Source organism: Tenrec ecaudatus, chromosome 1, assembly GCF_050624435.1.
Source record: "Tenrec ecaudatus isolate mTenEca1 chromosome 1, mTenEca1.hap1, whole genome shotgun sequence".
NCBI classification, from domain to species: domain Eukaryota; kingdom Metazoa; phylum Chordata; class Mammalia; order Afrosoricida; family Tenrecidae; genus Tenrec; species Tenrec ecaudatus.
Genome location: NC_134530.1, coordinates 42,896,554 through 42,949,487, shown reverse-complemented (window position 1 = coordinate 42,949,487; position 52,934 = coordinate 42,896,554). Strand labels below are relative to the sequence as shown.

Sequence of the window (52,934 nt, the reverse complement as noted above, 5' to 3'; positions counted from 1 at the left end):
CTTCTTATTTTAAAATCAATCATTTTATTGGGGCTCATACAACTCTTATCACAATCCATACATACATCAGTTGAGTAAAGCACCCTTATACATTCATTGCCCTCGTCATTCTCAAAATTCTCCTTCCACTTGGGTTCCTGGAATCAGCTCATTTTCCTTTTTTCCTTCCCCTTCCCTCCCTGCTCCCCCTTCCCTCATGAACCCTTAATAATTTATAGATTATTATTTTATCTTATCTTACACTGCCCGGCATCTCCCCTCACCCACTTTCCTGTTGCCCATCCCCCAGAGAGGAGGTTACACGTAGATCCCGGAGATCGGTGCCCCTTTTCTATACCCCCTGAGACTGCGAATCTTTTTAGGAGCAGAAAGTCTCAGCTGTGTGTCTCCAAGCAGCTGGGGGATTTGAATGACTTCACCCCATACTTAGCAGCCCAAAGTGTAACCCATTAAGGCTCCTTGTTGAGAAGGGAGCTACACTACAGAAAAGGGGAAAGCCTGAAAGAATTCCACACTGTTGCATTAGTTTGTGAACTCATGCTATTTAATAAAATGTAGGTAAATATACAAATACATATCGGAGTGTGAATTCTATTTTCTATTTAATAGACCCAGGACTCCTGGGAGAAAGGACAAATTCAGGGCTGGAGCCTAGAATTGACAGCTTGGAATATCTTGTGTCAAGAAATAAATATTTCACAGAATGGGAGCATGTCAAAATTATTTAATAATTATAAAGTGACCTCCCCAAGTACTTGATTCCTAATTAGAATTCTTTGTGTAAGTTATTCTTATCTTTAGGACTTCTCCCTGGTTTATAAAGCCACTTTCAAGTTTGCACATCAGCTGCGGATGACAGTGGAAGTCCAAACCCCATCTGCAGGGACCCCACCGGAAGTAAGGCTCTGGTGAGTCCCCTTTTGACGCTTGTGCGGGGATGGGAACAGGCTGAGTGTCTGACAGAGAGTGCTGTGAAGTCCTCAGATGGTGTTTGCTTGAAATGTAACACCTTGTCATTTATCTCCCTTGGACCCATTTTAAAGGGCTTTCAGTTGCTAATATTTTCTGCATTCTTTTCAGTTGAGGTTTTTCTGTTTTGTCATTGTCATTGGTTTCGCTTTTATTCGTTTGTTTGCTTCCTGTTTGTAATTTGCATGATTTTCTGTACATGAAAGCCAGGATAGGTAAATCTACAGAGGCAGTTACTGGACTAAAAATTACCCAGAGACATGGCTGGAGAGGTTGGGAGTCAATGGAGAGCTAACAATGAGTAAGAGAAGATGTTCTGAAATTGATTGTTACGATGATTGTACAATTTTTCTTAATATGATTGAATTTTTAAGTGTATATATGACATATATGAAGGACAAACAATCAAATCATTGTGAATGAGGGGGAGTGCAGATTGGGGACCCAAGACCCATCTGTAGGCAACTGGACATTTCCTTACAGAAGGGTCTCGGGGAGGAGATGAGCCAGTCAGGGTGCAGTGTAGCAACAATGAAACACAACTTTCCTCTAGTTCCTAAATGCTTCCTACTCCCCCCCTCTCCCCCCCCCCCCCCCCCCGCCACTATCATGATCCCAATTCTACCTTACAAATCTGGCTAGACCAGAGAATGTACACTGGTACAGATAGGAACTGGAAACACGGGGAATCCAGGACAGATGAACCCCTCAGGACCAGTGGTGAGAGTGGCGATACCTGGAGGGAGGGTGGGGTGGAAAGGGGGAACCAATTACAAGGATCTACATATAACCTCCTCCCTGGGGGATGGACAACAGAAAAGTGGGTGAAGGGAGACGTCGGACAGTGTAAGACATGACAAAATAATAATTAATAAATTATCAAGGGTTCATGAGGGAGGGGTTAGCCGGTAAGGAGGGGAAAAACGTGAACTGATACCAAGGGCTCAATTAGAAAGCAAATGTTTTGAGAATGATGATGACAACAAATGTACAAATGTGCTTGACACAATGGATGGAGGGATGGATTGTGATAAGAATTGTACGAGCTCCCAATAAAATGATTTTTAAAAAAATAAGAAGTTTCAACTTTAAATAGGAAAAGACAGACTTGTAACAAAACAATTTGTATCCTTTTACATTAGAGAGGAAGAAAGTTTTTGTAAAAGCAAATGGTCAGTTCTGTAGAATAATCTTGCCCCTATGGGTTAATCAACTAAGCACATGCTCATTGTTAAACTTTCTAAACTATAAATTCTTCATTAAAAACCACAGATTAGAATTTTTTTGTAGCATGTTGTTAGTTGCCATTGAAATGGTTCTGACTCATAGCATCCTTATGCACAAAATAATAAAATACTGCCTGTCCTGCACCATCTTCGCCACCTCACCATTGCGACACATTCTTGCAGCCCTTGTGTCAATCCATTCATTGAGAGTCTTCCTCTTTTTCACTGACGCTACCAAGCATGGGATTCTTCTCCAGGGACTGTTCTTTCCTGACAACGTCTAAAATACACGAAAGGAAGCCTCACCATCCTCTCTTCTAAGGAGCGTTATGGCATGCTGCTTCCAGACAGCTTGTTTGTCCTGACAGTCCCTGGGATTTTCAATGTTCTTGGACCCAGATGTAATTCGGATGCGCCCCTTCTGCAGTCGTCCTTACTCAGTGTGTATACAAGGTGATTGATTCAGACCCACCTCAGTCCTCCGAGTGACATCATTGCTCTTCTGCGCGCTCCGGAAGTCATTGGTAGTGGATTTCCCCAGTACAATGCATTTGATGAGTTTTGCACGGCTGCTTCCATGAGCATTGGTGGTGGATCCAAGCAAAATGAAATTCTGGCAACGTCAATCTTTTCGCCAATAAGTATAGCATAGCACCTGCATAAATAAAGTTCTTTTAGACTCCAGTGATTTTTTTCATAGTTTCCATTAAGAATTACTTCTTTCTGAAAGGGACATCACATTTCCGTTTTATATCTTTTTCCCCCAAAGGGGATCTTATTTTGTCCCTTCAAAAATGTATTTACCTTGGGGGTGGGGAATGTTCTGAAATTGATGTGGGGGTGATTGTATAATTCTCCATGATATGACTCAACTATCGAATAATATGATATGTAAATTACTTGCCAATAAACCTGTTGGGGGAAAAATGTATCCACAGCTGCACAGCTCCAAAGTGGCTGTTTTGTTTGCTTTCAAATCCCAGGTGCACCTCTCTTGTCACAAAGTGTATGCACCGGGTCGCCACGAATTGAAATCAACTTGATGGCATTAGCACCAGCAATGTGTGAAATATAACAAGTTTACGGGAAATTGCTTCACACATAAAAACAGCGTAACAAATTGTACATGGGAATTACTAGGATGAGTGAAGAAAAACCAGTGCCTTTGAATTAGAGTACAGGCAAAGAGTACTGGCTAGGCCATGAACTTTCAGAAGACTGTCTTGAAAAAGTACCGCCAGAAGGCTCCTTAGAAGCAAAGAAGGCAAGCTTTGTCTCCCCTACTTCAGACGTGCTACCAGAGGGGCCAGTCCCTGGAGAAGAAGAACATGCTTGGGGGCGCAGAGGGCTGGTGAAAAAGAGGCAGCCCCCCAACAAGAGGAATGGACAAGAGGAATGGACACGGTGACTGCAACGCTAGCCTGGAACAGAGGGATTGTGGGAGGATGGCACAGGGCCAGGTGGTGCCCTATGCCATTGGACACAGCACCCCATGAGTCAGAACCTACTCAGGGCACCACGAACAGCAGCGCCTCCAAATCCCCCTCCGCCTGCTGCTGCCTGGGCACCCTTTGTCGGATCATTTCCCCTTTCTGTTAGTGTAACTATCATCTTCCTCTCCATGTTTTTCTGTAAAGTTATTACCTGATGATACAGCCTTAATCTTACCTACCTTCGAATTTTTTATATGAGAGGCCTTTAAAATTTTCATAGAAAAATCACATTAAAGGATTGGTATCTTTCCAGGAACTTTTTGAAGTCTGCCCACTATTGGAACACGTTGTCTAAATGTCACATGGCTTCTTTTGTTCATGATGGTGCTTTTAGATTCACTCATGTTATTGTGAAACTATAGTTGATTCCATGTTGCTGCTAGATAGTATCCCATTGTTGCATCCATATTTGTTTACTGATTCCATTGTTCATGCATATTTAGGTGGTTCCCAGTTGAAGGCCGTTATCAACAAGACTTGCCATTCTTGCCCATGTGTCCTCATACACTGAAGCAAATATTTTTACAGCACATATAGCAGAGGAAAGTAATAGGGTGTATGTGTCTTTGACTTTGTTAGGTACTGCCAGACTTTATCCCAAAGTGATGGCATCATGTTACACACACGCCCCACCAGCAGTGCTAGTCCTGTTACCTCACCTCCTCCCCAACACTTGTTTTGTTTATTTGTTTTTTAATCAAACTTCAGAGCTTTTTATTTGCCTATCACAATCTGATAGGTGTGTGTAGTGTTAGCTCCTTAATTTAGAGTGATCACATCGCGTACTCTGAATACAGAATGTCACAGGAAGAGGGGCTAAAAAGTGAATTAAAAGGTTCCTGAAAGAAGAAGACTGTAAGAGAATTTTCACTAACCTAACAAGTAACGGAAGTAAGGAATGGACTGGATTGGAAATACTGGATCCCGAACCCAATTCTCCCTCTCACTGGATATTGGGGCAATCCTGGAAAATGGACCTCCCGTCAGCTTTCTCTTACCTTCTGCTACTTGAGCTTCTCCTGTTACTAACTCCAAGGGACTGCTCCAGTCCTCATTGCTTTGTAAGTAGTCCCCCTTATTAACCTCTCCTCCACGTCCCAGTTTGAGTGTGCCACCTGTTGGCTCTCAGGCCCCTGACCGCTAAACCCATGCTAGGCTAAGTCCCTGCCCCACCCTTAATCCATAGCCAGTTCCCCCAGTTCCCCCAAGCCCCTTTGTGGCCCTCCGAGTTCACCGCACAATTTACAATCATCCTCGTTATTTGTTTGTATTCCTTCTCCTTTCCCTCCCATTTCTGCCCCCAGACCGTGAGCTCCACGAGGGCAAGACTGGCTCTGGCTTTCACTATATTCTTAATGCCTTCCATAGTGTTGGTATTTAATAAATGTTTCTTGAATGAATAAATGAATAACAAATAATTCATTTTTATATCTCAACACTAGTTATACCAGGTACCAAATCAAACCAAACTCTCTGCTTTCGAGTTGATTCCAACCCATAAGGGCCTGTAGGACAGAGTAGAACTGTCCCTGTGGGTTTCTGAGACTCTTTTTTTTTTAATAAATGAAGTTATTTATTTTATTTTTTATTAAATACATTTGTTAGGGGCTCTTGCATCTCTTATCACAATACATACATTCATCCATTGTGTCAAGCACATTTGTACATGTGTTGCTATCACCATTTTCAAAGCATTTTCTTTCTACTTGAGCCTTTGATATCAGCTCCTCATTCCCCCCCCCCCGCCCTGCCTCCCTCATGAACCCTTCATAAATTATAGAATATTATTTTCATATCTTACATTGTCCTCTTTCACCCTTTCACCCATTTTTCTGCTGTTTGTCCCCCTGGGAGGGGGTTATATATCAATCCTTGTGATCAATTCTCCCTCCCCCCCACCTTCCCCTTATCCTCCTGGTATCTCTATTCTCATTGTTGGCCCTGAGGGGTTTATCTATCCTGGATTCCCTGTGTTGTGGACTCTTACCTGTAGCAGTGTCCATGTTCTGGTCTAGTCTGATTTGTAAAGTAGAATGAGATCATGATGGGTGGGGGAGGAAGCATTAAAGAACTAGAGGACAGTTGTATGTTTCATAAGTGCTATACTGCACCCTGACTGGTTTGTCTCTTTCTTGTAAGGGGATGTCCAGTGGTCTACAGATGGGCTTTGGGTCTCTACTCTGCACCCCTCCCCCATTCACATTGGTATGATTTTGTTCTGGGTCTTAGATGCCTGATACCTGATCCCATCTACACCTCATGATCACACAGGCTGGTGTGCTTCTTCCATGTGGGCTTTGTTGCTTCTGAGCTAGATGGCTACTTGTTTATCTTCAAGTCTGTAAGACCCCAGATGCTGTATCTTTTGATAACTGGGCACCATCAACTTTCTTCACCACATTTGCTTATGCACCCATTTTGTCTTCAGCAATCTTGTCGGGAAGGTGAGCATCACAGAATGCCGGATTATTAGAACTAAGTGTTCTTGTGTTGAGGGAGTACTTGGAGACTCTTAACTTTTTATTGGAGTAGAATACCTCATTTTTCTCCATTGGAGCAGTGGGTGGATTCTAACTGCTGACTTTACAGTTAGCAGCCCAACTCGTAACCCACTATGCCACCAGGACTCCAAGTCATGTATACTTGTGCTCAATTGACGTCCGTGTTCCTGTGTGGCCCTGTCTAAAAGCCCGAGTACCCCCATGTGACAAACAGCTTAAAGTAAGAACCAGAGTAGATTGAAATGTGGCTTTTTGGTATATATTTTTGATTGACTTTAGAGCTTGCATGTGAGAGTGCCTGCATATGGGCATTGGAAGGTGCATTTCCTGCATTTGCCTCCATTTGAAAGTGCACTCCAGTTTTAGGCACATAGAGCTGTGTGAGAGCAGGCACTGAAGACAAATATCACTGCGTTAATTTGGCTTTAAGTATGCAAGCTCGAGAGGGCGCAAGTTTAAATATCATACCTTGAACAGTAATATATAGTTTTTAGTTTTCTATTAAATAATTTTAAATTTTTTATTGTTTTGTTAGGGGCTCATACAACTCTTATCACAATCCATGTACATCAATGTGTAAAGCACATTTGTACATTCATTGCCCTCATCATTCTCAAAACATTTGCTCTCCACCCAAGCCCCTGGCATCATCAGCTCCTCATTTTTTCCCCTCCTTCCCTGCTGCCCCTCCCTCATGAGCCCTTGATAATTTATAAATTATTATTTTGTTGAACAGTAATATTTTAAAACCTAACCCAAATCATACATTTGTCTGCCATAGAGCTCCACAGTGTAATATTAAGCTCCACAGTGTAATATTAAGTTAGTTTTTTTTAAAACCTGACTGTATGAATTTGGCTATTACAGGAGAACAGACTATCAGTTGCCTATTCTGTTTGGTTAATAGCATATTAGGAAATGCATAAATGATTTCTTAATCTATGCTATTGATTTGACAAACCAACTACTTCTAAACATAAGATCCAAAGAGAGGACAGGGAAAGGCATTCATGGTAGAAAATAGGTTGGGCACTACCTAATTGGAGCCTCTTTAAAATTAATCTGTTTCTTAGCCCAGAACTGGCACTTAGGTCAGCCTGCTTGGAAAGCCACATCTTTACTTGGGAGGTTGATGAAACAGCTTCAGAGCTTCTATCCATGAATCCTTGAAACTCTATTTATGTGTGAGTAAAAATCGTTTTGTCTATAAATTATAGCTTTTCTCTAGATGCTCTAAGGCAGTGGTTCTCAACCGGTGGGCCGCAACCCATTTGGGGGTGGAATAACCCTTTCACAGAGGTCGCCTAAGACCATCGAAAAACATATTTCCGATGGTCTTAAGAACCAAGAGACTGGTCCTCTAGGCATCTCCAGGCGGGTCCACCCACATGCTGTTACCCATGCTATACCATGCTTCAAGACAAAATTTCATTTATTTGTAATTAGAAATAAATATTTCACAATATTTAATTACATATTGTTTTTATGATGAATCACTATACTTTAATGATGTTCAATTTGTAACGATGAAAATACATTCTGCATATCAGATATTTACATTATGATTCATAACAGCAGCATAGTTATGAAGTAGCAACGAAAATAATTTTATGGTGGGGGGGGGTCACCACAACATGAGGAACTGTGTTAAAGGGTCGTAGCATTAGGAAGGTCGAGAACCACTGTTCTAAGGGAACCAGGATCTAAGGACATTTGAGAACCGTTGACCTGCATAGATGTACCTTGGGGGAGTCTTGGGAAGGATGCCAGTCCCTCCAGTAGAGGGCAGTGACACCCACAGTCACAGACCTTACAACTTGGGTTATCAAGAGCTCTAGGTAGAGGAGCCAGGTAAGCTTGACCCAAGGAAGTCCAGAGAACGCTGCCCTGCCCTGCTCCTTTGTTGGGATGGATTTGAAATTCCTTTTCCAATCCCCAGCTACCATGTCAAGGAATGCTCTCCAGTAATGACTTTAAAGAAGCCCACCTCTCTCATCAACTTCCCAAAGGAGCCTGGGAGCAAGCATCTTCTTGTGAACCTGTCGATCCTGACTACTCTGCCTTCCCTATGGACAGTTTCAGACTGTTGGAGCAAGCACTGCTCTCGAAGCCCTGGTTGAAAGAGATTGTTCAGTGAAACTTTGAAAGGACTAATTTTGACTCTCAGTTGACCCTTTCCTATAGAATAAGCCAACTTTATGAGCTTGGCATTCAAAGCCATTTGTGGATAGTTCTACTCTCCCTTCAACGCCCCTGTTTCTCACGTTTATTGCTCCAGTTGCTTTGGGCTTTCCAATAAGCACTTGACGAGGTAACGGCTTCCTCCCCGTTTTCCTTATCTTTCCTTTTATTCAGCCCCTTCTCCCTCCACTAGCCTTTTTGGCGAGAAGAGCAGTGGGGCCAGAAGTAAAGGCTATGAAAGACTGAGGTAAGCTGTACCGATAAGTGAGCGGAGAGTCTCGCAGGCACGGAGGACCACAGCCAAAGGCCTTGGGGCAGCAGCCGACTTAGCCCGTTAGAGCGCAGAGTGGCTGGGAAAAGACTCCAACCCGGAGGAGGAGGAGAAGTTGAGGTAGACTGTAGGCTGTGGTAAGGATTCTGCTTTTACTCTGAGTATGAGGGGAGACAGGCCCCTCTTAGAGGGAGGGATGACACCATCCGCCTTACTTTTCACAATGATCACCCAGCCATTTTGTTAAGAAGCAGAGATGGCAGAGTTGAGAAGAGGGAAGGAAAGAAACAGATAACCGGAAGGAGGGTGCTGCAAGCATCCGAGAGGCTGAAAAGAAAGCTCTGGTTACATTTCTGAAGCACAGCTGAGTGCACCACGGCCTGCCAGAAGAGTGGACGAGTCTGTGTTGAGATGGGAGAAGCTGGGAAAAAGAAATGTGGAGGCACAGAGAATGTGACATTTGAACGTTGGATTTTGGCTAAATTAAGTTTCAAGATGCCATTTTAGGTGCTGCTCCGTATTCTCCCAACCCTGCCACCTCCCCTCCTCCATCCTTCCTCTTCGCCCTCCCTGGGCCTTGGTGAATTACTCAATCAAGAGCTGGTCCTGCCTGGCCTCCCAGCCCTCACCCCACCCCCACCTCCAAACGAAACCAAATCCCCGGCCATTGAGTTGGATCCAACTCATAATGACTCAATGTAAGGTTTCTGAAGCTGTAAATCTTTACAGGATCAGATAGCCTTGTCTTTCTCCCTTGACACCCCCCCTCACCCCAACTCTCACTGCCATGGTGTCAATTCCAACTCATCCCCAAGGTAAAGGCAGAGTAGAATGGCCCCTGTGGGTTTCTGAGTCTGTAAATCTACAGGAATGCAAAGTCTCATCTTTCTTCAGAGGAACAACTGGTTTCAAACCGGTGACCTTACAGTGAGCAGCCCACATGTATCCCATCATGCCAACCAGTGTTCTGCCTCAGTTTCAGTTCCAGTTCCAGCTCCCACCAATTGCATCCTTGGCTAAGACTGCCGAGGTTGCAGTGTCTGTCTTGCAGAATGAGGATCAGGTTCCAGCTTATTGCTTCCTTGCTGTAACCCCTCTGGGCCCGACTGACTGGACCGCAAAGGCTTGGTTCCTCTCCCCTCTTCTCAGACCAAAAAAAATTGTGAACCAGGGCCGGGGGGCTGGCATCCTCCACACTACCCCCAGAACCAAGGAAAATGAACAAAAACACAGAGGTAGACTTTTCTCATTGAAAGACAAGAAATTAAAAGGAGTCAACAGCTAAACTCCCTTTCCTTCTCCTTCCCAAAAGACAGCTCTAAGTGTTAGCGAGCGAGACCCTCACCCAGACCACTCACTGAAACAGAGATGGAAACAGTAAAGCTTTCAGACAGAGTCGAATCTGGGCCCTCACCAGCAACTGAGGCAGTCTGTCTGTAAGGCGAGAGCCCCGAACAGCTTCAAAGGGAAGTTATTATACATCCTTGTGGGGCGTCTTGCCAAGCAAGGGGAGGGGGAAGGCAAGTTCTTGTGTGAAACTGACAAAGCATTCTCAGAAAAGTGAAACAAAACAGTTTTTAAGTCTAACAAAGTAAGTTCAACATTTAAGATCAGTTTGTCCCCAGTGGTCTGCCAAGCGATACTGTAGGTAGGTTAGGCTGCTTCTTGGAGCGTAAACATCCTGGGCTGGGCTACACCTGTTTCAGGCTGCAATTTAAAAATTTTCCATTTCTGACTGGCGGTGGGGTGGGGGGGTGGGGGGTGGGGGGGCGGGGGTTTGGGGGGGTGGGGGGTGGGGGGGTGAGCTGCCTGTTATTGTTATAGGGCACCCATTCCTGACCAGGCGGGGGGTGAGCTGCCTGTTATTGTTACAGGACACCCATTCCTGACCGGGTGGGAGAGTGAGCTGCCTGTTACAGGGCACAGTGTCACACTAAGGGCGTCATGGTTCCACAAAACTTCCGAGTGTGACCAGGTATGACTAGCTTGGTATTCCACTGCCTTGTCTTTGGTCTCCCTCCTTCCCTTTCCCTCCTGCTCACCTTCCTGCAGTTTCACTTCTCCAGGAGAGGGTGAGCTGTTAGCTTTGCCTCAGGCTCTGATTTCAAAGGAACCCAGGCTACATCAACATCCAAGGGGAAAGGCCACGTAAGCGGGAGACATGTTAGTGCTAGAGAGAAAATGAGGGGTTAAAGGCATCTATGTACTATTGCCTCATAGACGTGTGAACGTTGAGCTATGAATAAGGAAGACGGGAGAAGAATTGATGCATCTGAATTATTTGATATTGGCAAGAATATTAAAAGTCCCATTGGCTATCAGAAGAACAAATGAATCAGTCTTCGAAGATGCACATCCAGAAAGCTCCTTAAAAGTGAGACTTGGTATCTCACTCACTTTCGACATACTCTCAGGAGAAGTCACTCCCCGGAGCTGGACATCATGTCTGGTAAAGTAGAGGGTCAGTGAAAGCAGGGAGACCCTGAAGGAGAAGAAATACAGGCTACCGCCAGGCAGTGGTTCTCAGCCTGTGGGTCGGAACCCCTTTGGTGGTCGAATAACCTTTTCACAGGGGTCGCCCGATTCCTATCAGTAGCAAAATGACAGTGATGAAGTAGTAATGAAAATAACTGTATGGTGGTGGGGGGGTAACCACCACATGAGGAACTGTACGAAAGGGTCGCGGCATGGGGAAGGGTGAGAACCACTGCGTTAGTGTGAAAGACATTGACTGCCCGGGGAACTCCAACTCCAACGAGCTAGCGAGCTCCGTAACAGAACTGACTCGATGGCACCCAGCGATATGGGCTATGGGGTCACGATGAGTAGGAATCGACTCCGTGCCAGTGGCAGTGGCTGTGCTTAGGTGCGATCTCCTAAGGAAAGAGTGTAGATGGGAAGAAGACCAACCTTGAGGTGCTTCAGAATGTCCAAGAAATGCCTGCAGGGTAAGAGGCGAATCAGCCAAGTGTGGTTTCCTAGAAGCCAAATTAAGACACGATTACAAGAAGAATGCAATCCACCATGTCCAATAAACGAGGACGAAGAATTGACTGAAGGACTTTGGATTGTAAAAATGATACGGGAAGGTGTGGGTGGGCACCTCTGACCTCCTCTGACTTTGCAAGGGAGAAGGAAAATGAGTATCAAGGGGCCGAAGCTGATTCCTATCAAGTGGAGGTCAGTTACACCTCCTCTCTCCAACCTGTTCACCAACTCTGCCATGGCCCTTCCTCCCACAGCACTCTCTCCTTCTCTGCGGAGTCCAACCGTTCATTCCGATGGCCACCGAGAACTCACAGACAAGGCCGTTATGAGGTTGACTAGGGAAGCAACCGGTGGCCATTTAGGATCAGAAATGACTCTGGATATACAGTGATACCTCAGTTGTCAGACTCCATCCATTCCAAATTCGTGTTTGAACACTGAAAAGTTCAAGAACTGAACATGATTTTCCCATAAGCAACCATGGAAAACCAAATCATTGGTTCTGAGGCCCTCAAATTATACTTCTAAATTCATTTTTCCAGGACTTTAAATCACTGTGGAGGCTTTGCCATCAAGTTGTTTCTGATTTATCCAAATTAACTAACGTTTCAACCTCTCTGATGCTCTGGGCTCTTCGTTTAGTGGTTAACAATGTCATACCTTTCGTTATATTAGCTGCTTTAATCACATTTATTTTCCAGAAATGCTGAGTGTCGACTTAGCCGTGTTGTATTCAGCCGCCCACTCAGACAAGCAGTGCGACTGATTCAAATTTCACAATGCTTTCTTTCTTTAACCATATTGTAGTTCTCGGTTTTCCTCTTAGCTTTACTGCTGGTCTCTCTAACTTTCTTTGGAGGCATGGTTACAATGTTTTACACAAATGAGCAAAAGAAAGCTCAGTGAATGTTCCTACACTGATGCAAGCGCTGTGTGATCTGAACTAGAGCGGCGCGCACACTGAAGCGTCGCCCCTTTGTGTCGGCAATGAGAGAGGATGCGTGGCTCCATCTTTGTCAGCACAGCTTTTTCCAAGTCAGATTTTTGGTTGAGTATTGAGAAAAGTTACAAACACCAAGCAGAGTTTTTTTTCAAACTTGTTTTTCAAGTAGTGCAAATTCGAGCTTGGAGCCCTTCGGCAACCAGAGGCGTTGATTAGGAAGGACAGCCTCTTCTTGCCTTCTGCTGCTGGGTGCCGGGTACTGCTCAGCGCCTTCGCAGGCAAATTTCCTAACGCCCTTTAGCTCCACAGATAAGCGCAGAGGCACCCCACTCTAGCAGCAAGCCTCCTGCTCAAAAGCACTCAGCTCTCTTGCTCTGTGGGCTGGGAAGCCTACCAGGCCATCTTCTACAGGCCTTCTGATTCTGTTGCCGCCAGTTCTCTGCTGTGCTGGCTGTCGCTTCCCACTGTCTTTCACCCTCTCTGGTTGTTAGCAACTCTGCCTCCTGGGTCTAGGAGGTTCTCAGCTCAGGGACCTCAGGCTCAAAGAACGTTTTCTGGGCCCAGCTCTTCTTTCATGTTGGTAGTGAGGTCGCCAGTTTCCACCTCTGAGATAGCTCATGTTAGCCTAGTGGGATGTCCAAATCGATCAATCCCTTTGTCAGGGTTCCCTATACCATATTTGCATGGTCCCACCCCCACAGGGTGTCACACACCTTTTTAGTATTATTAGCAAGCCATCTAATCCCCTTTGCGGGCCACAAGCACCTTATTTGCATAATCGCACCCAAACTTTCGGTGGCAGCTACAAGACCATAGCTAGAAAGGACCTAGATATAGAAGTGAGCCACTGTAACGCAGGCATGACTGGAGGTTATTTTGAAGACTTTGACAAAAAATGATTTCTATGGAGCCATTGGATGATTCAAAGCCCATGGCATTGGGCTTAAGAGGGAATCAGAGGAGAGAGGAAGCCTTGGCGGTTCCGGGGTGGAATTCTTGCCTCTCGGAGGGCAATCCAGACTCAGTTTCCAGTCAATGCAACTCCAGTGCTGCCACCTTCCGGCAGCCAATCACATCATCCTGGGATGCTGCGATGTTTAAAATCAGGAAAGGGTACACCAGAGGTTTCACCATAGCTTTTCAATCTGCACAATGAACAAGTAATCTGAGAAGCTGGGCTCTATGAAGAAAAATGTGGCATTGGAATTAGAGGAAGATTCATGAACAGCCTGCATGACACAACCTTACTTGCTGACAGTGAAGAGGACTTGAACCACTTACTGATGAAGATCAAAGACTGCAGCCTTCAGTATGAGTGACACCTCAGCAAAAGAAAACAAAAAATCCTCACAGCTAGACCAATACGCAACATCACACGAAAGGAGAGAAGTTTGACAGTGTTACGGCTTTCATTTCACTTAGACCCACAGTCAATGTCCATGGAAGCCATCATCGAGAAATCAAATGATGTGTTGATACATTGGGCAAATCTACCTCAAGAGACTTCTTTACAAGTGTTGAAGAGTGAATATGTCCCTTTGAGGCCTAAGGTGAACCTGACCCAAGCCATGGTATTTCCAATAACTTCATCTATATGCAAAAGTTGTAGAATGAATGAGAAAGACAAAACAAGAAATGATGCCTTTGAATGAAAGAGTTGACAAAGAACACTAAATATTGAGTATTCCAAGGATTGCCAGTGCAGGAGCCCTGGTGACGCATTCGGCTGTTAACCGCAAGGTCAGCAGTTGGAAAACTACCAAGCCCTCTGTGGGAGAAAGATGAGATTCTCTACTCCTGTAAAGAGCTACTGTCTCCGAAATCCCCAGGGGCAGGTCTACCCTGTCCCATAGCATCACTACGAGTCAGAATCAACTCAAGGGCAGTGAGTAGCCAGAAGAACAAACAAATCTGTCTTGAAAGAAAGTATAATCATACTAATACTCCTTTGAAGTGAGGATGGTGAAATTTTGTCCCACGTGCTTGGGACATATGATCAGGAGGTATTAGTCCCTGGAGAAGGACATCACACTTGGTAAAGTAGAGGGTCATTGAAAGAAAGGAAGGTCCTCAACCAAATGTACTGATACCATGGCTACAATAATGGGATCGAACATAACTATTGATTGTAAGGATGGTGCAGGGCTGGGCAATGTCTCATTGTGTTGTACAGTCTCCATGTCAGAACTGACTTCACACCTAACAACCACCACCACCGCATGATGCGTAGCAGAGTTTCCAGACTAACACAGACTAAGAAAAAAGCCCTGGTCATCTATTCTTGAAACTCAGCCAGATGGCAGAATGTTGTTGTTGTTGTTGTTGTTGTTGCTGTTGCATGTGGGGCCCCCATGCTCACGGCAACAGGAGAGGAATTAGAAAGAGCAATATACACAATCCTTTAAGGCAGTGGTTCTCAACCTTCCTCATGCTGCGACCCTTTCATACAGTTCCTCATGTGGTGGGGAACCCCCAGCCATAACATTATTTTCGTTGCTACTTCATCACTGTCATTTTGCTATTGATATGAATCAGGTGACCCCTGTGAAAGGCTCGTTCGACCCCCAAAGGGGTCACAACCCACAGGTTGAGAACCGCTGCTTTGAGGAGTTTTTCTCCATAAAGGGAACCCTTCAAAAAGGAATGATTGCTTGAGAAGCTATAGTGCATTTAAGAAATGTTTAATGTATCATTATTGGTGGATCTATAATTATTTAGTGGATTTTTGAGGCTGAAAGAAGATGCTCATGTCTTTATGTGGACGGGATAATTCCATAGAGAAGGTAAAACGAGGGAGCGAGAGCGAGAGTGAGGGGATGGCCACAGCCTGGAAGCAGAAATGCGAAGATTTTAGATTCCAGCCGCCTAGACGCAGGAGGCTTATTTCTGTGAAAAGAGGGAAAATGCTAGACATCTGGAATTTCCTTTCCATGGATGCCTGGGTCTCTAGGGCCCAACTTTCAAAGTTGAACATTTACTTTTTGATGTGGTTAGAATCCCTGAGCCCACATTATGTTCCCAAGAGTATTTAATTAAATGGGAATCTGGTGTACATCTGTGACTAATTAATGCTGATCAAAAACAATTAAGTATTAAATATCAGTGCTGTTACCTGGTTCCTTACTAATAATTGCATGAGGCTGAAGGTAATTATTGAGTCCTGACCTCCCTAGGAATCAGTTCACGTTAAAATAATGAAAATCGACAACAAAGCAAATGAAAGGGCACACTTTGTGCATTAAAAAAGTATATATATTTGAAGCAATGAAATGCAAACCATGAGGACGAAAGTACTATTTAGCCTTTCCCTTTGGATGAGCCCTCTCATGTAGAAGAACGGCAGCTCTACTGAGCAACGCGGGAAGTATTGCAAACAGTTTGCCTCACAGTAAAATAGGCCTCCATCTGCTGGCAGTAGTTACATGACACACACACACACACACACACACACATACATACAGATATATGCATGTAATGATCTAATTCATCAACCAATGTTGACGACTCTCTTTGGCCAGGGCCTGCGCTGCTCTCTGGGGGGTAAAGAAGCACAAGAAGGGGAACTCTGTCTTCCAAAGCTCATGATCAGGGCTGATGCTTCTTAAAGGTTGCCCTGCTGTCCATCATTAGCAGAGGACCCGAGGGCCCTTTGTCCTTCCTCTCTCCACGTTTTGTCTTTCTCTAGCATGGTTGTTTCTTGATTGCTGTTTTGATTTCATTTCGAGTTTGGGTTAATTTTCACAGATGGGACAGGAAAGTCTTCACCCTGCCTTCCTGGATTCGGAAGGCCACGGAGGCAGAGGAGACCCTGGCGGGGAAACGAGCACATGCCGTAGATCTCACGCACATGCAGCTTCTTACCCTTGAGATCAGTACAGGGGCTCGAAGGAGAAACACCAAGAGCAGTTGTCTGGATCAGTGAGTCATGCCCTGAAGGCCACGCAGCCAAGAGATGGTGGGAGGATAGGAACCATAGTATGAGGCCCAAACCCAAAAGAGTTGAGAACCCCAAACATTTCGGTGCCTTGGAGTTGTTTCCAACTCACAGTGCCCCAACGTGTCAAAGAAGAACCAGCCCCAGAGAGTTTCCCTCTGGGCTGTGATCTTTATGGAAGCAGATCACCAGGTCTTTCTGCAGCAGAGCTGCTGGAGGCATTAACAGTGCCACCTTTCCATTAACCGCCAAGTGCTTAACCATCTTGTCAAGTAGCAGGATGGAAAAAACAAAGAGGACATCTAAAAGGATCCCAAAGACACCCTAGGGATGCCTGTGACTTTATATCTCCCTACCCAGGCTTCAATAGGCTGCCCAGGACTGATGGAGGAGGGGGAGTTAGGAGCAAGCACCCTTCCTGAGATTCTGAATGTTCTCGGGTGGTGCCCGTTGTAAAGCATCCTCATTTGATGCTTGTGTGATGGTATATGATACGTTGAATTCTTAATCTATAAAGGGGAGACAATTGCAGTTCCCTCAACCAGAAGCTGCCAGAAATTCGAGACAGACTGAAACGGGAGCATGGAATTGGGGATATCATTGCAGACATCAGACGGATCCTGGTTGCAAGCAGAGAACATCAGCACGATGTTTACCCATGCTTTACTGACTATGAAGAGGCATTCAACTCCGTGTATCAGATGATGGGTAGCCTCCAAAGGAAGGGGAATTCCAGAACACTTCATTTTGCTTTTGTGGAACCTGTACATAGACTCAGAGGCAGTGGTTGGAACAGAAAACGAGGGATAGGATGCTGTGTGGTCTAAAATCAGGAAAGGTATCTTTTCGCCACACTCAGCCCATTTGTGGCAGTCCTGGTGGCACAGCAGGTTACTCCTAGAGCTGCTCACTTCCAGGTCAGCAGTGTGCAGTGGGCGCGTCATCTGGGGAGTGGAACGACATGAAGAAGAACGCAGCATCAGATCCGGAGGAAGACTCCAATCTGTGACATGCAGACGGCACAACCTCGCTGAAAGCAAGGAGAACCTGCACATGGAACTCAAGGATTGCAGCCTTCCTTGTGGATTATACTGCAAGATAAAGAAAGCCAAAATCCTTGCCACTGGACCAATAAGCAACGTCATGACAAAGGGAGAACACATCAACGTCAAGGATTTCATTTCACTTAGCTCCACAATCAGTTCCCATGGAAGCAACAGCCAGAAAATCAAGCAATGTACTGCATTGAGAAAATCTACTGCAAGAGAGTTCTTTAGAATGTTAAAAATCAAAGATGTTACTTTGAGGACTAAGGTGCATGTGACCCAACCCATAGTATTTCAATCACCTCATATACATGTGACACTTGAATAATAAGGAAGAAAAAGAAGAAAGGATGCCTTCGAATTATGGTGTTCAAAAAGAATATCGACTACACCATGGACTTCCAGAAGAATGAACAGATCTGTCTTGGGAGAAATACAGCCAGCATGCTCCTTAGAAGTGAAGAAAGTGAGATTTCGTCTCGTGTAACTTGGACACGAGGGATGGATGCGCCCCTGGGGAAGGACAGAATGCTTGGTAAAGTCGAAGTAAAAACAGGAAGACCCTTAGATGGATTGAAACAGTGGCTGCAACAATAGGTTCAAACCCAGGAGCAACTGTGAGGATGGAGCAGGGCCGTGCAGTGTTTCATGCTATTGTGCATAGGGTCGCTATGAGTCTGCACTGAGTCATTTTACAGCAATCCAGTTTACAGATGCAGAGGCATGCTATATGGGTGGAGGAGACATTTCCCCTTTGGCTGTACAAGATGCTCATAATAGAGACTCTCTCATCCTGAGAGTTTGGATATATCTGTCTTGAGCTTGAAGCTGAATGCAAGAGAGGGGTGCAAGGGTGCAGGTTCACAAATCTGTGTTCAGCAGCTGTTGGATACAGCACAGTTGCCTTGTGTTATTTCCAGTATCTTTTTGACAGCCACCTAGCCTGAGCTGCCGTCCCTATGTTTATAGATAAGAAGATCAAGCACTAGCAAGTGGAAGACTCGGAATTTGAAAGCAGGTCTCTCTGTCTCCAAACCTATGCTCTTTCCGGTAGAGTGCAGTGACTGAGACTCTGGCCACTGCCAAGTCTTGTTCCTCCCCACTCCATCTTAGTGAGGGAGCATTCCAAGGCAGGAGGAGGGGACGTACTAGGACGGAGCCATTCCCTTCCCAATGGAGGGAGATGAGCTGGCTCACGGCTGACCATTGTTCCTAAACTGCTATGTGATGCTGCTCTTTTGACCCATGAAGAAAAATATTTGACTTTTAGCATGACGAACTAGGCTGTGAAGTCTCTGTATGGTGCAAACAAACAGCTAATGTGATCAGCAATTCACTGAAAAAAAAAAAAGGTGGTGATTTGCGTGCACCCAGAGGCACCTCAGAAGAAAGAGCTGGTGATCTACTTTCAAAAAAAAAAAAATCTTTAAGCGAAACCCTGTGGAGCACAGTTCTGCTCTGAAACCCGCGAAGTCTCAGGAAGTAAAGTAAACCTATGACCACTTCTCTGATACACACGAACCCCTTTCATTCAGTGAACGTGTGTTGAGCGCCTAGCTATAGAAGATGCTGGGCTAGAACTTGGGAGGATTTGGAAATGTATAAAGTCTAGGTGAATCCTGTAAAACTACTTAAGTCATTAGTTAACAAAGTGAAGATTATTTTGAATCTAGACCAGTGGTTCTTAACCTGTGGGTCGCGACCCCTTTGGGGGGTGTCGAACAACCCTTTCACAGGGGTCACCTGATTCATAACAGTAGCAAAATTACAGTGATGAAGTAACAACAAAAATAATTTTATGGTTGGGGGTGTCACCATAACATGAGGAATTGTATGAAACGGTTGTGGCAGTAGGAAGGTTGAAAACCACTGATCTAGAAAGACTAAAATATGTTCAATTTTTCCGTGTTACATTGGTCCCTGGCATTCACAAGACAGATCAGGACTAGATTTGCCCACAGGGACCTCAGCCACCTGGAGGGATTAGAAGCTTGAGCGTGAATACATTTCTCAAGGAAGATTGGCTTCTGAGAGATGAAAAGAAAGAAAAAGAGAGAGTCTTCCATGACTTGATTGTTAAGCCAGGAAAGCCCCAGGGAAACAAGAAGAGGGAGACAGGAAGAAAAGGGTAATAAGTTCAGAAAAGGGCTTTTCTGTGAGCTGATCAAAAGTACTTATTCCTACACAGACAGTAAAAAGAATGAGAAATTTTAAAAGCACCGAGTAAGAATCCTAATGAGCCAACAGTTCTTTGCATATGTGGCCTCTTAAGCCAGTGGTGAAAGCAGGAACCCGCCATGGGGTAGAAGAAAGGACAGGGGCAAGGAAAGAAAACTGATGCCTACATAATACCACATTCCGAGTGGACTCCAGGAGGATTAAAGACGGAAAAATGAAACTGTATTCACTGCAAAAACATAACTTGGGAGAATATCTTCATTTCTGTGGGCTAAAACGCTCAAAACACACATCGCTCAGGGGAAAACTGGATTAAGTTGGTTGTATCAAAAGTAAGACATTTCGCCCAACAAATGACACTGAGGAGAAAGTTGACAGCTGAGAGATTGAAAGGACCTTTGCAGTGTCTAAAACTGACAACAGGGCCACATTTTAAATATATGAGGAGTCTCTGCACATCCATGTGAAAAAGACAAACTCTCCCTGGTGGACATGATTCCACCCTGATCAGACACGCACTCCCCCAGCTCAGCCAAAGACTTTTCGTTGTCCAAGGTCATCCCTCCATGGAGACGTTCTCCACCCAAAGCAGTCCACGAGGGACTATAAATGCCCAGTTTCTGTACTTCTGAAAAGTCATCTCTGCTCCAGAGTTTCCTGTGGTTCTACTGGAAGCCTTCCGTGCAACCTCATCACAGTTCAACTTCTCTTCTGCCCAGTTCTGTTCCTTTGCTCATGCACAGGTGCTGTTCCCAAGAGCACACACTAATGAACGTCCTGCATGCTGATTCCAGATGCTCAGAATCTGTTTCACAGAGGACCAGCTTGGACCCACTAAGACTGGACTGGTCTGTTGACGCAACCTCACCTGTCACCTGGCTGGCAATGAGAGCACTATCACTGGTGGTTTGTGGAGCACCAGTAGCTGTTGTCAGGGAAGTGGGGTTCAGTTGTTAAGATTTTTGGGGGGTATGAAAAAGAGAGGATGAGGGGCTGGCCCCAATCCCAACTATGTGTACGCCCCCCGCCCTCTACCTCAGAAGAATGCATTTTTGAGGACAGCACTGGGGCTACAGCTTGGGGAGAGGGGCAAGTCTGATTAGAACACACGGGAGAAATGCAAAGGGATGGGGAGGGAGGGGAGGACATCCTGGCCCACCAAGCCCTGAGGATGATATTTCTCCTTGGAGCAGACAATGCACAGAGAGGACCATAGGGCCGGCCCCACCACAAGAAACGACGTCCCTCACTAAACCATAGTGCTGCAGGGGACAACACTGGAGACACAGTTGGAGAATTGTGCACAATCTGACCCCATCGCACTGGGCAAAACACTAAGGGCATGCAATAGAGCAGCAAGGGGAACATAGTGATGAAATCCCAGGGGAATACAAAAAAAAAGAGTGTGGCACCCCATCAGACTCAACTGGAAAACACTCGTAAAGACAAACAAACAGACCTTGAACTATTTATAGGCTTTTCCATTTTTGTCAGCGGCTTGCTTTTTGTTGTTGTTGGTTTTTTATTGTCATTGTTTTATTGTTTTGTTGGTCTTGACTACCTTTGTTGTTTTATTTGGTTTTACCTGGTTTGTGCACTTATGAATCTGTCTGCATGTCTATCTAGATAAGATAGGCAGGATAAATGATTTGGAGATGAAAAGAATGGAACCAGTGGTTCCAATGGGGATACGGGAGAAGTGGGGGTGGGATAAAGGAAGTGGAGGGTGGGGGAAACAAACCCAGAGACAAGGGAACAAGTAAACTAAAATCAATGGAGAGAAGGGCATAGGATGCCTAATGGAGCTTAACCAAGGGCAATGTAGCAGTGAGGAATTATGAAACCTGAATGAAGACCAAACATGATGGTGGGACAAGAGGAAAGTAAAAGGAAATAGAGGACAGAACCAGGAGGCAAAGGACATTTATAGAGATCTAAATACAAGCATGTACATATATAAATATATATAAATATATATAAACATATGGGGGAAAAACTATGTACTCATATCTCCATGTTGAGAATTAAGGTTGCAGATGGACCTTGGATCTCAACACCAGTACTCCCTCAACACAAGAACACTTTGTTCTAATATCCCAGCATTCTGTGATGCTCACCTTCCTGACATGATCAGTTGCTGAAAACGAAATGGGTGCATAAGCAAATGTGGTGAAGAAAGTTGATGGTGCCTGGCTATCAAAAGATATAGCATCTGGGGTCTTAAAGGCTTGAAGATAAACAAGCGGCCATCTAGCTGAGAAGCAACAAAGTCTACATGGAAAAGCACTCCAGCCTGTGTGATCATGAGGTGTTGATGGGATCAGGTATCAGGCATTTAAGACCCAGAAATAGATCATATTCAATGTGAATGGGGAGTGGGGGGCATGGGGTGGAGACCCAATGTCCATCTGTAGACAATTGGACATCCCCTCACAGAGGAGTCACAGGGAAGAGATGAACCAGTCAGGGTGCAGTATAGCACCGATGAAACACAAAACTTTCCTCTAGTTCTTGGGTGCTTCCTTCACCCCACTATCATGACTTCAATTCTACCTTACAAATCAGATTAGACCAGAACATGCACGCTGCTACAGATAAGAGCCCCAAACACAGGGAATCCAAGTTGATAAACCACTCAGAGCCAACAATGAGAGTAGAGCTACCAGGAGGATTAGGGGAGGGTGGGGGAAGAATGGAGGATTTGATCACAAGGATCAACCTATACGCCCCCCAAAGGGATGAACAATGGAAAAGTGGGTGAGGGGTGATGAAGGATGATGTAAGATATGAAAATAATAATCTATAACTTATCAAGTGTTAGTGAGGGAGGGCGGGTGGGGAAGGGTGGGGCAAGAAATAGGGAACAGATATCGGGTTCAAGTGGGAAGATAATGCTTTGAAAATGATGATGGCGGCATACGTGCAAATGTGCTTGACACATTGGATGAATGTATGGATTATGATAAGAGATGTAAGAGCCCCCAATAAAAGTATTTTTTAAAAAAGGAAAAAAGCGAAAGAGAGAATGAATCCATAGGTGTTTAAGAGTTTTAAGGACCTTGGAAATGGATGTTGCTGGAGGCTGTCAAAGAATGTGCACCTGTCTTGGAGGACGTACATCCAGAATGCTCCTTGGAAGCCAGAGTGGTGAGACTTGGTTTCAGTGCCTAGAAATGGATTGCTTTGATCTTATCAGAGACTAGGCCCTGGAACGGGACATCATGCTTGGTAAATGAAAAAGACGAAGACCCTCAAGAAGGTGGATTGATATAGTGGCTGCAATCTAACAATTGGGAGGACAACGCAGGATTGGGCCGGGCCGGGTTTCATCCTGTTGTAGGATTGCTATGAATTGGAACGGAATTAAAGGCGACTAGCAACAAAAAATATCAAAACATTGGAGAGGGACAAAGAAAGACTGAGGGTGAGTAGTCACCAGCAGAAGGTGAACTCCTTGGTATGGTTCCTATAGAAACCAGACAGATCTTGGGGTATGATAGTGGACTATGTGGCAAAGTCCTCCAAATAGTAGCACCCGTTGTAGCTGCTGTGCCACATGGTGCGTCTCTGAGGAGCAGGTCCGCATGGCCTCAGGGACATGGTATGTCACTGATTGTATGAGTGCATTCTTTTCCACCTGCAGTAGAAGATAGAGACTTCACATCTATATGGGGTGGACAAGAATATTTATTTACTTAGGAGCTTATCACTTTGCCAGGGGGAGATGATATTTTAGCCAGAGGGCAAAGCATGTGCAAAGGCATGGAACTGTGAGTGCTCACTGCACAGCTAGAGGGGAAAAGTTCTTCGTGGTAGGGGTGGCTCTGAAGACGTGCTGGGCCCAGCTTAGAAAGGCTCTAAGGAAAGACAGTAGAGACATGTGCCTTATATGTTGATCATGAGTTATTATTTTGAAAGATGAGCTTGGTTATCGCCAAATCAACAAAAGGGATTTCTTCTGCGGCAGAATATCTAATGTTTAAAATAACAGTTCTTTTGAGGCAGAGATTTTTTAGCACATCTTGGCATTCATGATCTCTTCTAATCCTCATAACCACCCTGTAAGACAGGGGTTATGGTCCCTACTTATGACAGAGGAAGAAAGGGAAGCTGCTAGAGGTGAGTGAGTTGCCAAGGTCACACAGCTACTGAGAAGTTACAATGATATTCAAACCCAATCAGTTTCTTGTTAGAGCAAGAATCCTCAATAAAAATAAAAGTTTAGAAAGCATCTTCTATAGTCCATGTGCTATTTACAGCATCACGCACCCACACACATACACGCACACACACACTTCAAACGGAGATATTATCACCATCACGCTGGTGTTGTGACAAGGCAATGATGAATCTTGGATAGAGGTTAACTAATTAGCCTAAGGTCACATGTCAATAAACAGCAAAAGAGAGATTTGAACCCAGATAAATGAGACCCTAGACTCTAAGCTAAAATACTACCCTGACTTTAAATGTGATCTTGTGCTGATTCAGAGATTCAAAACTGATCGTCAGCATCTGGGCTGAAGCACATGATTCAGTTAGGCTTGGTGGAATAAACATAGGCTTTAGAAATGGAATACCTGATTTTTCACTGACTGGCTTAGTGAATTTACCCTCCACAAGTCTTGATTTCCTCAATTACAAAATGGGAATAATAATATAATCCACTTTGCAGTGGATTAAGAGGATTAAGTGAGCTAATGTACATCAAGTTTGTGGCATAATTATTGGCATGGATCGACACATTTTAGCTATTTTTTTCTTTTTATGTTGTTGCTTTTGTGTCTGTGCACTACCATCTGATCAAGGACATTGAGCTTATTGGATCAGAGATCTTAAGTTTGTCCCATCATAGACTCCTCAGGAAGGTGGTAAAACTTTATCCAAATAATGACTTTGTCGTTAGAGTCTGGCGAGTCAAATCCAATTTACGATGACTTTATGCAGAGAACAAAACACTGGCCAGTTCTGTGTTATCCTCAGAGTTGTTTGTATGTGTGAGCCTCTGTGGTAGCCACTGAGCCAGCCCATCCCACTGCAAGTCGTCCTTATATTCACTGAGCTTTACCGAGGATGACGTCCTTGGTCAGGGCTTGTCCCTCCTGGTAACACGTTCCAAGTATGAGATGAAGTTCCTATCCTACTCCTAAGCAGCATCAGGCTCTACTTTTTCCAAAGCTGAGCTGCTCCTTCGGGCAGTCCGTGGTACTTTCCATATTCTTTGCCAATGCCATTCAAAGACATCATTTCTTTTTCGTCTTCATTTTCCATTGTCCAGCTTTTGCATGATTTTGAAGTGATTGAAAATACCATGGCCTGGGTGGATACATCATAATCCTCAAGGTCGTATCTTTGTTCTTTAACATGTCAAAGGAGTCCCTTGCAGCAACGTGCCCAGTGCAGTACGTGGTTTGATTTCTTTACTGTTGCAGCAATCGTGGATCTAAGTAAATGAATTCCTCGACAACTTCAACCTTTCTCCAGTTGTCACTGTCGCTTACTGGTCCAGCTGTTCATGGTTTTGTTATCTTCATGTTGAGGTGTACTGGAGGCTGTTGGGATAACGTTTTGTGTCAATTTGACTGGGCCAGGATTCTCAGTGATTTGACAGTTAAGACCCAGTCATCCTCCATGATGGTATTTCCTTGAGGGGTAGCTGGCTTCCACTATAGGTGGACGCTGTGGGAAAGCTTGCATGCTTCTGGCTGGGTCTGGATCCTGCATCTGGTTTGCCAACTTCCAGTTCTTTAGACTTAAACTGGTGGCCTGTCATACTGCCTGCTGAACCTGGTAGTCATCAGCGGTCTACACCTACTGACCTTGGACTCATTAGCCTTTGCAGCCAGAAGCTGGCCACATAATGCGCCGCGCTCAGGAGACATCAGCAGTTTGCCAACCTTGGATTCCTCTGCCTTGGCAGCCAGAAGCCTCTCCTCCCAACAGCCAGTCGGGTTTATCAGCCCTTGAAGCCACTTGAGTCTTTTGACCCACAGACTTGGAACTTGCCCACCTCTACAACTGTGTGTGCCATTTCCTTGATATAAAGCCTCTTTGTATATGCACATATCACTTCCCTGGTTTTGCTTCTGGAACACAGCTTAAGACAGCTGTGGTCTTTGATCTTCATCAGCAAGTGCTTAAAGTCCTCTCTGTGTTCTTTAAACAAGGCTGTATCATCTGCATATCAACGGTTCTTAATGATCCTTCTTCTAGTCATGATACTGCAATCTTTTTCCGTATAATCCAGTTCCACAGAGTGGATTCATTTTTAAAAAATCATTTTTGAAAAAGTCATTTTATTGGGGTCTTTTACAGCTCTTATCACAGTTCATACACCCATCCATTGTGTCAAGCACGTTTGTACATTTGTTGCCATCATCATTTTCAAAACATTTTCTTTCTACTTGAGCCCTTGGTATCAGCTCATTTCCCCCCCTTCCCCACCCTCCCTCCCTCATGACCCTTTGATAATTTATTTTTAAAATGTTTTTCATGTCTTAACACTGACCACTGTCGCCCTTCACCTACATTTCTTTTGTTCATCCCCCTGGGAGGAGGTTATATGTCGATCATTGTGATCGGTTTCCCCTTTCTCCCCCCACCTTCCCCTTCCCCTCCTTGTATTGCTACTCTCATTGTTGGTCCTGAGGGGTTTAACTGTCCTGGATTCCCTGTGTTTCTGTGCACACCCTCTGGTCTAGCCGGATTTGTAAGGTAAAATTGGGATCATGATAGTGGAGGGGAAAGAGGCATTAAAGAACTAGAGAGAGCAGTGGTCTCAATCTTCCTAATGCCGAGACCCTTTAATAGAGTTTCTCATGTTGTGATGACTCCCAACCATAAAATTATTTTTGTTGCTACTTCATACCTGTAATTTTGCTACTGCTATGAATTGTAATATAAATATCTGATATGCAGATGTATTTTCATTGTTACAAATTGAACATAATAAAAACATATTGATTAATCACACAATATGTAATTATATATTGTGAAATATTTATATGTTTTTCTTTTTTTAATTATTTTATTGGGGGCTCGTACAATTCTTATTACAATCCATACATACACCCATTGTATCAAGCACATATGTACATTTGTTGCCATCATCATTCTCAAAACATTTGCCTTCTACTTGAGCCCTTAATATGGGCTGCTCATTTTCCTCCTCCCTCCCCACTCCCCCCTATTTATGTGTTTTTCGAAGGTCTTAGGCTACCCTATGAAAGAGTCATTTGACCCCCAAGGGGGTCACAACCCACAGGTTGAGAACTGCTGAACTAGAAGCATTTGTATGTTTTGTGGGTGTTATACTGTACCCTGACTTATTCATCTCTTCCTTGTGACCCTTTTGTGAGGGGATGGAGTGGATCCACTCCTATGGACTGACTTAGTTCGGTGGAAGAATACAACCTGGATGCACATCTTTTCTCATGTTAAATCAGGCAGTAGCTACTTGTTCTGTTCAAAGAGCTGCCTCTTGGTTCATGTAAAGGCTTCACAAGAGAACAGTGAAGTGTTCTAATTCCCATTCTTTGCCAAGTTTTCCATAATATATGGTCCACAAAAATGACTTTGCATAGTCAATAATACACAGGTAAATCTCTTTCAGTCAGTAAGACCCATCTGACAATAACAATAGTATCCCTCATTCCACATGCTCTTCTGAATCTGGCTTGTATTTCTACAGTTCCCTGTCTACGTACTGCTGCATTGTTTTTAATTATCTTCAGCATAATTTTACTTGCACGTGATATCAATGACTTTTTTTATAACTTCTACAGTCCTTTGAATCATCATTTCTTTAGAATAGGCAACTATATGAATCTGTTATAGTCATTTAGCTCAGTCATTGCTTTCCAAATTTCTTAACAAAGACAAGTAACCAATTCCTACCTTGCACCCATTTGTTGAAACTTCTCAAATGGCATTCCAGCAATTCCTGTAGCCTTGTTTTCACCAAGGAGCCCTGGTGAAGTAGTGGTTACACATTGGGCTGCTAACCACAAAGTCAGCAGTTCAAAACCACCAGCTGCTCCATGGGAGAAAGCTGAGGCTTTCCACTCCAGTAAACTGTCTCAGAAACTGACAGGGGCACTTCTAACCCTAGTCAGCATCGACTCGATGGCAGTGACAGTGAGGGTTTTCACTAATTCCTTCAATGCAGCTTAGCTTCTTCCTTCACTGCCCTCATTTCTTGATCCTATGCAGCTTCCTGAAACTCTTGAACAGTGACTCTGTGTATTCCTTCCTTCATCCTTTGATGCTAAGTATACTGTGCTATGCTGGGTTGTCTAGAGAAGCAAAGCCAGTGGTTTGTGTTGTTTGCATATAGAAAGAGATTCATATAGAAAAATGGCCTACACAGTTGTAGAAGTAAGCCTAGTCTGATTCAAGTCAGGCTTCTCCCGACTCGTGTAGCCGCGGAAGCCGATGAGCAGGAAGTAGGATGATGATGTACAGGTAAGGTGGGGTGATGTGGGGGAAGGACACAGGCTGGTGATGCCGAAGTAAATGAATCTGAGATTGGGCAAATGAATCCACTGTCAGTAGTCTTCCAATGGCTCCTGGCATCAGTTGTCGGGGAACCAGATGCAGAATCCAGATCCAGCAGAAGGAGAATAGCCAAAGAGAACTCAGCTTTGCTGGGGCTCTCTCTCCAATACAAAAGGCCACACCCACTTGAAGGAGGTGTCATCAGGCTGAGATTTGATTGATTGGTTGGGCTCTCCCCCTCCCTACCCTTAGCCAGAAGCATCTAGTTGCATCTCCATTACACATGCCATTCAATTTACCTATGTCCATAGAATCCTCTACTATCACAGGTCAAGCTTCGGTTTTCCCCTTCAGTTCTTTTCAGTGTGAGAAATGCCAGGTGTGTGCTTCCCTTTTGGTTTTCAAAATTTCTAACAAGGAATGTACAAAGTAAGTACAAAAGAAAATTGGGAGTTATAAATATTCAATGGAACACTTCAAGACGGGCGTCCTCGGCATTCAGTGAGCTGAACCAGACTAGTATGGACTATTTTGAACCAGACAGATGGCTTGGGAGACATAGAATACAATGCACAGGATTGTAAAAACCTCAAAACCCACTGCCAGTGAGTTGATTCTGACTCATAACTACTTTCTACATCAGAGTGGGACTGCTTCCTAGGGTTTCTGAAGCCATAATGCTTTAAGGGAGCAGCAAACCTCATCTTCCGCCTATAGAGCAGTTAGTGAGTGAACTGCTGACTCTGTGGTTAGCAGTCCAATGCATAGCCTACTACCCGACCAGGGTGCGTTTAGGATTGATTATAAAGGAAACCAAAACCTGTGAGAACTGGAGCAGGTATAAGCAGGAAACCTGTCAGAGCTGGGAAATCCAAATCTTTTCCACTAAAAGGAGAGAGAGAAGAGTGGTAAGACAGCACCCTGTCAAAGGCGGAAAACTTGCCAGACCTGGAAGAACAGGTCAGCCCTGTGGACTTGCATGTCTCACAGAATTCACTGTAGAGTGAAATATTGATACTAAAACGGCTTTCACATTGAAATGCATCACATAGTAATATAAGTGCATCAAGTAACAAGATCTAGTGGGTGACCTGATATTAACTATAAGTTCAAAGAAATGATAAGGGTAGAGGACATTTAGGGATAATCTGTAATCACCTGCTGGTGACTTTTGGGGCAGTCTCCAGTCCTGCTAAGTCTACTGGGGCAAATTGACCACATTTATCATGAAAGAAAATGCTAAATTCCAATAAAAGTTTGGTGGGAAAAAAAAGTGTACATTTTCCCACATCCAAGTTCACGGGCCCCTGGGTTGGGAATAGTTGGTAGAGAGGAAGGCAGTGTCGGGGAAGCTAGAATGAGCCTGTCTGTGTGGGTCTCTTCGGTCATGCATTAAGACATTATTTGATTGACCCTATGTGCCCCTAAGTCCTGATCTCCCCTTTACACCTGGACCTGTCCCACCGAGTTCAACAGATGGTAGCTCCCTCTTCCCAGTTGCCCAACAAAACCTGGGTATCACCCTGGATGCCCCCCTCTCTCTCATTAAACTCACCGGGAAAATTTATCAACTTTGCTTCCCAAATAAACCCAAACTCTGGCCTCTTCTCGCTCCCTCCACTGCTCCCACCCTGGCCCGAGCCACTGTGGGCTCTCTCCTGGTTGTATTGCCAGCTGCCTCCACTCTGTCCTCTCCACTTTCTCCATCCTCAATTCCACCCCGTCTCTGGAGTGGCCCTTTCCTGGGTTAGTCTCCTGGCTCCTGCCCTGTGGCTGCCTGAGGTGCCCCAAATGTACCAGGCAAGCTGCGGCCAACTGTTCCTTCTGATAGTGAAACCCTTCCCTCAAAACTGGCGTTTGGACCCCCTCCACCTCCTCCTACTCTTGGCTCTGTCACTCCTTCCTGCGGCCATGCGGACTTCCCTCTCTGAATGCGTGACTCGTAACTGCAGGCTTCCCAGTCTCCTAACCCGGATCTGTTGTTCCTTTGCCATAGCACGAAAGACCTCCTAGTGTGTTCGTTTGCATCATTTACTGACTATGTTTGTTCGTTTCTCCTTCATCTGCACACCTCCAACTAGAATATGCGCTCCATACAGACAAGGGATCTCTGCTCTGTTCTTTGCTCCATTTCCAGGGCCTAGAGTACTTGTGGTCCCCAGGGGAAGGGAACCAATATGCGGAGTAAATAAACAAACAGCACGATTGACAGGCTGCATGTTGGAATGAAACTGTGTCAACCTGAGGACCAGAGCTGGGTTCCCTTCCAGAGTCTGCCACCGATAAGCTGTGCTACTTTTGACAAGTCTGTGCATCTCTCTGAGTCTCGGTTTCCTCATCTGTAGCACGGAGGTCATCAATCCCATGTCACGCCTTTGTGAGGCTGAAGGGAACCGGTCAGTTAAGGGTTGGGCACTTTGCAGGTGTTAAACAAATGCAAGTTCCTAGTCCCCTTCTGATCTGGAGCCAGCAGCTTCCTCGTGTTGGGACGGAGCCCTGGGAACTCCTTCAAAGGGGCAGGGCTCATGTCCCTTTCCCTCATCCTGTTCACTAAAAGGCTCAGAATAGAACCAAAGTCTCCTGGCCCCACTCGGAGCTGTAGCCAGCAGACCTCACGACCACTGTCTTCCTGCCCACCTCTTTCTTTGGAGGTGGAAAGTCAGCTATTGGAATAACTTACCAGGGGCAGGGCAAGGAAAAAACAGCAAAACTTGTTTTAAAAGGGAGTTATACAAGCATATGTAGGAAAACCCCATTGAGGGACATAAATGCTGATTCAAAGGAGTAGGAAATATGAAATTTGACAGTTTTCCAGGCCTTCCCTGGTCCTAAATTTCCTCTCTTCCATCACACGTTTCTCGCCCACAAAATGGACATAAAAAAAAAAAAGATGATAGGCTGAAAAATAGACCATGTAGAAGGGGGTGAGGGGTGGCAAGCAGAGGTTGTTATTCAGCAAGAGAGTAAGTGCTCTTCCCCGCTCCCACCAGCCAGCTCCCCACGCCTTGATGGGGAAAGGCAGTCTCTCGCAGAAGCCGATGTCTCCCCAGAGAAGGAGAATGAATTCTGGATTACTAATGGAGACCGTTTCGCAGGGCTGCTTTGATCTCCTGCCCAAGCCAGGGCCGGAGACCAGCAAGTCGGGACTCCAAGGAAAACCAGCTTCACAGCAGTTTCAAGCAGCTGTCTTCCCGCAGGGGCGTGTGCCTGCAGAGCCCGCAGGCCCTCCAGTCCAAGCCAGCTTGTGCCCAGCTCCTGTGCCCTTATCCTTCAGTCCCATGGAGGCCTGCCTCCCCTCTGTCTCCCTGTCCAAAACAGAGCCGGACTGGCGGCTGGAAATGAGTGAGTGTGAAGTGAGACTGCGCACGGCTCTTTGTTGAGGGTTTGTTTTTGCCAAGAGGCTCAGTGGAGAAGATTGCATTTCTCAGTTATTTTTAAACCTGGATTTCTGGAATTTGATTTGGAAAAAAGGAAAGAAAAAAAAATCCAGTCATAAGAGGGTAGTGGCTCTGGGCATCCTCCTTAGGAGGTTTAAGTTGTCAGGAGCCCAGGGAATGTTGAGTGGACAGAGGGATTCGAGTTGGTTTCAGGAAGCATCCTTGCTCTCCATAGCATGAGCAGGAAAATCCCAAAGGCTGGTGGTTCAAGTCCACCTGGGGGTGCCTCAGAAGAACGACCTGGAGAGCTACTTCATTAAAAATCAGAGTGTTGGAAACCCTGTGAAGCATAGCTCTCCTGTGGAACACATGGAGTCACCATGAGTCTGGGACAACTCTATGGCACTTGATACTTCTTTTTAATATATGAGGCTTCGTTTCTGGTCCTTGCCACAGAGCAGGCTCTGTACTGGATGGTGATGGAGACCGTCTTGGTGCTGTTGAGTCCATTCCAACTCACAGCTGAGATGACAAATGTGATGGTGGTAGCATCATACAGGAGCTTGTCAGGGGTGGGACACCAAGATTGGGAAGACGGGAGTAGCAGCTACCTGAGCTACTGACACCGAAGAGTGAGTGGACATTAGCAGAACACGGCTAGCGAAGAGTGGGTGCAGAAGGCTGAGACGAGAGGCAGGAAAATAAGGGCTTTCATGGCAGACATTCCTGACTTCCTCTTTCTGCCCATCTCTGACAAGCGGAGCCACTTAGGCAAGTTGCTTAATCTCTCTGCGCTTCATTCTCTTCCTCTTTAAAGAAGCAAACATGAGCCCCTACTGAGTGTCAGGCCCTGTTGTAAGCATCTTATGTATGTATATAAGCTCAAAGGGTAATTTTCAAAAACAGATAGTATTATCACTCTCATATGGATATAAAACAAACCTGTGCCAGTGACTTTAATGAACCTATCAAATAATGTAGGGTGGTTATGAGTCAGAATTGACCAATGGCAGTGAGTATGTAAGTAATGCCCTGATAGCTCTGTGGAGTGGACATTGGGCTGGCAACCTTGAGGTCATTGGTTCAAACCCACCAACTGCTCTAAGGGAGAAATATGAGGCTTTCTTTTTGTTGAGGTAAGTAATAAGAGAACCAGCAAGATGTTGCAATTGTTTCAGAGGAGACTTGAAAGCACCCTACATGTGTAATCTGAAAAGACACTCTGGAGTGAATTTGCCAGTGTCAGGCGTCAATAGGGCAATAATAAATTGTCCACAGGTCAATAATAAATTGCTTTGCACCTGCCTCAGTCAGCACCTCTAAGAATAAGACTCGTTTGCACCATTAGCTTTCAACCACTGTGAAGTAACCCGGAGACCATGAAAAGCAGAGATAAGCCCGTTGGCCGAGCTACTCAGAAGACCACCATGTTGCAAGATCTTTCACAATTTGTTCCTGTCGGCTCTCCCTGTCCCTGGTGATCAGAATGATTTCAAAGAAAGACTCTTCTTGATCCCAAAATAAGCTTGGTCTCAGTAGACTTAGCCTCAGGGTTTACATAGATTTTTTTTTAAGCTAAGCACAGATGGCTTAAGAAGAAAGAGATAGCATTTCCTTATTAATCTGGAAAATAGAACATTAGAACATTAACCGTACTCAAAACAAATAGTTGCAACAAACTTTCCCTCACCAGTTCACTGAGTTCCCTGTAGTTCATGCTTATTCTGCTCTTGAGTTAGAGTCACATGTGTTTCTTGAGTCTGAAAAAAAAAAGAATAATAAAGTTGCGGTGACTTTAATTCTGACTCATGGTGAGCCCATGTGTGTCAGAATAGAACTGTGTATGTGAGTCTGGGTTGTCTAGAGAAACAAAGACAAAACTTAGATGTATAGGAAAGGGCTTTGTATCCAGAAGTCTTCTCAGGTCAAGAGGCCACCAGCCCGGTCCAGCTTAAGCCCACGAGTCCGATGCCAGCCAGAGCCTCTGGGACTCCCCTAGCTGCAGGCCGATGATGCTGAAGAAAGCAGATACACAAAGATCACAGGCTGGCGGGGGCAGAGCTGAAAGGATCCGAGGTCCGTGGAAACCTGGCACAGTGCCCGAGTGCCCGCAGCTCTAGAGTCAGACAGCCCACCCGGGAGCAGAAAGAGAGGATGGACAACAGAAAAGCAGGTGAAGGGAGACGTCGGACAGGGCAAGATATGACACAATAATAATTTATAAATTATCAAGGGTTCATCAGGGAGGGCGGAGCAGGAATGGAAGGGGAAAAATGAGGAGCTGATGCCAGGGGCTTAGGTGGAGAGCAAATGTTTTGAGAATGATGAGGGCAATGAATGTACAAATGTGCTTTACACAACTGATGTATGAATGGATTGTGATAAGAGTTGTATGAGCCCCCAATAAAATGATTTTTTAAAAAGGAGCAGAAAGAGAAGTTCCTAATCTCTCTGTTATAAAAGGCAACACCCCCCAGGAGGCATCACCATGTTACCCGATGGACAAGTTGGATTCCTCTCCTGCCCAACCCGCCCTGCACCTCTCCACAGGCACCATCAGGTTGCCATGACATCTAACCACCACGCTGTGGTTTGCAGCAGCTGATGTTTCAGAAGTAGATCACCAGCACTTTCTTCTAAGGTGCCCAGAGGGTGGGTTCAGCCCCCAGTCTTTCAGGTAGCAGACAAGTAAGTTAATGTGTATTAGCAGTCAACCAGGGTCAGGAGTTACCTAGTTCCACAATCAATGCCTGTGGAAGCAATAGTCCAGAAATCAAGGCATGAGTTCTCCTAAAAGATTTTTCTTTATGTTTTTTGTGGTTTTCTTACTTTGTTTTATATATATATATATATTTATATTTATATTTATATTTATTTATTGGTGGTAGTGGTGGTGGTGCTTTGTTTCTCTTTTTTAATCGTTTTATTAGGGGCTCATACAACTCTTATCACAATCCATACATACATCAATTGTATAAAGTTCATTTGTACATTCGTTGCCCTCATCATTCTCAAAACATTTGCTCTCACTTAAGCCTTTGGCATCAGGTCCTAATTTTTTCCCCTCCCTCCCCGTTTCCCCCTCCCTTGTCAACCCTTGATAATTTAGATTATTTTGTCATGTCTTGCCCTGTCTGACGTCTCCCTTCACCCACTATTCTGTTGTCTGTCCCCCAGGGAGGAGGTCACATGTAGATCCTTGTAATCGGTTCCCCCTTTAAACCCACCCTCCCTCTATGTCCCCAGTATCGCCACTCACACCACTAGTCCTGAAGGGATCATCCGCCCTGGATTCCCTGTGTTTCTGGTTCCAATCTGTATCAGTGTACATCCTCTGGTCTAGTCAGACTTGCAAGATAGAATTGGGATCATGATAGTGGGGACGGAGGTAGGGGAAGGGAAGCATTTAGGAACTAGAGGAAAGTTGTATTTTTCATCGTTGCTACATGGCACCCTGTCTGACTCATCTCCTCCCCAAGACTCCTCTGCAAGGGGATCTCCTGTGGCCTACAAATGGACTTTGGGTCTCCACTCCACACTCCCCCCTTATTCATTATGGTAAGATTTTTTTGTTCTGATGATGCCTGATACCTGATCCCTTCAACATCTCATAATCACACAGGCTGGTGTGCTTTTCCCATGTGGGCTTTGTTGCTTCCCTGCTAGATGGCCGTTTGTTTACCTTCAAGCCCCTGACTCTCAAAAGATTGATTTTTCCTTTATTAACAGTTTTATTGGCACTTCATCCATCTATCATACAATTCAATAGGCCATTCATATCGAGAAGAGTTGTACAATCTTTATCACAATGAATTTTAGAAAAAGATATTTTCCCCCAAACTTCAAATTACCTTTAATAAAATAAACATCAAATTCCAACGAGAAATCTCTCATGCTACTACCCCAAGTCTTCAGGGGAAATAAGAGCAGTCTAGAAAAGTCAGCATACCCGAGAGAAAAGGCAGACAAATGTGAGGCGTCAGCCAATGTGCACGGGTCACTCTGGGTCATAACTGACTGGGCAGCACCGAACAATATCAGCAAAACTGAGCTAACAGCCGTGGTCAGAGAGAGGAAGACCCTCGACATGTATGACAAAGACTTGCTTTAAGAAAGGGATGTATACAACCAGACAACAAAACAACAAAAACAAACCACTAACAAAGAACAGAACAAAACAGTTCACAAGAGAAAAGCTTGTAGTTCGTTCAGGGATCGTCTGGTTGTATACTGTTGCTTTGTTTTCCTCTGTCTAGTTTTCGTGCATGTTAGTGACTCCACAGGTCTGTCTGAATAGGACAGGCTGGATGAACTATCTGGAGGAAAAACAACGGGACCGACAGTTCTGGGGGGACTTGGGGTGGGGGGTAGGGGGGGTAAGGAAGTGGTGTTAACAAACCCAGGGACAAGGGAAAAACATGGGACCCCAAATGGTAGAGAAGGGGGAGTGGCAGGCCTGGTGGGAAATGATCAAGGGTAAGGGTGCTTAGAGAAGAGGTATACTCTAACCCAGGTGGCGATGAAGCATGGTAGTAGGGCAGGAGGAAAGTCAAGGGAGATGGAGGAAAGAGCTAGGAGTCAAAGGGCATTCATGGAGGTCTAGACAAAGACATGTACATGCAAATATATATAGGAGGATGGGGAAATAGATCTATGTGTCTATATTTATAGGTCAAGTATTAAGGTGGCGGAAGGACCTTGGGCCTCTACTCAAACACTCCCTCAATGCATGAATACCTTCTTTTATTAAATTGGAACTCTATGATGCTCACTCTCCCAACACAACGGCTGGAGCCAAAGTGGGTGAACAAGTAAATGTGGTGAAGACAGCTGATGGTGCCCGGCTATCAAAAGAGATAGTGACTGGGGTCTTAAAGGCTTGAAGATAAACAAGCGGCCATCTAGCTCAGAAGCAACAAAGTCCACATGGAAGAACACACCAGCCTGTGTGATCGAGTGGTCCCAAAGGGATCAGTTACCAGGCATCAAAGAACAAAAAATCATATCATTGACTGCACACCTCCATGATAGGATCGCTGAAGACAAATGGGTGCATAAGCAAATGTGGTGAAGAAAGCTGATGGTGCCCGGCTATCAAAAGATATAGTGTCTGGGGTCTTAAAGGCTTGAAGGTGAACAAGCGGCCATCTAGCTCAGAAGCAAATAAGCCCCCATGGAAGAAGCACACCGGCCAGTGCGATCACGAGGTGCCCAAGGGACCAGGTATAAGGCATCATGCAAAAAAAAAAGATAGAAGTGTGTGTATGTATGTGTATATATGTGTATATTTATATATGTATGTGTATATATGTATATATATCATATTAAATGAAGGGGGAAGTGCAGAGTGGAGACCCAAGGCCCAAGTGTCGACCAATGGAGATCCCCTCATAGAGGGGTTTAGGAGAGGAGATGGGTTAATTAGGGTGTGAGGTAGTATCGATGAAGAACACAGCTTTCCCCCAGATCCTGGATGCTTCCTCCCCCCAACTACCATGATCCGAATTCTACCTTGCAGGGCTGAATAGGACAGAGGCTGTACACTGGTGCATATGAGGGTTAGAGGTACAGGGAATCCAGGGTGGATGATACCTCCAGGACCAAGGGTGTGAGGGACGATGCTGGGAGAGTGGAGGGTGAGTGGGTTGGAAAGGGGGAACTGATTACAAGGATCCACATGTGACCTCTTCCTTGGGAGAGGGACAGCAGAGAAGGGGGGAAGGGTGACTCCGGATAGGGCAAGATATGACAAAATAACGATGTATAAATTACCAAGGGCATATGAGGGAGGGGGGAATGGCGAGGGAGGGGGGAAAAAAAAAAGAGGACCTGATGCAAGGGGCTTAAGTGGAGAGCAAATGCCTTGAGAATGATTGGGGCAGGGAATGTATGGATGTGCTTTATACAATTGATGTATGTATATGTATGGATTGTGGTAAGAGTTGTATGAGTCCCTAATAAAATGTAAAAGAAGAAAAGAGAAAAAAATGATTAGGGCAAAGACTGTACAGATGTGCTTTATACAACTGATGTATGTATATGTATGAACTGTGAAAAGAATTGTATGAGCCCCAATAAATTGTTAAAATTAAAAAAAAAAAAAAAAGAAAGGGATGTAGGCAGTTGCCTTCCAGTCTCTGGAGATCCCGTCTGCCAACACCGGGCGAATGGCCTCCCCAAACCGCGACCCAGCCGCAGTCAGTGTTGTAGCTGCCCAGAAAGGAGCCGAGCCCAGCGGGGGCGCAGAGGCTACAACAGGAGCTGATGACCCTCATGATGTCTGGCGACAAAGGAATCTCTGCCTTCCCGGAATCAGACAACCTTTTCAAGTGGATAGGGACCATCCACGGAGCAGCTGGTACAGTCTCTGAAGACCTGAGATATCAGCTCTCCCTGAAGCTCCCCAGTGGCTACCCTTACAATGCACCCTCAGTGAAGTTCCTCACCCCCTGCTACCACCCCAACGTGGACACTCAGGGTAACATCTGCCTGGACAGCCTGAAGGACAAGTGGTCTGCCCTGTAAGACGTCAGGACGATTCTCCTCTCCATCCAGAGCCTGCTGGGAGAGCCCAACATCGACAGCCCTTTGAACACACATACTGCGGAACTCTGGAAAAACCCCACAGCCTTTAAGAAATACCTGCAGGAAACCTACTCAAAGCAAGTCTCCAGCCAAGAGCCCTGACCTTCCCTGTCCTTGTGCTCTCTTCTCTTCTGTAGCTGTCTGTCCTCCCTCCACCCCGCCCCTTGATGTCTGTGTAGAACTCTTATCTCAAGCTGTGGTGTCATTTCTGTTGTGTTTGTTTTTTAAATTAAGTCTCCATTTGCACCCTGTGATGATTGTATTAAATAAATAACATTTGGGGTTGGTTGGGGGGGGGGGAAGGAAGAAAGAAAGGGATGTAAAGTACTCATGATTTGAAGTGACAGTTATCAAAGAGCTCTACTTCCAGGGGAGAAAGCAGTATTTAATTTTGAAGAAATCATTTTATTGGGGGCTCTCACAGCTCTTATCACAATCCGTGCATCCATCCATTGTGTCGAGCACATTTGTACATACGTTACCATCATCATTTTCAAAACATTTTCTTTCTACTTGAGCCCTTGGTATCAGCTCATTTTCCACCCTCCCTCATGATCCCCTGATAATTTATAAATTATTATTTTTTTCATGTCTTACACCAACCACTGTCTCCCTTCACCCACTTTTCTGTTGTCCGTCCCCCTGGGAGGGGATTATATGTAGATCCTTGTGATCAATTCCTCCCCTCCCCCCACCTTCCCCTTCCCCTCCTGGTATCTCTATTTCCTTTATTGGTCCTGAAAGGTTTATCTGTCCAGTATTCCCTGTGTTGCGAGCTCTTATCTGTGTATCTACTCTGGTCTAACCGGATTTGTAAGGTAGAATGGGGGGTCAGGATAGTGGCGGGGAAGGGAGCATTAAAGAACTAGAGGAAAGTTATGTGTTTCGTCAGGTGCTATACTGCACCCTGACTAGCTCATCGATTCCTTATGTCCTTCTGTAAGGGGATGTCCAATTTTCTACAGATTGGCTTTGGATCTCCACTCCACCCTTCCCCTCATTCACATAGATATGATTTTTTGTTTTGGGTTTTTGATGTCTGATACCTGATCCCATCGACAGCTCATGATCATACAGGCTGGTGTGCTTCCTCCAGCTGGATTTTGTTGTTTCCCAGCTAGATGGCCACTTGTTTATCTTCAAGCCTTTAAGACCTCAGACACTATCTCTTTTGATAGCCAGGCACCATCAGCTTTCTTCACCACATTTGCTTAAGCACCCATTTGTCTTCAGTGATCATGTCAGGGAAGGTGAGCAGCACAGAATGCCGGGTTATTAGAACAGAGTGTTCTTGCGTCGAGGGGGTACTTGAGTGGAGGCCCAATGTCTGTCTGCTGTCTTAATATTTAACAAATAAATATATGTACATAGATCTATTTCCCTATTGTTATATATACATGTATTTACGTATGTATATAAATGTCCCTTGCCTCCTAGTTCTTTCTTCTATTTCCTTTTACTTTCCTCTTGTCCCACTATCATGTTCAGTCTTCATTTGGGTTTCAGTAATTTCTCTCGGCTACATTGCCCTTGATCAAGCCCCACCAGGCATCCCATGCTTTCCTCGCCATCAATTTTAGATCACTTGCCATTCCCTTGTCCCTGGGCTTGCTGGCATCCCCTCTCCTTTCCTTCCCCTCCCCCCTCTTCTATGTCTCCCCCGGAACCATTAGTCCCATTTTATTCTCCTCCAGGTTGTTTATTCCGCCTATCTTATCTAGATAGACATGCAGAGACAATAATAAGCACAAAAAATAGGTAGGCAAAACATAACAACAAAAGAAAACAAGAAAACAACAACAAGACCAACAGCAGAAAAAGAAAAGCCTATAAATAGTCCCAGGTCTGTCTGTTGATCTGTAGGAGTGTTTTCCAGTCGAGTCTGATGGGGTGCCACCCCCTGGCCCCAAAGGCTATTTTTGGTAAATCTCCAGGACTTCATTGCTTTTGTTGCCCTTGCTGCTCTGTTGCATGCCCTTCGTGTTTGGTCCCAGTGTGGTGGGGTCAGATCAGGCACAATTCCTGCACTGCCTGCAGTGTTGTCCCCTGTAGCACTATGGGTCAGTGAGGGACGTCGTGTCTCGTGATGGGGCGGCCCCTATGGTCCTCTCTGTGCACTGCTGCTCAGAGCCAGAATATCCTCCTCAGGGCTTGGTGGGCCAGGATGAGTTCCACTCTCTCTCCTTCCCTTTTCATTTGCTCCTGATCTGCAGCGTCCCTCTCCCTGAGCTGCAGCTTCTGTGCTGTCCTCTAAAGTGTATTCTTCAGGGAGAAGTGTCCACATAGTTGGGATTTGGGCTGGCCCCCAGATTTGTCTGTTGGTTCACTGCTTCATGTCAGTATGTTGCATTCATGTCTTGGCGTACCAGGTTGAAATCTGGTCCCTCTCTCCCTCTCCTGTGGAGATGTAAACAATACCCTCCTCTTGGGTGGGTTAGTGCCCTGTTCCCCCATTACCCGGGTCTTCTTTCTTTCGCCCTCCTTTTTAGTTGGCTGCCATATGTATCCCTGGATTGGGTCTGGCCCCTGCCATAGTACCTGGACCTTACCCCAGGAATGTATGTATACAGTAGCTTTTTCCCTATGCCCCTTTTGCATTTTTAAGCTTACCTCAGTGGACTCATGTTGTACTTGTCCTTTTGTGCTTGACTTACTTCACTTAGCATAATTTTCTCCAGTTCTTCCCATGCGTGATGTGCTTTATGCATTCATAACTGCTGAAAAATATTTTTTAAGTGGTAAAAAGCTTCACTGAGCACTGAGGTTTGCCTGATTCAAGCCAGGTTACTTTCCGTTGCCTCATATGCATGTGAAAGTTGGACAATGAATAAGGAAGACAAGGAAATGATGCCTTTAAAATGCGTTATTGGCAAAGAATATTGACCACACCATGACCTACCAGAGGAATGAACAAGACTCTCTTGGAAGAAGTTCAGCCAGAATGCTCTTTAGAGGTGAGGATTGTGAAATTCCTTCTCTTAGAGTTTGGAGATGTTACCAGGAGGCCCCAAACCGGTGAAGGGTCAACCACAAAGAGGCTGGATGGACACAGTGGCTGCAGCAATGGGCTCAAGCACAGCAACCATTGTGAGGGTGGCACAGGAGCGGGCAGCGTTTCCTTCTGCTGTGCCCAGTGTCACTGTGAGGCGGGGCCAGCCTGATGGCACATGGCAACAGTAGCGACAAACGCAGGGGCAGGAAAGAAGCGGAAAGGGAGAGTCATCGTTTCGGAAGCAGCGAGTTTCTGTTTCATGTGATGAGAAATTTGGAAACAATGTGGGTGATGGTTGTACAACACGCTTCATGTGATCGATATCACCAAATTGGTAAATAGTATATATAATAATGTTATATATTTATATGCACAGATAATATCGGAGGCCTGGTGGTGTGGTGGGTTACATTTTGGGCTGTGTGATAGTTAAGGTTTATTGTGCCAACCTGGCCGATAGATGCATGTGTGATTAATTGAAGGGCAGAGAGATAAATGGCTCGGTGAACCTCGCCTTTCTTGTTCTCAGGTCTCTTGCTCTCTGATGATCAGACCAGGGTACGGCTGCCTTAGCTAGTTCTCTGCCTCAGCTGGAAAGGCTCACTTCCTGTGAGACATCCCTGAGGAGAAGTCACATGGAGCTACCCTGATGCAGCCCTGGTGCTGGAGCAGCCACGTGAAGACCCCTGCCAGCGCTGAGATGCTTACACACACACACACACACACACACTGATTCTGCTTTCCTCCTGCAGTCGGCATCATTGCATGTGTTTTGTGAATTTGAGGAGGATTTTGTATATCCATGTCAGACTTATGGGCTTGGACTGGAATGCTTAATGTACACTCTCTTATGAAATATGAGTGTTTATGAATTTTGTTTCTCTAGTCTACCCAGACTAACACAGGCTGCTAACCACAAGGTCAGCAGTTCAAATCCACCAGCTGCTCTGCAGGAGAAAGATGAAACTCTACTTTGGTAAAAAGCTATAGTTTTGGAAACCCACAGGGGTAGTTCTCCTCTGTCCTATGGGGTCTCTATGAGTTAGAAATGACTCAATGATAGTGAATGAATGAGTGATTTATAATAGGACATCAAAAATGTGGAAAAATGGAATGAGAGGATATTGGAATTTTCTCATGAACTTTTGGAAGCCTGTGTGTGTTCTACAATAAAGAAAAAAAATGCTTGGCGAAAATCCCAACTTATTTTGCTGGCAGAATTTGAAAGTTATCTCAGCAACGTCAGCTCAGCTTTGGAGTCTCAGTGGTTTGAATTCCCTGGGGGCCCAGAGACTTCCTTTGTTGAAAGCACACACTCTTTCTGTTAGCCCAGCGGTTCTCAACCTTCCTCATGCTGTGACCCTTTCATACAGTTCTTCATGTGGTGGTGACGCCCCCCCCCCCGTAACATTTTCATTGCTACTTCATAACTATAATTTTGCTTCTGTTGTGAATCATCATGTAAATATTTGATATGCAGGATGTATTTTCATTGTTACAAATTGAACACATGTAATTAAAGCATAGTGATTCATCACAAAAACAACATGTAATTATATATTGTGAAATATTTATTTGTAATTACAAATGAATGAAAATTTCTCTGGAAGCGTGGGGTAGCCTGGGTAACAGTCTTCACTCTGGGCACTCGGATGTGGGCTTGTCTGCATGTGGGTGGACCCGCCTGGAGACGGACAGAGGAGCGGTGTCTCGGTTCCTAAGACCATCGGGAATAGGTGTTTTCCGGTGGTCTTAGGCGACCCCTGTGAAAGGGGCATTCAGCCCCCAAAGGGGTCGTGACCCACAGGTTGAGAACCACTGTTAGACTTTTAGTAGAGTCTCCACGCAAATGCCAGTGGCATTATAAATGATAAACGATCTGTGGCTAATTTATTACTAATAATTTTTAAGTATGAAAGGTTTTATAAGGGTTTAAAAGGACTAAACTGGCACATTTGTCTATTTCTGTAGCATGCAAAGCGAAAACAAAACCATTCTAAAAAGTACATGTGGATGGGGCATCTCTAACGACGATTAAATCTATTTTCAAAGAAGTCAGTAAATGTTATTCTTTGACACTTAAAAGGAGTGAACCTAATTTGCACAGAGAAGAGAGCAAGCAATCCTGAGACATAACATTTCTTATCCAGGTAGAATATAGACAACAAAGCATTTGTCATTTCAACCATTTTTTCTAAATCACCTTAGTTATCTTTATCATGTTGTATTACTATCATTATTATCCACTTTGCACTCAACAGTCCACACGCATTGTGCTTCAACTCATCTGCTGCAATCCCCTCTTCTTCCTCTGTTCCCGTTTCCATTGCTCCTCCATGGCGAACCCTTGCAACTTTGACGGTGGGCAGAAGCTGCCCTTTTCATTTCATCTGGCTTATTTTTCCCTCTCCTTTCCTCTCTTTTTTAACCACAGGGGTGGGTTCTGTTCCAGACCTGAAGGGTAACTGAGGACCACAGCCTCCAGAGACCCACTTGTCCCTTTCTGACCAGCAGGCCTGGTCACCTTTATGACTCTGAGTTTGATCCACACTTTCCCCCACTCTATCGAGGACCTTGAAATGTAACCCTTTTCAGATCAATTGGTAGCTGGGCACCATCTAGTTCTTTTGGTCTCAGAATTGTGGAGACTAATGTTTGGGTGGTTAATTAGTTCATCACACTAACTATTTTCCTATGTCTTTCGATGTTCATTCTTCTTCTTTCCTTTAGATGGAGAGAGACCAATGGTTGAATCTTAGGTTGTTCATGAGCATATAAGACCGTAGCCAGCAGTTCTCAATCTGTGGGCTGCGGCCTTTCGCAGGGGTCGCCCGATTCAAAACAGTAGCTAAATTACAGTTATGAAGTAGCAACAAAACTAATTTCCTGGTTGCGGGGGGGGGGGGGGTCACCACCACATGAGGAACTGTGTGAAAGGAAGGTTGAGAACCACTGCCCTAGTCCATACGCAACCACGTGGAATGTAGAACTCCAAGTGAGAGTTCTTTGTGAACTCTGTTATACCAACAGACCTTGGTTTTCCCCCGAGACGATGGTCTTGATCTCTTAATTCATTTCCAAATGTTTCATCACCCTTAAGTGAAACTCAGTGCCCCTCAAGTAATATTTCCCCCTTTCCTGTTCCCACCCTTTCCTGGTAACAGCTAACAAACTTTGATGTCCATGCATTTGCCCATTCTTCTTGAGGCTGTTCAGAGTTTGTTATGGTCAGGACGGTCAAACGCCTTTGCACAGCCAATAAAACACAAGGAAACATCTTTCTGGTATTCTCTGCTTTCATCCAGCATCCATCTGACATCAGCAATAATACCCCTTATTCTATGTCTTCTTCTGAATCCAGCCTGAAACCCCGGCAGCTCCCTGTCAATGTGCCGCTGCCACTGTTGTTGGATGATCTTCAGCAACACGTTACTTGCATGTGATATGAATGATACTGTTCTGTAATCTGAGCGTTCTGTTGGGTCACCTTTCTTTGGAATGGGCACAAATATGGATCTCTTCCAGTCAGTTGGCCAAGTAACTGCCTTTCAAATTTCCTGACATAGACCAGTAATTGCTTCCAAAGGTTCATCAGCTTGCTGAAACATCTCAATTGGTATTCCATCAATTCCTGGAGCCTTGTTTTTGGCTAATGCTTTCAGTGTAGCTTTGACTTTGGCCTTTCGTACCATTGGTTCTTGCTCATCTACTGCCTCCTGAAATGGTGGAAAGTTGACTCGTTGTTTTTGATACGGTGACTCTGTGTGCTCTTTCCTTTTTCTTTTGTCGCTTCCTTTATCATTCAATATTTTGCACATTGAATCTTTCAAGATTGCAAATCGAGACTTGAAATTTTTCTTTAGTTTTTTTCAGTTTCAGATATGCTGAGTGCATTCTTTCCTTTTGTTTATCTAAACTCTAGATCTTTGTACATTTCATTATAATATTTTACTTTGTTTTCTAGAGCTGCCCTTTGTAATTTTCTGTTCAGCTCTGTGATGTCATCATTTCTTCCATTTTCCTTGGATACTCTATGATTCAGAGCAAGTTTCAGAGTCTCTTCTCACATCCATGTTGATCGTTTCTTTCTCTTATCTTTTTAGTAACCTTTTGCTTTCTTCATGAATGATGTTCGTGATGCATCAAATCTGTTCTTAGGCAGGCAGAGCTTGAACTCTGAAAAAGTAGGAACGCTGAATGGAATTATTTCATAAAGGCTTTGATTTATGTTTTCCTCAAAGGTAAAATCAACTATGGACAGCAAGCTCATTGACTCAGGGATTTCACTTACAGAATAAAATTTTGAAATATTTGTATTAATAACATTTTACTATATATATTAAACCTACAGGAAGTTGAGCATTTCTTTCAGCTTGAAAGCCCGTTTCATGCAAGTTTTCAAGCAAACCTCATTATGCCTAGCATCTCTTTATATAAAGTGAAAGAACAAATTAGTGTGTTTTCTGGGAAATCTCATAGATCATTTTAGGTATAAAAGAAATACTGAAAAATTCATTTGATTTTTTTTCTGATTTAGGCTCTGATTTTGTAAAGGCAAAAATATGAAAAGTTTTCAGAGGCTATTTGGATGCTTGATTAAGATGCTACATCAATTAAAAACAAGCACAGGTGGTAACAAGATTATAGGGAACATTAGCTCTTTCATACATAAGTAACCTTTGTTCTTTTAAACTTCCCTTACAAGAATCAAAGATGTGATAAAATAAAAATAAATCACAGAAAATAATTTTACTCAGGCCCAGAATGTTTGCTAGCTGGACAATTAGAAAAAAGTAAAGAATAAACTTTTCTATTCTCAGCAAAAGCATCAGTCGGCAAACCAAGGAAACAAACCAATTCAGACAGAGCCCAGTTGGCGTCATTCTTCACCGGTGCATAGTTTCCTTTTACATGCAGGTATCTATCACACATGAAGGCAAGAAAATGGACTCGCCAAACTAGGTCTTTTAATATATCCTTTAATACCCTGGTTCTAATAGATGCTTTACTGGAGCATGGTTGTACTTAAGCACAGGAAATTCACAAGTGAAAATAATTTTTATTAGTCCTACGATGTCATTTATGTAGTTAGCACCAGACAGGGATGGTTCGAGGGTAGACTTCTTACCTTCCATGCAGGAGACCTGGGTTTCATACATGGTCAATGTACCTTGTGCAGGGCTGCATATATCACTATGGGATGAAGTAGGAAGGCTTGGTGAGTGAGCTCCATCTGCAAGTACCATGGGTCACAATGGGCTGACCTGGTCTGATGGCAGGCACAGGGCCTGGCACCATTGGACGCTGTGGTGCATGAGTCTCCAGGAGTCGGGGCCAGCTAAGAACAGGAGGATACCAGGGTCATGAGCTTCCAGGGAGGACCTGGCAAGCAGTGCCCCTTCTAATCAGTCCCAGTTCCTGGGTCAGGATTCTCTCACTTGCTTATTTTCTGAGGCCTGCTTGGCTTCACTGATAGAGCAGTGAGGAACTCTTGGAGCTGACTCTTTAAGATGGGGCACATTAATAGCTCTATCACGTGGCCAGTAACAAGAATGTGATGGAGAAAGAGAAAACAGGATGAGGAGACAGCTTGTCGCAGGCAGTCAAGGAAGTCCTTCCTGTGGAGAAGACATATGAGCAAAGACAGAAGAGAGGATCAAGGCAAGAAATTATGCAGGTGGAACAGTTCTAGGCAGAGGGAACAGCAAGATCAAAGGCCTTGAGGATAGAGAGAGAGAGAGAGAGAGAGAGAGAGAGAGAGAGAGAGAGAGAGAGAGAGAGAGAGAGAGAGAGAGAGAGAGAGAGAGAGAGAGAGAGAGAGAGAGAGAGAGAGAGAGAGAGAGAGAGAGAGAGAGAGAGAGAGAGAGAGAGAGAGAGAGAGAGAGAGAGAGAGAGAGAGAGAGAGAGAGAGAGAGAGAGAGAGAACTGTAGGTGCTGAGGTCAGCACGGATGTGTCCATGTGTCATAGTGACACTATAGGTCCCAGGAGAACTGTTCCATAGGGGTTTCCAGACTCGTCTTTACTGGAGTCGGTCTCTAGGGCTTTCCCCCCCCAGAATTGCTCACAGTTACTGCCCACAAAAGCTTGGTAGCCACAGAAAAGCTTCTGACTATTACTCTCAATGAGACAGGAAGTCCTTAGACAGTGTGAGTGAGTGGAGGTGTCACATCATGTGACTTCTGGTTAAACCACAAACAATTATAGGCATGCATGCACACCCTACCTGGATTTATTGCACTTTGCTTTATTGTACCTCACAGATACGGAATTTTTCACAAATTGAAGGTTTGTGGCAACCCTGCAAAGAGCAAGTCTATTAAAGCCATGCTTCCAACAGCGGGAGCTCACTTCAGGTCTCTCTGCCACCTTTTAGCCATTATCACATTATTTCATAGTGTTATTGCAACTTAATAGACTGCGGCGTAAATATAATTTTTATATTTACTGGGAAACAAAAAATGTGCAACTTGTTTTATTACAATATTACAATGTATTACAGTATTGCAATATCCATCTTATGGTAATGTCCACTTGATACTGTTGTTGTTGGGTGCCACTGAGTCGGTTCCAACCCATAGTGACGTATGCACAAGAGAACAAAGCAGGGCCCAGGTCCTGCACCATTCTCACAACTGTCTCTCAAGCTGCATTGAGCCTCTTGTTGCAGCCACTGTATTGATCCATCTCCTTGAGGACCTTCCTCATTTCCACTGACCCTCTACTTCACCAAGCATGATGTCCTTCTCCAGGGACAAGTCTCGCCCGACAACATGTCCAAAGTATGTAACATGAAGTTTTGCCACCTTGTCTCTAAGAAGGCCATACTTCTTATAAGATAGACTGATTTGTCCTTTTAGCAGTCCATAGTATTTTCAATATTCTTCTCCAGCCCCACAATTCAAATGCATTGATTCCTCTTTGGTCTTTCTTATTCAGTGTCCAACTTTCACATGCATATGAGGCCATGGAAAATACCAATGATTGGGTCAGGTTCTCCTTAGTCCTCAAAGTAACATCCTTGCTTTTCAATACTCTAAGGGGTCTTATGCAGCACATTTACCCAATGCAAGGTGTCCTTTTATCTCTTGACTGTTGCTTCTATGAGCATTGATTGTGGATCTAAGCAAGACAAAATCCTTGACAACTTCAACTTTTTTTTCTCCATTTATCATGATGTCACCTATTGGTCCAGGTGTGAGGCTTGTGGTCTTTTTTCATCGAGTCTTAAACCCTACAAAAGGCTTTATTCTAGTACTGGCTTTATTGAGGTGGCCTGGAAGCCACAGCCTCTCCAAGGTTGGCCTGTGGCCTGTGTGGGGCACAGGCTGCAGTAAGAGTGAAGCAAGGAGACTGAGCAGGGGTCTGGTGCAATAATGCAGTTAAGAGAGGCTGTTGGCCTGATACTGGTGGGGTGTGAAAGAATGAATGAATGAGCAAATCAGGTCTACTTGAAGGGTCGACATAGCAATGCTGATTATGTTTATAAGTATTTGTGAGGAGGATTCAAACTCAGCATCAAACTCCCTCCATAAACTCCCTCCACTACTACTCCAGCCCCCAGTCTAGGAACTCAGCACCACATATACAGTGTGTTAATGAAGGTAATTCCTAGCACTCTTTTCCACCCTGTAAATGAGCCAAGAGGGCTAGATACCCAGGGAGTAGACGTGTGACTTAACCTTAGCCAATAACGCTCTAATGCCATCAAGAATGGAAAAAGGGGTTGAGCCTGACCTTCTTTGTGAAGACATTAGCTGTGTCTTCTGCGACAGACAAGGGCACTATTGTATGACTCCAGAGAGCACCGCTTCCACTCCGTTCTCTGTTAGTAAGGGCAGAGATTGGCAAACATTGTTCTATAAACATTTTAGATTGTGTAAGCAATCATCTCAGTGGTCAACTCTCCTGTCAGCACACCAACAGCCACCGACAACAGGTGACTAACAGGGCTTGTAGACACAGTTGTTGCTCACTGCAAGAAAGGAGCCTGGTGGCATAACTCTTAAGCAGTCAACTGCTAACCAGAAGTTTGGCGGTTCCAACCTACCCAGCGACTGGCAGTCTGCTTCTGTCAACACGGCAGCCGAGAAAACCCTGGGAGACGGTGCTCTCTGTCACATAGGGTCACTAGAGTGGGATTTCCTTGGTGGCACACAGCAACATTGTTCACTGCCGATTAAAGAAACCAGCAATGTTCTAAGGAAGAGGTAGTGCTAATAAATCTTTACTCACAAAACCACACAGTGGACTGCAATTGGCCAGCAGCCATAGCTTGCTAACCCGTGGTCTAGGGGCACAGTGTTCTCTGCCTCAAGAGTTGTGCAAACTTGGCTTCCAGGCTTCTAGAACTCCCTGGGTTCCTGTGGATTTTCCTAATCCGTCTTCACATCTTTTTCTTGATTCTATGAACCTCATTATCCTTCTAATGAACTTTGGTTTTGCTTAAAGTAGAATCCACTTATTTAGCTTCCAACCGAGAACCCAGTGAGGCGGCACTGACTTAAGTTGTTTATTTCTGTGTGGCTCTCAGAAAGAAAACGGTAAGAGATTGCGGCTCAGAGCTCGCTCCCACTGCTGGAGACGAGCTCAAAGCGGAGACTGGGAAGCAGAGTCCTTAGTGTCATCCTGGTTTAAGTTCGATCGGTGTTTTGTTTCCTTCTGCATCATTTTAACTGCCTACCTCTTTCTTAGAAGGCTACTGATTTCTTCAATCATAACTGCAGCGAACAATAACTGCCCCAGCACAAGTCTGTCCATTGACCTCTCCTTTTCCCCAAGCTCCACCCTGCACCAGCCGCTTGGCTGTTGGTGCTGCGTGTTTCCTGTTTACAGAGAGACATGAAATATAGTAGTTGAAGAGCCTACTCCTAATACTTCGCTGCTTCCTTTTGCCTAACAAGATGGATTTCACTTGGCTATGAGTTTTATTTATCTTTGGAAGTAATGGATTTAATGAGGTTTAGAAATTCATGACTATATAAGTCCATATCCATAAGGTACTCCATTCACATTTCTGGTTTGATGTTTTATTTATAAACTCCACCCTGTTCCAAAGAGAGATTACTAAATGTGTGCTGTGCAGAAGACGTTTTAAACAGCACATGATGGGATTAAGGGCTAAGAAAAACTAGGCAGGAGGCGGGGGGGGGGGTTGAGGGCAACGACTAGATGAATTAATAGATAAAGTAGAACACAAGGCTCCAAAATTGCCTAAGGTTCTAAGCAGATGCTGCAGATACAGTGCACATCTTGTTCTGAGCTTCCTGGTTGGCTAAGCAAGCAGGGAAGTACTTCTGCTGTACAATTCACGGTGTCTTGAAGACAGATTGCTCAGTGTTCAGATGGGTTCTCTGCAGAAGCAAAATCAATGCTGCACATGTATGAATATCTTGTTGTTGGTAAGTGCCGTCGAGTGGGTTCCAACTCAGGGAGACGCTGCGTGCCACAGAATGTGACGTGCCCAGCACTGCTCGTCCTCACACTTGTTCCGCTCGAGGCCACCTTGTCCAGGGCCTTCCCCTTCTGCGCTGCCCCTCCACTTTACTAAGCACGACGTCCTTCTCCAGTGACTGCTCTGCCCTGGCAACCTGTCCAAAGTACGTGAAACGAGGTCTCTCTCTGGCCTTGCTTTTGAGGAGCATTCTGGCTGCACTTCTTCCAAGACAGATTTATTTTCTCTTTTGGCAATTATATTTTATTCTTTGGTCTTCGTTTTCAATGTCCAACTTTCACATGCATATGAGGCAATTGAAAATACCATGGTTTAGGTCAGGTACACCTTTGTCTGGTCTTGTGCAATGGATTTACCCAATGCCATGTGTTGTTTGATCTCTTGACTTTGGCTTTCATGAGCATTGATTGTGGATCATAAATAAATACTGGCAGCACTTACTGGTCTATGCCAGGAAATTTGGAGAGCAGCTACTTGACCAACTGTCTGGAAGATGTCCATATTTGTACCCATTCCATTTAAAAAGGTGGCCCAACCCCCCGCTATCATGACCTCAGTGCTGATTCCCACTCTGGACTGGGTCAGAACATATACATAGGTATAGCCAGGAGATAAAGGTCACAACACACAGAACCCAGGAATAGGAATAGCGATACCAAAAGGGTAGGGGGAAGGGAGGGAGTGGGGAAGGAGGTGCCGATTGCACTGAATGGCACATAACTACACACACCCCTCCAGGGGGGAGAACAAGAAACCAGAGGGGAAGGGAGACAATGGTCAGTGTGAGATATGAAAATAATAACAATCTGTAATCTATCAAGGGGCCATGAGGGTAAGGGAGGGAGAGGGGAGGAGAGGAGCCCATCCCAAGGGCTCAATAGAAAGTACATGTCTAGAAAAGAACGAAGGCAACATATGTACGAATTTCTCTGACACAATTGCTGTGTGGACTGTAACAAGAGCTGTAAGAGCCCCTAATAAAATGCTCTAGAAAAAAAACCGGTGACCCAAGAGAATGCTCAAACTATGGAACAATATCATTAATATCACACGAAGTAATATTTTGCTAGAGATCATACAACAACTGTAACTGCCAGAGGTCCAGGCCAGATTCAGAAGAGGGCATGGAACAGGGGATATCGTTGCTGATGTCAGAAGGCTGTTGGCAGCATAGGTGCTTGACACACTGGATGAATGTATGGATTGCGATAAGAGATGTAAGAGCCCCCAACAAATGTATTTAATTTTAAAAAGATATGCAAATAATTTATAATTTATCAAGGGTTCATGAGAGTGAAAGGGTGGTGGAGGGAGGAAAAAAATGAAGAGCTGAGACCAAGGGCTCAAGTAGAGAGAAAATGTTTTGAAAAGGAAGATGGCAACATATGTACACATGTGCTTGATACAATGGATGTTTGGATTGTTATAAGAGCCCCTAATAAAATGATAAAAACCAATACAATAAGAAGGGTGTGCATCAGGGTTGTATCCTCTCACCATACTTATTCAGTCTCTATGCTGAGCAAATAGAGAAGCTGGATTATATGAAGAGGAAAATGAAGCTTCAGGGTTGGAGGAAGGTTTATTAACCTGGGCTATGCAGATAACACAACCTTGCTTGCTGAAAGTGAGGAGACTTGAAGCCCTTGCTGATGAAGATCAAGGATTGCAGCCTTCAGTGTGGATGATAACTCAATGTTAAGCAGACCAAAATCCTCACACTGGAATAACAGGTAACATCATGATAAATGGAGAAAAGGTTGAAGTTGTCAAGGATTTTGTCTTGCTTAGATTCACCATCAATGCTCATGGAACAGCAGTCATGAAATTAAAAGATGAATTACATTAGGTAAATTCGCTGCACCAGACATCTTTAGAGTATTGAAAAGCAAGGATTTCACTTTCAGGACTAAGGTGAGTAATTTAACAACTGTTTTTGCTGCCTTAATAACCATTTTTAGCATATATATTTTTTAAAATACCAAAAGTTGTTTAATTATTCATTGAGTTATTACTTTAATAAGAACAATAATAATATACAAGTAAGATTATGCTATAAGAAACTATCCTAAACATTAATTTAAAATATTAAATAATGCATGGCAAAAACCCTGAAACCGTTATTTAGATATTTCCATATTCCTTCTTGATTGGCATTCTCACTTGCACTATTCGTCGCTTGCACTCGGGCATCATTGGAGGTGTGGTTTGTCCTTCGCCATCTGTTCGCTGTAGAAGTAGAATCCCATGCCCTTAGGGCAGCAGTCCCCAACCTGTGGGCCGAGACCCCTTTGGGGGTCAA

At 44.6% G+C, this 52,934-nt stretch overlaps 1 pseudogene; it reads left to right on the top strand.

Annotated features, from left to right (window-relative positions):
- The first annotated feature begins 37,770 nt into the window (after positions 1 to 37,770).
- Positions 37,771 to 38,298, top strand: LOC142433520 (ubiquitin-conjugating enzyme E2 C-like; annotated as a pseudogene).
- The last annotated feature ends 14,636 nt before the right edge of the window (positions 38,299 to 52,934 follow it).